The sequence below is a fragment of the Amphiura filiformis genome, chromosome 15 (assembly GCF_039555335.1).
Source record: "Amphiura filiformis chromosome 15, Afil_fr2py, whole genome shotgun sequence".
NCBI classification, from domain to species: Eukaryota; Metazoa; Echinodermata; class Ophiuroidea; order Amphilepidida; family Amphiuridae; genus Amphiura; species Amphiura filiformis.
In genome coordinates this window covers 9,883,108-9,955,196 of record NC_092642.1, presented here as the reverse complement: position 1 = coordinate 9,955,196, position 72,089 = coordinate 9,883,108, and the positions used below count along the sequence as shown (strand labels likewise).

Sequence of the window (72,089 nt, the reverse complement as noted above, 5' to 3'; positions counted from 1 at the left end):
CATCATGAGTTGGGCTTGGAAAAAATATATATAAAATACAACAATTTTTACTTCCTTATGTCTTAAACATGTTGAACATAATTATTTATGTAACATTTATCCTTACTTGGCTTTCAAAAACCACATGATATGCCCGGATGATATGTTGAGAAAATACACTACGGACGTATCTAACTCCAGATAAAGATCTTTTATAAGATTTTTGTGTGTACATACACGTCATATCAAGGTAGAAAAACACTATACATGGAAACAATTTATGATTAATTCATATGATTAATTCATGTTAAGTGTCAGGAAATTATACCATGTTTACATGTACTTTATCATGTTTATGTAAACACCGCTGACCACAGAAAATCGAGTTAAAACGTGACGTTTTAATATTATGTGAAATGAGAACATAGATATCATGCATTGTATTAATAGCATCTGAATTCGGTGCATCGGAAGACAATAGAATGATAATCATGATAATGCACAATACCAAGGTTGGGCTTCCTCGATTTTCTGGGTCAATACTATGATGAGGGTATCTGGTGGAAGTGTTTCCGGAAACAGACAGTCAAATTCTATGTTGGGGCTAAGAAAATGCGTCAATTAATCTCGGGAAATTGGCTGTATATGAAAAGGAAGAAGTGACACCAAAAACGCTACAATCCACGCAGTGTTATATATAGTTATTCTAGCATCCCTACTCCCTATTTTCGTGTCAATCGAACTCTAAACATGGTAAACTTGACCATCTTGTTTAGGCAATATTATTTTGGCTGAAACTGGTGGCATTTTGGATTTATCCACCGGCAATCGGCAAGATCTGACAATGTACTGGAAAACAAGCTGTGAAAAACCGCGAAGAAAAATCGCGTATTTATCTGATCCCTGGTGTAACGGAAATCTATGTCTGCCTTATCAAGACAATGACCACAAACAGAAACAAATTTGGGTTACTTAAGCGATACGTCTTCACTCTTCACTATTATACAACACTGACGACATACCAACTCTGAAATACAATATTTATGACTTTCATCCAACTGCCTTCATCATTGTTTAATACAGTATTTGCAATGAATCTTAACATCTGGAATCTATTGGCAGTATTTGCTAGTGTCGTCGTCGTCCAGGAACGGTATGCCATTGGTGTGGACGTTGATGAAGTGATGCCACCAACAATACAAGGAGTGGAAGGCGGATCTATTACTCTGACATGCGACCTCCGTGGTACTGATTCCAGCTACATCTGGTTTAGGGATTCAACCACTTACTTAACTCTGGGTGAATCCATTGCGGAAAATGTCCCATCGAAGCTTGCTGACCGCCTCGCAGTAATTTGTTCCGTATATTTAGATGCGTGTTACTTAACGATCACACGTCTTGAGCGATCTGACGCGGGACAGTATGGGTGCGGTATCGAGCTTCAAGACGAAGGTCGAACTAGAATAAGTGCTGCAAATGGACAACTTTCTATCTTAGTTCCGCCTTCAGATACATCTCCCGTCTGTGATCTTTATGATTTGAATAATAATCGCATCAACGATGGTACAGTTTATGTTGGTCATTCACTTAAATTTAGCTGCACAATCACCGGTGGTGATCCAAGACCATCTGTGTATGTTGCTAGGGAAGATGCTGAGGTTTCACCGGTAGTGACAGGTTCGTTTTTCTCATCAATATAGATTATCAGAAGATGATGTTGGAATGACTTTTAAGTGTGTTATGAGCCATCCTGCTCTATCCCAGCCTAGGACTTGTTTACTGTTGTACTTTCAACGATTTACGATAAGTACTACTAAGGGAACAACGGTCAGAGCTGAACCATCTCCAAAATTGACAACACGACCATATGAAATAACAAACACCACATCTTCCAAATTACCTAACACTAGTCAACACCTGTTAACAATCACGATTGCTATCATCTTGGCAATTTTTACAATAAGTATAGCTACTTTTGTGCTTATCGCCTGGTGTATAAAACGAAGAAGATGCCAGAAAAATCAAAAGCAAGCGCTGTCACCAAAACATTATGAACTTACCATGGACCATGTTGCCACGACAGATTATGATGTAGTCAATGCCCGTGACTCATGTGAGTCTCAATTTAACGATTTGAAGCCCTTCGCACAATCTTCAGGACTTTCGGAAACATCAAGACTGGAACAAGAGGATGGCATCCCAATCTACGCTAAACCAGAAATATCAGTGGATGTAGGTAATGAAAGTAAACCAAAGACGAATGGTTATGAAAATATTCCTACAGTTTCCAATGGAATGACACAAAGTGGACCAGACGGGCTGATGTACGCCGATTTGGATTTACCGATAAATGCCGATTCAGATGCAGCTAGGAAACCACCTGTTAATAAGAATGCAATTGTTTATGCAGACATTAAAACAACATAACAATTATTGTGAGATATATTTTGCCTAAGCATAATTCTGTAAGTTTGTACTATAAGCACGCGTACTATATAGAAATATTCCATGCCAAAGAAGAGTAATACTACTTGGACCGATTGCCTTGTACTTATAGTTTAAGGTGGTATTGGAGGCATTATGGAAATTGAGTAGAGCAAAGCACACTTACCAATATGCCGTTTGTTTGAAGCAAATCGGACATAGGCCAGGATTATCGAGTACTAATATACTATAGGATAAGCCACTCGTTTGCGCAAATGAAGTCAGTCATTCAGCCTATATGCGCCTTCATGCATGTGATGGCATAGCTGTGTAGGAGTGTATTACCTGTGGAAGAGATGATTCAATGTTTACGTCATCGTTTCCAAAAAAAAAAAATGGCGAAAAACGGCGAACATTTGGTCGAATCTTTCTATTACTATCATATCGTGAAAAACCAAATAGCTGAGGAGTTAGCTCAATATGCTAGGAAAATATTCTATTCGATGACCCTATGACGAGACTGGCTAAATAAGCTGTATTTATGCTGGAAAGGGTCCGAAAAATTGGCAGTCGATGTGCGCCATCTTGGATAAATTTGGTGTACTGAAAATGCCCAGCAACTGTCAATCAAATACGAACATGTCAATTGAATATAGGATAAGTCTGTTCCACCGTGGCAGAAGTACGCACAACGTTGTTGTGCGAACCGTGCGTAAATTTTAAGCTAAGGTGCCTGAGCGTTACCAGGAAGTTACTAGGTGTCCTGAAAAAGCCTAGCAACTGTCACTCAAACTGCCGATGTGTCAATTAAGTTGCCGTAAAGTGACTTCAATTTGTATACAGGGTTTGAATACGAGTGTCACAGCCCTGACATAGGGTTTTCAAAATATATCAATTTATATTTTCTTTGTAGCTTATTGTTTTTATCAATAATTAATAAAGTTAGCTCAATCGATATAGCAGTCAAGTTAGCTCAATCGATAAGGCGTTCGACTATGGTGCGAGTGGTTGCGGGTTCGAACCCTGGCGGTGCCTATAGTACGGTCTCGTGGAAAATTGAGTTAGCTTGAAATTCCCCTGGACAAGGAACTCACTGCTAATTTGTCTCGTTGTAACCCGTACGAAACTCGGGGAGCTGATCCTGGTTGCGAAGGTTATTTGTGGAATGTCTAGGGTGTGCGCTCTTGAAGCAGCAAAGTCCCTGAATTGTTGTTTAATGGTTAATGGAATGATGTGGGGTCGTAGTGGTCAGCGACAACCTGTAAAGTGTGATGAGGCTTGTGGATCAACGTCTAGGCGTTGTGCCTGTGCGCTTTTTTTTTTGCTTTTTTTTAAAAGTTAATGCGCTAAAATGACTGGAGAAGCTATTTTGCTACTTTAATTTTGCATACTTTTGCCTTGAAACTTGGTCAAAGTGTTTCTAATATGTTCTAATATATCAGTTATATAGTGAAGCCGCCCCTTAATTTGCATATTTGCATAATTAACTAGCATTTATGCAAATTAGCTCATTAATTATACAAATATGCAAATTAGAGGGCGGCGTCACTATATAATACATATTTGAAACACTTTGACCAACTTTCAGGGCAAAAGTATGCAAAATAAAAGTACCCTGAACATTTATGTATAGATTTTTAGCAAAATATTGGCAAAAATTACATATTAACATGTTAATGAGCCTTTCCAGTCCTTTTACTCATTAACTATATTGATTATTGACAAAAACAATAGGATACAAAGAAAATATAAATTAATGTATTGTGGAATGTCCGATTTGCTCCAAACAAAAGGCATTTTGATCAGTGTACTTTACCCTACTTAATTAATCTGTTTAAAACATGCTCAAAGCACTTCCTAATTTCTAGAATATGACTCCAATATCACCTGAATCCATTGAAACCAAATAGTGGTTTACGAGAGTGTACATGGTGTATGAGTAACTTTGTAACTATACAGGGTGTCCCAATAAAAACAGAACCCTCATTGCGCCCTCTTTTTCTCCTATTTCTGAAAAAAATTGATCAAATGTATTTTGTTATGTAAAGAAACCTTTATTCGTTAGCTTTAATAAATCGAAACAAAAATCGGCTCACAACTTGTGAAGATATGCTCTTTTAAAGAAATGTATCTGTTTTCACTCTGTCCACGGAGGAGGAATTGGCTACTTCAAAGCCAGTTGAAAAGGAGTACACGTACCATGCATGAATATCAAGCATTCCTCAATATTAACTTTATAAAATAACAAACTTTATTTAGGGAATGGGCTTTACCGGTGGGCCTATAGGTTATGGATTTTGTTAAGTGTCATTAACTTGTCGGCAAAATGGATGTGGGATGAGACTTCTCTTGCTATACTTGCAATTAAACTTATTTTTCTTGTATGCTTTTTGTTTTATTATGTTTCTTACTTTCTTACTTTGTTGTTTCTTGCTTTCCTTTTATTTACAACTTTCTCTTTTGGGATAAAAGGTAGCCTGAAAAGTACTGTTTGGTATGTCCTTGGTTCTTCTGAAGCGAGTTTACTATGCTGCTTGCTTTGCCCTCTACCTGGTTGCCTCCTTGACGAAATCAGGTTTCAGCCCTGGTCCTCATTGCATCAATTGCATTGCGTACCCTCCTTGTACGCAGTATACTTGCGAATGCAGCAGTATACGGTTGCAAAGATGTTGGAGGCTAGCTGGTGATCCTCACTCATAATGAATGCGTTCCAAAGCCTAACAAAACAGCATTTCAGTGGTGTTTCTAGATCTTAAAACAGTGATAGTCTTATGATGATAGTAGCTTTTCTATGTGGAACTGCTATCAAAGTCCCTTCCATGTGCGATTGTCTCATCACCAAAAAAATCATATATTTGAGTCAAGTGAAGTATAGACAACATATTTATGTAGGTTTGAACCCTAATTAAATGTTTTGCAAGAAACAGATTGTTTAAAAAGAACGCAAAGGATTTCACCGAACAAAATATGAAGCCCATTGACAGTTAAAATAGTGCGCATTGTGTGCTTTCAAACTTGGAATGAAGTGAATTGACGCATGCGTTATGTAATCGCTTATTTCTTCGCCATCAGTCAACTAATTTCAGAAAATTTAGCGTATAAGATGCAGAACAAGATGGGCTACACGCTGATTTTTAGATATTTAGATTTCGGTGTCTATTTCTCGACTTACGTCCAAATTCATACGCCGGGTAATTTTTTATGGGACACCCTGTATGTATTGTGTTTGGGTCCCGGTTTAGGCCAATTTGGCTGACTAGCAAATGTGTTAACCAAGGTTTGCATCTCATACCTACAGTGTTGCCGTCATATTATCTGTTTTCTTTGCGCTATTGGCTGTTGCCGCATTAAATGACGGTCGGCCACCATCGTCTGGTTTTTTATATCCTATTAATTCAAACACTGTCAAGATTCCTTGTTTCCATTATGTCAGACTTTGTTTATTTTGATCCCAATGCTGGTCCGAATCCTGCCAGATTACCGTTATATAAGGTTTGGAGTTCAGCCCGTTATTCTGTTCAAGTCATACAATTGACATTATAACTGAATTGGGAACTCCTTGAATTATTCCAGACGGCTATAATCAAATTATTGTTAGAACACTTCAAAAGGGAATAGTAATTAAAAATCATATCTTTGTCGTTTTCTGATAAAAGTTGAATAACGAAATTTTGCCATAATGCACTGGGTTAACAGAAGATATAGGGTCTATCTATAGCAACTCTGGTTGCATATTATGCTGGTACAGCAGCATTCGCCATTGGCCAATTAATTGTTCCCCTGGAATTGTTCCTAAATTACGTAAAAAAGCAACTCGATTTTGACGCTAATTATTGCACTGGGCACGGTCATGACGGTAGGCGTTAACGTAGGTTTGTATAGATAATTAATTAATTATTGAATTAATAAATTAATTTTAATAAAATAAATACGAACAGCACGAATTAATTAATGTTGATTGGAGTGGAATTATGAAGTAAATGTTATTTATAACATTAATAATCATTAGTAGGTTTTTAAATTAAAATTCCTCATTATTTGTGTCCGTGTATCATTTTCTTTCAGATCTTCTCGGTATGATCTTCCGCTACACATTCCATAGTCTCGAATGTCATGGGCGGACTATACATTATTCAGTTACCAACGAAAGTACAGTGACATGATTGCCCTTCAGGTAAAAACACACCCAAGATATTGGACTTGACCTTTTTAGTGCAAGACGCGACGTATATCCCGGGGGTTTCTCCCTGGCCTGTGGTATACGGGTATGTACCACAGCATACTAGCAATGCCCCCTTACATGTCCGTTTATATCAGTGGGTTTCGGCAGAGACAAATGTGCCCATACCACAATTGAGCGTAGTTGGGCTCTTTTGGAGGCCGATTTCCCCGAAAACCGCCCAATTATGACGAAAGTGGGTGTTTTTCTGCATAAAAATAGGTATTCCGAGTAATTATTGGTCACAACATTTATTCTATTTAAAGTTCGAATTCCTGAGTCCTATAGTGGCACATCTCCGTAAGTCCGTATATTTAATGTTGTGAAGAGTGCAGCCGCGGCTCTCGACGCCACAAAACATACGGTCCCAGAATTTGGAAAAGAAATAAAATAAAATAAGATAAATAAAAAAAAACATGCATAAACGATTAAACGAACATATATCTCGTATGCAGGCCTATATTTCAATATACGATATTTCCGATCGTGCAAAAAATGTTAGATACTTTTAAAACTAAAAAGTCGTTAGAATGAAAATAAGGTAAACGATTCACGGGAATCAAGATAATATTTCACTGTGGCCATATCGCAATAAAGAAATATCTGACTTGTGATCACCATGCACAACTTCCGGATAAAGGCGAACCGAGCACACGAAGTATGACGATAACGATACACAGTACGAATTCACGCAAATTAAAGTAAGCACCCGTGTCGGCCGTGTGGGTCTTGGTTCAACTTGTTTTCTTACGAACAAAACTATACAATAGTTGAAAACAAAATATCTACCGAAACAGGGCCAAGTTAATAACAGATCTACAGACATGTTTGTGTGACTTTTTGTTCTGAACTCCGTCGACGAAACCCCGGGATATTAACCATGTTAGCGATTGAACTTAGGTGACCTTAGACATGTTTGCTGATTTGTTTTGAGGTGACTTCATCGTGCATTATGGACAACACACGGTACACCATGATTCTTTTACTGATATTTCTCTCACAAATCGGTATGATTTTACCACAAAGTTTTGATCGAGAAATTGGTACTGTTAATGTCTTTATTGGGGACACGGCAACTCTACATTGCGATCTACGGAATGTGTATGATAATGAACTTATTATATGGTATCACAACAATCGGCAGCGATATATAAGTTACAACGAAGTCGTGTGGTCCGACATTCCATATGAAATCAGCCGTCGTTTTTCTGTAGTTTGTGATCGTATAGAAGACTTGTGTTCTTTAACTATTACCGATGTAACCCTTGAAGACACTGGGACATACAGTTGTGGATATGGGTATTATGATGCTTATAATCAACTTATTGTGAAATTTTTAGTGACTGGTAACTTACAAATATCATCGGGAACCCCGCCATCAGCGGAATCACCAATTTGTGATATATACACTTCTCAAAATGGTGATTATATTGCTCAAACTCCGGGTCAAACGTATTCTGTAGGTGATAATGTATATTTGCAATGTTCCGTAACAGGTGCATCTCCAAAACCATCAATTTATTGGATGAGGAATGGGACGGCCATAAGTGTTTCTGCAAAAGGGTTATCAATAGCACACCAGGTTTTATTAACTCGTGCAGATATTGATGTTATGTTTACTTGTGTGATGAGTCATGCGTTAATCACTGAACCAAGATCGTGTACATTGATTCCTTTATCATCGCAAATATTCCAAACTACGTCATCTGTGAAAACAGAAAAGTCAACTTTGGCCCCAAATAAACCTATTTCACCGTGGGTTTATAGTACGCACAAAGGTGCCACAATCAATTCGCAACCAATGGCATCATCATCAGCAAAACAATCATTTCTCCTGCCTGCAGTGATAATTGGAATTACAGCCATTATAGTTGCAGTCATTCTAGCTGTAGTTGTATTCTTAATTTGGCGAAAAAAGTTCAAAAAACGTGCCATACCAAGGCGACCAGATTATAATGTGACCTTTGACCGTGGGGATTGCTCGATAACTCCGGATTATGCTGTGGTCAATGCACCAGATTCTATAGACAAAATGCTAGAGATGAACAATCTTAAATCCAACCTGGAAGCACCACAACCGCAACACCAACAATATCTGTTAAAAAAGCAACAGAACGTACCAGCACAAAACGCTTCAAATTTTCCAATTTACGCAAAAGCGGATAAAAGTCGCAAGCAAAATAACCATGCTCTTCATTTGAATTTAAATAAAAACGTTGTTCTATATGACAATCTGCCGAATTATGAATCTGGGGATGACATGGAGGGGGGTGAGGCATGTGCCGCGGCGGCTTCCAGTTCTGCAGATTTACCAAATGGCGGGTTAACGTATGCAGAGTTGGATCTACCAGTTGCAGCAACAGATTCTCCAAGAAGACCAAGAAGTAATCAAGATGCAACTATTTATGCACGAATAGACGGGACGCTCTAAACAGCTGCAAAAACTGGATCTTATTTTGACTGAAATAACTGTAATTTAATTTGGCGCGGGGTTGGGAGCAATTTAAATGATGTATTTGCTCAGCAGATACTTTGCTGTACTTTGGGCATGTTGGGAAAAGTAAAAATGAAAGGCAATATCGCATGTTTTTTGCGGCCAGATTTGGGGTACATTTTCAGTCATTTAGTTTTGACACGGGTGCATATTCAACCATTTGGCGTTTTTTTTATTGTCTTGGGAAAAGCGGGTTTTTTTTCATCAACATTTTTTTAAATTGGTATAATTTCGGCCTGTTTTTCGTTAAATTTGATATTAAGTCGGATAGTTTTTCGGAGGCACAAACCCACATTCCCATCTGAACCAAAGATGAGACCTCCCAATCGCGTAGGCTCCTACCGACCGGGGTCAGGGGAAAGCTTTCCCGTCCTGGCTTGAAATGCTGAGAAAAATTGACCAAAGGTTGCTAGTTGTAATGCGCGCCTTTCTTGGCCCGGATTTAGACCATGCACATTTCAAGGGTCGCATTTGTCCCAGTAAATTCATTTTAGCAGCAGGTCAGCGGGACGATTTGGAAATGTTGACCCCCCCTTGGATCGGTGGCCTCTGTTCAGTACGCCCAGGCTATTTTCCTTGGGATGTTGGGAGGGCAGGCCGCCGAACTATACGAGCGTATACCGATGTTTCTGTGAATGTTATACCAAACCGGTCATTGTAAATGCTGTGTGAGGATTGCCGAACTAAAAGAAATAATAATTGTAGATAATTGTAGCTACAATTGTGTTAAAACGTGCAAAAGCTTATGAGATTGATGATATAATTTATTATAGTATAATACATTGTAAACCATAAATGTTGAATATTTACCTTAATTTTCCTTATAGGGGTATTTCGTGAATATATAACATCCTTTTAGGGTATTAAGATATCCACAAAAAATATTTCCAAACCTTTACCTGTAGTTGATTCGAACATTGAATTTGCGAGTTACGCATAATTTACAGCGTGTCGTAAATATTTAAATTGGAGAAATACCATCTTTGTCAAACGATCGAATCTGCAATGCAAGAAATCATGATGTACGCTTCTGATATGAACAACTTTTTAGAGTAAGTGGGGTGAGACTGTGGATCACAAAGTGTTCCTTAACTCGGTCAATTTAACATGTTTAAGAAGAAGTTACTGGGATGCATTTTTTCGCGGTGAGAGGTAAAACGACCACGGTTCGGTTACTGAACGTTATTCAGATTCAAGGCAGCTGCTGGCTGATTTCGAGCCACAAAAACTTCATACCCAGCAAATACAAAACCTTTTAAACATTGTTCGTAAAAGGTTGGCAGAAAACGTTTAAATGTCGGATTATAAAGGGTATTTATAAAGAATATAAAACGTTTATTCAACATTCAAAAAGATTTTTTGAAAACTGACTGCAAAAAATTGTAGCAAAATGTTACGCGTTGACAAAATACTTGGCACAACCTGAGACCATTATACCTTTAGGTATAATGGTCTCAGGCACAACAATGTTTGCAAACAATATCACAATAACATTTCGACAACATTTTAAAAATATTGTTGCAGTGTACTTTTAAAACGTTTTCATGACCTTTTATAATATAGAACCCGACATGTAATGTTAGTAAAACGTTTTACCAAACTCAAAACCTAAAATATAACCTGTTTAAAACGTTTTGTTGCTCAAGGGCATGCAGGGCCGTTCCGACCATTAAGCCTGGTGGATAGTCACAGCGTTTTTCACGCAGAGGCAAATCGCCGCGATTTCTCGCCAACGTGTGCGACTTTTCGGCGAAAGTGTGCGACTTATCACGCTTTCAATTGCGAGAAAAAAATTATAGGCTGGCGTTGCCAGTCTATTATGGTGACATATGTTGCCTAAATAATAGCGTCTTGTCCGTTTTTATGCATTTTATAACAGTGTCATTTTCGTATGAAGTAATAATGCGGGCATGATATACAGGATGGTATACCAGTGATTTTTGAAGGACAAGATTAAGATTTTCTTCTCTCTCTCTCTCTCTCTCTCTCTCTCTCTTGTGCTTTGAATATTCACCGCCAAATAGATAGTCTCGAGTCTTGCACAATTATACTCCGGCGGAGTCAAACGGTCAGGCTAAATAACCTAATAGGCCTATATTAAAATAATAATAATAATTATATAGTGGTTATGTTAGGCCCTAAGCTGCCCTATACCACTGAGGATCATGAAAGTAGCCTAGATCACTGCACATCACAGGCATGAGAATCTTCCTGCTTTTGCAGGTCCAAATTTCCGCACTTTCTTATAATTTCAGCCCGTTTTTGGCCTTTTTAGCCTCATTTCACACACTTTTTCAGGCTTTTTCAAACTGTTCAGGTTTTTTCATGGCTGATCATTCTTATGCCTGCCTGACATCATGATGCACATACTGACTATTGAAAAAGATCAAAAGATCTATCTCTTCCCTGCATCCACTCCTTCGATTATTTAACAAGTAGCAATGGATTGTAAGGAATTCATTTTCGTTTGGACATCACGATAATCAATCCGATGTAAGATATAGAGATGAGGATATTGTTCCACTTTTAATTTGAAGCTGTTCAATTTGTTCGTCGGTCAAGTTCGCCACGATGTCTGTGATTTCTTCATGCTTACTTTGGGGCAAGTCACGTGGGGAAATAACACGACCTGATTGGACAAGTACAGAAAATCGCCAGCTAAAATCGTTTCCAGTAGAAAAAAATTCTACTTGAACTTTTTCTATCGCAACTCCGTCGGCGGCAAAAATGGACTCGCTAGCGTTTTCCGCTGAACAAGTGCGACAAAGTCGCTGTTCGTCGGCGGGAAAAAAATCGCTGCGATTTGCCGCTGCGAGTAAAACGCTGTGACTATCCACCAGGCTTTAGGCCAGGTAAGGCGGTCGCCTAGGGCAGCAATCGCAGAGGGGCGCAAAAAAAAGGGGCGAAAAAAGAAAAAACGGGAATGGAGAAAGAAAAGGGAAGAAAAAAATGAGGGCGGAAAACAAAGGAAAAATAAAAAAGGGCGAAAAGAGAAAGAGAAAACAGAGCGGAAAAGGGAAAGGTATACTTGCCTAGGGCGGCAAAATCCCTAGGAACGGCCCTGAGGGCATGCACATGTGAGAGGAAGAACTCGACAATCCCGTCATTGTCATGCCAACTTGCCAAGCATTTTCATTGAGCATGTTGAGTATCCTTTGACAGTGAGTTCAATAGAAGTTTTATGTACAGTACTATCAATGACTCATTTCGACTGCTCAGTGCCAGAAGTGGGTAAGTACAACAGCTGCCCTGTGAACATTTTTCAATTTACACGCAGTATAAGTATGAGTATTTTACTCGTGTACACATGGCAACTATACACATGGCAGCTATTGTACCAGACCTATTGCACTTACCCACTTCTGGCACTGAGCAATCGATTATTCAATGCCTCGATTACTCCCTGTGTAGGCTGTGTTATGATTTTACTACAAAAGTTTTGTTCATCGTAAATATCATGCCAAATGTATATGGTCAATTCCAGCCAAAGCGGGACAAAATTCTCTCTGGGGGCCATTTTGAAAATGTTTTCCTTTTCAATTCTAGATTTATCAAATGAGACGATCATATCTGGTGAATCATCAGGTGGAAGTGCCATCGGATTGAAAAGTGACTTTTCTTGCTAGACCAAATAAAGTGTTAAATGCGCATATGCATGTTACCCACGAATTCAAGCCTTTTTCACCTGTTGTACGCCATAAAATTTCACTTTCTTTAATATCTTTCAATATTTTATGTGTGACTCATATACACTAGAAATCGGTGAAGACTTTGAACGTAAAATAGAATTTTATTACATATATCTACAAAGAAATATTTTGGTTATTACAAATTTTAAGAAAGAACCAGGTGTACAGTTAAGATTGTGTCAATTCTTCGAACTCTTTCCAAAGTGGCTGTCATTTAACATTACTGTATTATTTCGAAAGATTAGAATAAATGCTTCATATAAATATAAAGTTAGATTTTGTATCTCGTCGCAGGATGAGGATCTCGGATGGATTCGTGGGTAACAGCGTCTGGAAAATAGGAATTCCTATTAATTTTTTTTGATAAAAATAAAAAATACTTTTCCGTATGTCAATAATTCAGGCTGCAATCGCACTAAAATGAATTTTAATCAATATACAAACTACATGGAATATTTAGAATGGATCATTATGGCATTTTGGGTATAAAAAATTTGAGAATAATGAAGTTGCCAAATTCAAATAGACAGAGCAAACAGTTTTATATTATTATTTTAGTAAAATCATTCCATATTTTCATGCAGCAATATTCTATTAAATCGTGTTTGACAGTTCCTATGTACTAAAACACTATCAATACATTGTTAACTATAATTTAAGTAGGGATTCGTGGGTAACCAAAATGTTCGTGGGTAACACATATTTGAAGGTATGTATTGGTAAGCGGCAAAATAGAAAATATTACAGAAGGTTGTAAACCATCATGCGGTTATTCCTCCATTGTGTTTCAATGATTCCCGTTTCTCTAACCAATTGCATTTACCCAAAAAATGGTAATTTAGGATAATCAATCAAAACTTCATGATACAGCTTCAGTATACCTTCAAGAGGACGCTATTAAACAGGACTGTTTTGGAACCTATTTCGCATGTTTTCAAAATGTTAAGATGCATAAGAAACATATAATTTACGAGTAGATCCTTGGATTCGTGGGTAACGCCGAATTCGTGGGTAAAGCTATAAGTACTATAGTACCGTTTGGGGTTTGCGTTTCTTAGGTATATACACTGTAAGTACTGTAAAAATTATAGCATACCCATGGCTTGAATATGTGCTGATTTAAACTTAAAATAAAACAATCTCCTTGTTTTTCAAGGTTAGCATTTATTCGGGATTCGTGGGTAACAGAAGTTTAAACCGTCGTAGATTCTTTTTTAAAGCGGTGAACGTATTTTTACGATTTACAATTTTAAGCGCTTGTCAAACTAAATGCAGTGTCCAAAGTCATTAAATGTTAATTTAAGTTATGGCAATTATATTTGCTGGACTCGTGGGTAACAGTTGATACGTGGGTAACGTCAAATTTGAATTTATGGAATTTTATGGGTAAAACGTATTTGCATAAAATAATCACTTGGACCTCAGAATTATAGAACGAAACTTCGTTTCATGATATAGTCATTTATGGCATATTCACTTAACATTTTTCAGAACGATCATTTTTTTTTTGATACGCGGGTAACAAAATTATTAGCCAAATTGACTTAATGGCCTCTAGAGTCCACAAACTTTGGTGGAATTCAATCGTTTTACATATGATGAGAGATCATGCAAACGTCTTTCTAACGGTAATAATTTCATTTTGATTGAAGGACATTCAATGACATATATGTTGCTTTATCTTTGGATTCGTGGGTAACGCCAATTCATTTAAGCCATCATAACTTGTCCCCTGGTTTGACTTGCTAGTAAAGGCCTATATGCACAAAGAGAGCACATTGGACGTGACATGATATGCTATATCAATAATGTGATTTCCTTTATTAATGACATTTTAAAGTGGAAAGTTAACATAGAGAGAATTTTGTCCCCCTTTCGCTGGAATTGACCATATGTATACATGTAGATATTTATAGTATTCTTATTTATAGTAGCCGAATAAAATAATGGTGCGAAAACGTGTGCATTGTGGATAATGATAAGAAAATAATGATGCCATTAATAATAAAATACAAAATTTTCGGGGTGGTAGCAATTCCTTATTCTTATGTTATACGAGTTCATAACTTCTTATGTTATATACGTCTAGCCCTTTTCTATTCACAGATTATCCATTGTATTTCTTTTGTTTAAGGTTCGCTGCCCACACCATTACCTAGAGTAATGGAGGTGGCTAGCTGCCCAGAGACCATTATCAACACAATAGCTCAAGATAACGGTCTCGGGCTGCGAGCTAAACAAAAGGAATACCATGGACATTCTAGAAACACTATGGAAAGGATCACAACATACATGTAGAATCTGAGTTCGTTACTAGTCTCAGGTAGACTTAGAAAACAAATGCATTTAAATGCAAATGTTACATGGCAAGAGAAAATTATAGAGGGCTACTGCAGTCCGTATAACATTAACAATACTATTTTATAGAACACCACTGGTGCTCAATTAATAAAGATAGTTAAATTTATGCAAATTAAAATTTAATTAGCATAACGAGGTAATACTCATAAATGAAAAGTAACCGTTTCGTTTAATGTATACTCAGTACATGTATATAAACTCGCCATTAGTTTCTAGAAGGGAATCTGTCTTTATCCTTGCCCAACCCAAAAACGCTCAACGGTCCATGCTAATTAGCTACTAGGCAAGAACCCCCGGGATACTACCCGACCAGGGGAGCTTCGCAACTAACCTGCGGTACTCATTACAAGTCAAGAGGCTGGGAGTGCAAAGCCTTACTGTGACCTACCCATAATGGGGAGCACCATTGGACACACGTTACTAGGTGTTTCAAATATCTGGTTACTCACATTTTCTAAAATATAAATTTCATGGTGTTGAAACCCTAGAACAAACGTTGACAACTCTTTGCATTATTCACTAATCATTTGAATAACAACGGTCACGGGGTGAATACACTCCAGCGGATTAATAACCTACCAAACCACTTCAAATACAAATGTAAATTGAGATCAATAACTATTATTGATTTGATAATGCTGGCGTCTGAGGTGTTAGTGTTTTTAATTCAAGAAAGTACAGTTTGGCATTAAACTTATTTTTAAACAATTATATATACATATTTTGATGCAAACAATTTAATTTTGCTCGCCGTATATGTAAGATAAACGGTTCAAAACAGGCCATTACCAGAAATAATGGGTGTGTTGTTCATGACTGGCTCAATGTTAGTTGGTTTGAGGTTTCGACCCCTATCGGGGTCTCAACCTCAAACCAACTAACATCTCACCAGTCATGAACAACACGCCCATTATTTCTGATAATGGTCTGTTTCTCACCCTTTATCTACTACATAATGCACCTGATTTCAACAGCAGTAGAGATGTGCATTTGAAATCAAGTTTCCGCTCTTTTAATTTTAGATTTTAGTATTCATTTCAGAAAAATAACTTATGTACATATTAGACATTAAACTTATTTTGGACTGAAAAATAATTTCGCCAAATATTTCCATGATCATTGTAACGAATTTTGGCGTTGTTGATTATTTCTACGCCTTTTTCATTTGATAATGTAAACAAATAAACATTGATTCTTATTGTAGAAATCGACACCTCACGGCATTATGTAACTGAGTAATTCCATAAATTTGTAAAAAATATTTTTCAAATAGCTTCAAATGTATGAAATGATACGATGTTCAATTTGTTCATGCCATATTCGGGACTCTAGGAAAGGGCGTATGGCAATTTAAATGTCTGCGTTCTGCTTGCAATATTTTCCAATCGATAAAAGAAATAAAAGTTCGCAGTGGATATTATTATTGTAATTTTTACATCCATTGTCCTCGCATGAACGGTTCTGAAGTTTTTCTTTCAATAAAAAATCATTTAAGTAGATTCAAGGATTTTCGGTTCAGCACAGAGAAGCAAGATTTTGTAATCATCTGCATAATTGTATAGTTCATTAGTTCTATACATGTATGCAAGACTGTAATATTTAATACGGAAATATTATAGTATTATTTCATAAGAATTCATCAACTACGTGCGAACTGCATCTCAGGTAACAGAGCATATTATTAACGACATTAGATGTTGAAACGATCAAGGCTTCATTAAGATGACATCTGGATGTGATAATTTGAAGTTACAATGGACACGATTTTGTATTACGTACTTGTCATTCCTATGGATAAGCTTACCTATTGTTACATCACAGCAAGTGAACACAGAAATAGGTACTGTGCAAAGCTATGTTGGAGGTACTGCGACATTACAATGTGATCTGAAAAATGTTTTCAACTCGGACGCTATCATATGGTTTCGACCAGACGTAGAATTGTACTTAAGTTATGATGATAATGTATACAGTGATGTGCCAATGGAGATTCAAGATCGTGTGTCTTTAACATGTGATAGACCTATTCTAGGCCTATGGACACGAGATACGTGTTGGCTTACGATAACCAATGTAACCATTGCTGATAATGGATCGTATTCGTGCGGGTATGAGGATACAGCTTTCAAAAAACTTACTACGGGTTTTCTTGAAGTTTCTTATGGAGATTTGCCGTCGGAAGATTCTCCTATGTGTAATGTTTTGACTAGATCTGGAGATGGACTGCAAGAGATTTCAACAGGAAGATTTGCAATTTATGACGACGTTGCCTTACAATGTAACGTTGATAGTAATGTAACTTTGGCGCCATTTTTGTTTTGGACACGTGATAAAATAATGCTCAACTCGGCAATCCAAAAGGTCTCGTTATCACATCAGGTGAACGTTGATAATGTCAATATAGACGTTGAATTTACTTGTGTAATGATGCATCCAGCTCTCGATAGACCTCAAAACTGCTCAGTCATTTTAACAAAATTGCAGCCATCACCAACAATGAATGTATCTATTTTGTCTACGTCAACTGCTCAAGAACTACAAACCACTTTCGCTATGACCACAAACAAAGATACAACTTCGTCTTCGTCAACTCGTGTTACGGCTTTTATAGTGCCCTTTCTTTTGATTCTGTTAATTGCATCGATTTTGCTTCTTCGGTTCTTGATTTGGCGAAAAGACGGAAGAATCCTATTCCAACAAACCCAGATTACGGTCTTACAATCGACCTCCATGCCTTCACTATTACTGAAGATTTTGCTGCAGTTCATTCTCCAGATTCGATCGACAAAGCTCTTGATCTTCACCCAATCTCTGAACCTTCATCCAAACCTACAGAACGCCCGTCACCCGACAAAAATGGCGCCAAAGTGCCAGTGTATGCAAAACCAGACAAGACAAAGAAAAAAGTTGACGATGTAGACAGCACATTTCCAGTTTACGCAAAGCCAAATAAAAGAGTAAATAATCATGATAATGACGATCCGCTCTATGATAATGTTACAAATAAACCAGCTCAATATGAAAATTTGCCTCACTCGGCAGACACGACTGATGACGGTGAAAATGGAATGGTCGCGAGACAAAGCGTAACGTATGCAGAATTAGATTTACCAGTGTCGTCGAATACCCATTTACCAACACGAAACTCAACTATTTATGCCGACATTATAGGGACCCTATGATCATGATGATAATTTAAACATGTATTTGGCCATGTGTTTTGAACTCGCCACCCAAAAAAGGTGGCGGCGTTGTATTTTTCCAGATGAAGAAAAATGGAGAAAGCGGTGTCAAATTAAAGAATGGCATGAATGGAGAGATTAATGAGTCTAGTTTAGTTTAAGTCTAGTTTTTAGTCTAGTTTAAGTCTACTACAGTATTCTCATTACAAGACTACCCCTATAATTAAAGACAGAGATAAAAAAAAAATATCGCGTCTGACGTCATCTGTCAATCAAATTCGAGCACGGTTTGTTTACAAGTGTCGTGATGATGACTTGCTGAACGCGGCGGTATAACCGGGCGCCTTATTGTTAATTTTGCACCTTCAAACATGCAAATCATCTCAAAAGTTAGGTCTTTATAGTAGGAAACTTTCTTTCGCGAAGGCACTATGTCAACAATGCCTAGAAAAGCTGCTTTTTGCCTTGTAATTTTTCGCCATTTGCTGCTATTCCTTTTCTCCGATCAGCCCCAGATAGATCGGTCTTCCTTTTACGCGCTATTAACCTGTGTAAACCAATCAAGGATTGTAATTGACAGTGACACCATCGAGGGTGACACTACAATGACCGTCGAGTTGACATTTCTCAAAATGCCAAAAAGGTATTAAAAATATAAATAATACTAGTATGCCCCTATGTGAATATCGAACTTGAAACCCCAACTAATACAACCATATCTCATAGCTTTTTTACCAAATGGTTTATTTTGAGAGTTAAAATAAATGCAGCATTGTATGAGAGATGTGAAACGCTTTTTACTCTCAATGAAATTAAGAAGCATTTTAATGCCTCTTTTCTATAACATATTGAAGGGAAAGCACATCAGTACACATCATAACACGCCAAAAAGGTATCCCCGGTTTTGTCGAAAAGGTATTAGAATATAATAAAAATATTTTCCACCAGTGGGTGACACTTTTTCACAAGATCCGATGAATATTAATATTTTAGGTATTTTAAGCGCCCTGTATACATAAACATCTCAAAAAAGTAACTAACCTCCTTAAATAATGGCCATTTTTCAAACAACAGGCAATTATATTGCAAATCTGTAAAATGCGTTGGAAGCAGAATTTATTTCTGCACATTTTGACACCTCATTTGTAGCAATTGACCATTGACGTCACAGCGTACATTTAAATCAATGTAACCCAAGATTTGAAAGTTGCAGTAAATTCTATTGATTTGTATTCAGTATGGAAGGAAATCTGTGTAATGATACCTGAGTGTTTTTGTATTGTTGTAAGTGCAACTTTCAAATCTGAACCTCACTACATTAAATTGACCGGTGTTTTATTGTTTTCTGGGCTATCGTATCAAATGAGATGTCAAAATGCGCAGAAACAGCGCAGAAATAAATTCTGCTTCCAGATTTGTAGTACAATATCCTGTTTTTGAATAATGGTCATTATTTAAAGAGGGTTAGTTACTTCTTTTGAGATGTTTATATTGGGATACTGCCGAAGTGCCATACCATAGTCCATCGCTATGGTGCAGCTATCGTTTTTAATTAATAGTAGCCTACTACTAAAAATGTTCTGTTATTTTGTGGGTCCGAAATCTACGTTTAACCGCATTCCCATGCAAAAAGTAACAGTTGCCATGTAATGTTGACCTATCCACTGATCTGCCATTCATAGACAAGCAGTCATCGCCATCAGAATGAAAATTTCAGATGGACTTTTCAATATGATTACTGAACCATACAATAGTATTAGTGAGTCAATGCTATACATGTATATTCCAAGTTTGAATCGAATTAATATTTTGTTTGCGAGAACAAAAAAAACCTTGTTCGTGTTAATTTCTTTTTCTATATTTCTTTTTATGAAAATTTTGCTCTATATTGTAATGTCATAATTATGTTTGTGAAGGTAAATAAACTCTTATATAAATGAAATAGACACGTTAAAATGGGATCCCGAAACGGGATGGTCGTGTACGTTGCTGATACATCAGCCATGTCCGCTGTATCCGGATTTCCTGAGGCTTTTGATAATTTTGATGCGCTTGTCCTACTGGAGACTATACCCCCTGTCAAACATGTCAAATCATCATGTATACAGACAAAACCCCAAAACGTTTCAACAACTTAAGGGATGAGCGTTTTGAGCGTTTCGACAGTATTTTTTGTGGGACATGAGAGCACATCAGACACATCGAATTGCATTCTGAATACGAAGAATGTCTTTCTGATATCAAATAATTTTCATTTTTGAAATTCACGATATAATGCAAATTTTATGACAAATTATTAAAATTTGATATTTTTCACATTTTTGATATATAACAGTCCTCGAAGTAAATTTTATAAATCTAATGACATATTCTTAAAAGTGTATGTAGATGGGAGGAAAAGCGACGATCAATTGAAAATTTTGACCTTTCATATTGAAGATATGGATTTTTTTCCCAAAAGACCTAATTGTTTTTTTTTTGGTGTTTGGGGAAAAAATCCATATCTTCAATACGAAAGGTCAAAATTTTCAATTGATCGTCGGCTTTTCATGCCACCTACATATACTTTTAGTATAAATCATCAGATTTATAAAGTTTACTTCGAGTACTGTTAAATATCAAAAATATCAATTTTTAATCATTTGCCATAAAATGTGTATTACATTGCGAATTTAAAAAAAAATCAAAATTATTTGATATCAGAAGGACATTCGTCGTATTCAGAATGCAATTCGATATGTCTGATGTGCTCTAATGTCCCACAATAAATACTGTCCAAACGTTTATACCCCACCCCTTAAATGTTGTTTAAAAATCACAGTGGAACAACGTATTTCCAATTTAAACAGCACTGTGTGTTGTGTGTATCAGATGATCATTATTCATTTATAAATTTATAAATTTGTGCCTATTTCTTTATTTATAAATTTATAAATTTGTGCCTCTTTCTTTCTTTGTTTCTTTATTTCTCTCTTTCTTTCTTTCTCATTCTTTCTTTCTTTCTTATCTTCTTTCTTTCTTTTTTCTCATTCTTTCTGTCATTCTTTCTTTATCTTTCTTTCTTTCTTTCTTATCTTCTTTCTCATTCATTCTGTCATTCTTTATCTTTCTCTTTCTTTCTTTCTTTCTTTCTTTCTTTCTTTCTTTCTTTCTTTCTTTCTTTCTTTCTTTCTTTCTTTCTTTCTTTCTTTCTTTCTTTCTTTCTTCTTTCTTTCTTTCTTTCTTCTTTCTTTCTAAGTGTCAAGGTCAATTTTGTTTAAATGAAGAGTAAGTTTGTATTTCTTTTCAGCAATGCTGTATTCAACCTTTTGTTTTAATTTTACCAAGAACAAAAAGGGTTTGAAATTAGGAATTAATTGAGCACTGAAATTTACATTAGTATGTGCACAGAACTTCAAACCCCAACTAAAACAACCATATTATCGCATAACTTTTTTACCAAATGCTTTATTTTGAGAGTTAAAATAAATCCAGCATTGTATGAGAGATACAAAACGCTTTTTACTCTCAATGAAATTAAGAAGCATTTTTAATGCCTCTTTTCTATTTCCACATAATTTAAATTTTATTGATTGAAGGGAAAATACAGGGCGTCAGTATACCTCATAACATATAGGCTATCTTGTATACAGTGGTGTGAAGATGAGGTTGCATAATCGATTTTTAATCACTTTCTTCTAGTGCGTATCTATTGTTTTATCTTTGTCCATTTCCCATCGTGCATGATTTTATCCCCGGGGATTTTATAAACGCGTGAAACGTGACCTCTGGATTATCAAGCGGCAAATAATTTATAACATTATCATAAATCAGCCTGTGTCGTCTGCCAATAAATGCGATAGCGTGTCGTCGCTATGTACACATTGCATTACATTAACCGATCCGAAATACTCAACAACGACGTTTTTCCCTTACACTAACAATTCGATTTTGACAAGCAGATGATTAGAATTTGCGGGTAAAAAAATGGCGGAAAATGCATCTGGCACAGAAAATGGTGGTAAATTAGATGCATTCGGGATACAACTAACAGCAGATAGGTCTGTGTATTCGACTGGAGATGTCATTACGGGAGAAGTAGTGTTGGAATTACGAGATGCTACCAAATTAAAAGGTACACATTGTATTTGTCATTGTATGTAATACCATATGGATGCATATAAGATATACTTGACGAGATGTGCAGAATAGGTGTATATGTATTAAATACGTGAATGATTTAGTAAATTTAATGTCTATTTGTAATAATATTTATTTTTGAAAACTAGAATAAGTATCAGCAGGTTATTATTATTAAGTCTATTATTATTTTGGTACTGCTTGAAATTATGAGTTTACACATGCGCAAATGTTATAAAAATGATGCACTTATCTATTTACATCGCATTACGCAGGGATGCGGGTATTTATATACACAAAATATCCTCTCAAAAATTAACTGGATAAAATAGCTAAACTGAATAATTAGCAACACTGCATCGTGGAAATTAAATTGCTTTAATAACATAGTATTCATTGCATATCATCAGCTGATCACTGTTTTATAGTACAAGGTCATAATGAAAAAATATATAAATAAACCGATTAAATATTGATAATGAAACATAACTTGAAAAATAACCGAATTGCCTTTAATATTATACACATGCGTTTAATCATGCATAAGATAATAACCCGTATAATTATCTGCATCATACGATCCATTAGTTGCAAAATACTTACGGGAAAATATTATGCAAATCTTAGTTAATTTATTCTATCTCCAAGATCGGGAGTTTGAAACGCTGTACGCACTATTAAAAGGAGGGGTGGAGAGCTAAAGGCAGAGGCTAGGGAGAGAGATTGGAATCGGCATTTTTAATTGCATGTTTTTTATTTATCATGTAAGAGCTGTGTTTGAAAATCCAATTTCATATCTTACAGCATACAGAAGTTAACACTAATTTTAAACTATAGAAATAATTCCTTTCGTTATCTTTATAAATTATTCTATATTTATTTTTCTATTTTTATTGTTAGGCTTTTGTCGTCATGGTCGTATGGCAAACAGGCAATGTCAAAAAATATAAAAGCATTATTATCTGTAATATAATTGATGATATTTCGATATGTCGCGTATGCATGCATCATTTCAAAGGATTCCTAATTGTATTTGTGTACATGATCATGGTGATGTATGGGTTCATAGTCCATGGTAAATGAATGGGTATTCCCAGCTGTCTTTAAATAGCAAAAGTTAGGTCAAATCTATATTATATATTTGTATCCTGGCATTAAAATATATGACCATTATTATTTTCATATTTATTATAAATAAATCACAGTATTTTATCATTATAATAAAATTCACAAGTGTTTTTAATTATTTATATTAATGTAATCGAGGCCAATGCATTTCGAAAATGATGTTTTTGAGTCAAATCAAATTCATTTGGAAATGAATTTGGAGAAAACCTTCTGTTAATAAAATACTATGCTGAGCCACCAGCCTGGGTGACTCACGCTCCAGTAATTTCAGATGATTGAGCTCAGTAATACATCAAAGAATGTCTTCCAATTCATGAAAACAAATAGAGAATCAGCTTATCGGATTAAAAGCTTAGAGGGAAGGTCTTGCTGCTCAGCGAGTGTTTGTAATTATCAGAAGGTTTTCTCCAAATTCATTCTCTAATGTATAAGCATTATAAAATAATGTTAAATAAAATAGTATGTTATATTGTAACGGTATAGAATGCACCGAAAATGTATTAACACCAGGATTACACATTTCGACCAGCGGCTACATTTACATAAAAGTTTTCAATTGTTTACGTAAATATTTGTTTTTCTTGCCAGAAATCAGCGTTCGTATACAAGGAATCGGGAGCGTGGAATGGCAGGGAGGGTGCAGCATCGATTGTAGGGAAATCCTTAGCATAAGAACCAATCATAAAGGCTCTGAAACCTATCTTGATCAAAGATTATCCCTTTTTGGAAATGGTACGTAATACCTCATTTTCATGACATGTCTGATTGATTTAATTATCAAACCGTTATTTTATAGTAAGAATATATCTTTTTATTGTAAAGCGCCATGTCCGTCTGATGTAATGGTGATATATATAAGCCCTTTAAGATTAATATTTTCTTCCAATGATTCAGGGTTAAGGGTAGACGTCGAGAAAGCAACCACACAAAAAAATCGATTTTCATTATTGTCAATATATTATTGAAAAATAACACTTCATTTTCTTTCCAAACCCTTTCATTTTAAAACAGAAAACAGTAAGAGTGATTCAATAGACGACGCACAAGAACTGAGCGGAGGCGCTCACGCATTTTTCTTTGAATTCCAAATCCCTGATAAGGACTTGCCTTGTTCTTATGAGAGTCGATATGGATACGTCAGATATTTCATTACAGCTACTATTCACAAACCATGGAAACACAATCACGTAACCAAGCGAGCTTTCACGGTTCTTGGGGAACCTTTAGATCTAAATAATGACGATGGAGCAAAGGTAACTAAATACCGTAAAATTCCGTCTACAAGCATATATGCCTCTAAACGAGGTTTTTTTGACACAAGAGACAAGAGGCAGACATTCTCAACAAAAACGTTATTTGGAGTTTGAACAACTATATTACTAATAAAGGCGGCTGTACAAACATGTATATTTGTAAGACCAATCTATTGCAATGTTTTTGAGAAGGGTATTGGCCTTTCATATCTTTCGTTAAAAAAACCCCTCGTTTAGAGGCATATATGCTTCTGGACGGAATTCTACGGTATATTAATAACGTATGCAACCTAGCTTTCTTAATATTACAGCTGGGGAACCGGTTGTGTTGTCAGGGCCGGATTTACCATTGGACCAGATGGGCCCGGGCCCAGGGCCCAAAATATTTGGGGAGCCCAATTCCTTTTTAGCCCATGTTTTGGGCCAAAATAGGGTAAGATTGTACAATGTTCCTTTCTTCGGGCGCACTAGCCCTTCTAATAGGACAATTCCCTTTCTTTTGGGGCTAAAATAGCACGCAAGTGTCTTATCACAAATCGGAACAAAATATGCCCGTCCACCTCTAAATTTTATGCTTCCGCTGACACTGTCAATAAGGAAACCAAAACTTTGCCACTTGAGTGCACATGCCTTACTCGTGGTGAGTTTGGGCCTGCACATTTGGCTCTTCCTGTCAACCCTCAAAATTACCTCTTTTCCCATAAATATTCGTAGGGAAATGTAAATTACATGGCACGATGATTCCAGTTGTACACTTACACATGCGCTGACAATTGCCGTTAACCAGTGCAGTGTCTATGGGGTGTTCATTTTCATATTGGTCAAAGGTCGCATAACCCACAATGTTCGGGATCTGTGATCACAGTATTTGTTGGTTTGTTGCTAGTTTAGTCTTAATGGCACTATAACGTATACGTAACAGACTTATTTGATTTAATTTGATCATACAAATCATTCAAAACAAAATCTGATTAACATTCTTGCAGTCAGTCTGCAGAGCAACGAAAACCAATATTACATGCATCCTTTGCCTATATTTCCTTTTGCTAGTCAAACTATATCTAGTTTTCCACCGTCATGTCCGCAAATTGTGTTTGAAAATGATACAAGGAGTATCATTGGACCGGACATCATTCATGGTAAAATAAATATTCGATTTATGTTTTGATATAATCCCCAAAGTACATCGTCATCTTATAGCAGGATATCTAAACTACATGTGATCTTCATTTCAGACACCGGTATCTATCCAAACATCAAAAACACCAAATTTGTGTGCTCATTGCCTGGCAGGTCACGTGACATTTGACGTTAAAATACCCAGAACTGTGTATTGCTGCGGAGAACGCATTATTCTGAACGCAAATATTGAAAACCAAACCAGACGGCGTATAGAAATGACCAAAGCAACACTTGTACAGGTTTGATATTTTCTTATAAGTTTTGAGTTATAATATGCCAGATTCTCAATTTGCTTCAGTTGAAACGTGGCTTATTTCTTTTTTCGTAGATGAGCTTGCTTCGATCAAGCCTGTGTTTCAGGTCCATTTTAGATCTAGAGTTCTAAAGTTGAGAAGCCTGTCCCACCGATGTCACATATCTTTGGACCCCAGGTGAAATATATATGTCCGGACTTCAGTTGAAGTAACTATGCTGAGAGTGACCAAAGTTACAGCAGTAGACACCCATGTGAAATGGGCTATTCCAGAAAATAGGTGCACACCCCCTATAGAGGAGTAAATTTGCAATCAAAGAAATGTCCGGATTTCCAAGTCTGCTTTCTGAAAACGACTGGATTTCCAGTTGCCAATGTTACTGGAAAAAGCTTGGAAATCCAATAAAATGAAGGAAAAATCACGGAAATGTTGGAAATGAGCTCTCAAATTGAGGATTTCTGATTTTAAACTATTTTGCTGCCGGATTTTTTTGCCTTTGGGCACTTTAAAAGTCTGGATTTCCAACAGTCACGACTGGACAAAAAGTCCGGATATCCGAACTCCTCTATAGGGGGTGTGCATCTATTTTCTGGAATAGCCCAATATACCTCAGTTCTTCAAGCATATTACAAAATATTCCAGTTGAATATACCCATATGCAGAAGATTAAGGTCATATCTTCCACAGGAAGTAAATTTCATTTACAAGCAAATAGTCCCGGTAAACAGTTGTCATTGTTTTCTATTGTTCGACAGTATTGCTGATCGCATATGTATAAATTGATAAAATTGTTTATATCCAACATTTCAGTACACCACATATCATTCAACAAGAAGTAGAAAAACAGTTGCCGAAAATGTCCAAATTGTTGACGGTGATGGGATCGAACCTGAAGCTTCATTAAGTTGGACTGATGCACAGATAGACATACCTCCGTTACCGCCTACAGAGCTCAAATATTGCACAGTCATCGATATACAGTATGAACTGAAGGTATAACTAAACGACATTTCTAGTCATGCGCGATTCGTTTATTTTCCATTTAACTTTTTTTTTTTATATCTTGAACGCTTCCCCGTTTCTTCTGTTCTGGGAAATCAGATCACTTGCCACCTTTTTTTTGGATCCTTTGTTCCTTTTACCACTTTATTCTTGAAAGTCGTGCGACCCCGAGTTTAGAGCTGCATGCAGAATTGCTCTATATCAGAGCGTATGTTATTAGCCGCTCTTCTGTTCCAACGTTAAGTCATAGGGGCTATCACCATTTGCAAATTGAATATTTAGCATAACACAAATCTATGCATATTTTTTCATTCATAGTTCTCCGCAGTATTTGGTAAAGGACTATTAAACACGACTAGTATAAGAATACCACTCAAACTTGGTAATGTGCCCATCAAATCATCCTCTACAGGAAAGCAATCGGGTGAACATGCTTGCCAAACATCAACCAATCTTACTGGTAAGTGTAAATCCAAGCATTTCTTGATCCACATCATCATCCCTCCCCCCCCCCCCCACTTTTCTCAAAAAAAGTTGAGATTTTTATATCACTGGAAACCTCTGGCTATACATAATGTTTATGTACAAACAATTTCTTGCAGATTAATTCGTTTAGCAAAGATATCGTGAAATTTGAATTTCGTTCTGGTATACCAGAACGAAATTACAACGCATTGTCTATGGAACAGTGAAATACACATAATCATGCATAACTCACAAACGCAAAATCGGAATTAATTGAAATTTTGGGATTAAGCTTTTTCGTGGATAATCTAAAAAAAAATGTCATAAAAAATACTGACGCCGTGACAATTGAAAAGATTTCATGAGTTCTTGAGATCCTGAGTTTCTTAACTATTTCTTTATTTTTATCTCTTTATTTCAAACTGGCTAAGTCAGGAACACAAGAAATCGGGATTTGTGATCACAAGATCCTGACTTCTTGCGTTACAAATTAAAGCGAACCACATGGCCCTTAGTTACGTATTTTTGCACTCAAAATCCTGCCCTATGTTTGGTTTAGAATAGCACATGATACGCATATACAACCTTTTAGCACTGTTGTACAGCAATGTATAGTACATCATGCATTATGTAATCTGAGCTTACGAAACCAGCCATAGCCAAAGTATTGGCCGAGTGTTTCCTGAATTCCCTTTCCATCCTCTTTATGTGGACCTTTCACCCTGGGTTTGAAACTACTATTAAAGGAAACATGCAGCTAACAATCAAGGTACTTGCATCAACCCGGATCCCTGAATCAAATATCAGCTAGACAGTGACATGCTTTTTGTTATCTTTGCAGGCAAAACAATCATTATGCAGTCATGTCTACAGCAGAATTCACCACGACCTTTGCAGGACTTAAAGCCTCATTGAAAACAGCTCAACTATGTTAAATCAGGGATGTGTCTCATATATCCCTGGTTAAATCCATAAACATATGTTTCTGATTTACCTGTGCGATATCGCAATGTGTTGTGATGAAATTATAATTTCAGTTGGAAGCACCATTACAAAGCAAACGCACAGTAACAATACTGAGCGTGGCCTTTGTTTCCGAAATGAGAACAAAAGTCTGCATATTGTTATCCAGCCATGTTGATGGTACAACTCATGTCAAACTTGTCACAGTTATTGTGATCTGATCTTGTGTGATACGACGTATCACACAAGTAAATGAGAAACATGTGGTTTTAGACTTAACACGGTTTGGAACAAGTTTTTCCATTTTTTAGCTCCCTGTCGGGCAGTCAGAACTCCATATTTGGGAGGGCTCGACAACAATCTTCCCAAAATCGCATTTTAATCATTTTTAGATGACCATAGAGGGAAAGAATTGAAGTTTATTTACAGCTTCTATGGCGAAAATTGATCAAACCGATCACACGATGGTGCTCGTTCGAAGTTGGAGCTATCTTGAGTCAGCTGTTGAGCACAATTTGTCATTAAAATTACACGTCCGACTGTTATGAAATTTTAGAAGACTCTCTCCGGAAAAACAGCTCGACAACAGCTTTCCCGTGACATTTTTTACTTCAAATTGTATGTTAAGGATGAACATTATAATTCACATGTGAGCCTCTATGGTTATTATTGGGTGAAGGGTTTTCCCTCCAGCCCACTAACTAGTCTATTGCTTATACCTACAGTACAGTGAGTGAGCTAAAGGTCAATCATCAATTGGAGCGCTGTGTGTGCACTGAATAGGAAAAACGGACAGTAACTGCATAATGTAACACGCAATTTTTGAGATACCATCACCAAAGTGTGCCCCAGGAGCACGGTTTCTTTCATAGTCTCATACTAGTAAAGAGTTGTGGCGCTAAAAAATCGATCATAGAGGGGACAAATTTCAAAATTGATCAGATTTTGCTCAAAGCCACACAAAGGTATTCCTCTGTTCAAAACGATTCAGAAAAAAGTATGCCTTAGTTATCCTGCGTCATATGGTTCTTGAGTTATAAGCACAGAGGTCAAACCCAAACAAATGCTCATATTATTTTAATCAAAATGGTCTCAAATTGCTCGTCTTGCAAGAACATTTATTCAAAGTAAAGAATAGTTTGCACCATCTAAGATGTATACGTTGGTAACATCGCCAAATAGGCCAAGGTCAATACGGTTCAACTAGGTCTTTTGGTAAAAAGACCTATTGAAGCGTTTTGCGTTATACGTATATAACACAAATTCCTCTGGTAATAACGATGTAGAAAAAGTATATTAAATGTAGTCTGCGACTCGAGATAAGCAAAAAGGTCAAATGTTCTACTCTTTCACCATGCTCATCGGTTAACTGTGTAGCGAGATACCCTAAATGGTACAAACTGTTTTTAATTTGAATTTGTATCGAAAAGCATACAACCATTTTTATGAAAATCTGAGATTTTGAGGATTTGACCCCTGTGGAGCCCAAAATGCGGCCTTTGACCATTTTGCTTATAATTTGAGAACCAAGCACCTGAGACAGGTCAAACTATACTTTCTCTGAATCGTTATAATCTGGGCAATTTCAAAATTTGACCCCTGTATGACTTGAACTTTTTTCTGAGCAACGTGCATTTTTTTTTCATATTCATTGAGGGCACAGCTGATTGCTCCTTGACTATAACTATAGGAGTGGTTCTTGAATTCCCATGGCATACAACGGATTTAAAATGTCATTCTGCGGGAAGAAGCTTTACAGAAGTTCATATTCACACCATTTTACCAATGCTTTACCTCAAAGGAGGAGAGGTGGGAAATAACTCATTCAACCAAAATCTGGTAAAAATTACACCTGTTTAACTGTCAACATTTGACAACTTTTGCCTCAGCCGAAGTTCACTTTCTGGAAAGCTGGACTGTATAAAGGTCGTCTGATTACGTGTACTCCTGGTGATATGCCTAACTGATAAACTGTTTATTGCATATTTAAGGGACAAGGAACTTACATTGTAAAAAAAAGTCTGGTTAGAACTCCAAGTTTGCTGCGACTAACGACTTTTTCTTGTCTTTTTTACATTTCAGCACCGTCATACGGCACGTGCGTAAAAGGATCACGTGACATACGAGATAAGAATGATACTAACTTTGTGATGGGACATTTGTCTTTTACACCCACATATATAATCCATCCGTCACAAACTACATACATATGACGAAATGGAGACAGAGTCAGCAAAAACTGCAGTGTGACGTCACATAAAATCATGACGATGACCATCAATTAATTAAAGCAGATCAGTGCAGGAACCCAGGATATTTCCCCATAGTTTATGCAGAAGTTGCGGATTTCGCCCACAGAGTCAGACACCGAGTTTGCCCGACCCATATTGCTCCCCCAATCGCGTGGCAAAAGTCTGCGGTTTGAGGGGAAAGAGCATTCAAAAAGGACTGATTTAAGTCATAAATTTATAGTTTTTCTGTCCCGATCTTACAAAGGGACAGTCCGGGGGGGGGGCAGTTTCCCGGGATGCATCCCCTATATCCACCCCCCCCCCGGCCCGGTTACGCCACCGATGCTCCCTCAATAATCTGCTTGCTTACATCACGCTGAAGCAGAGGATTGATATATTAATCGGGATTCGTTACATTTCAATTTAAAAAAACGGTGATCAAGATGATTAAATAGCAAGAAGACAGCGACTACGATTAAGGCTGTATGCAATAGCTATCTGCTACCACCGCGGTGGTAACAGATCCGGGTCAACATTTCTTCTTACTCACGAGTCTAGTTCACCCTGCACCTCTACCATGGAGTACAGACGGGTATGCTTGGGAGGGCACTCAATTCATCGGTTTTCTTTTAACAACGCAAACCTATGACGAATTCCGGTGGTTTGCGAGTGAAGAAATGTCCGCGCTATCGATTGATTACGTTTCTATTAAGAATTAGAATCCATGTTTATCCATTTTGTAATACTGATATAGCAAAGTATTGCAATAGGAGCCCGGTACGGTGTAGCGCCGAATAGATGAAATGGCTAAATCCCGGGATTTGGGCAGAGCTTAGGGATAGGGTTGGGGTTAGGGTTAGGGTGGCAATCCTGTGATGTCGGCTTGTCGAAATCCCGGGGTTTCGGCAAAAACTTTCTGCCAAAATCCCGTGATTTATTTCGGCTCAACGTCGGGAACTCAATGAACTACTAATGGTGGGAGCTGAGTAAATTGAATTAAATAGCGCCACCAAGAATGTCGCCATACACATACATGTATGATAGGAAAAGTTCTACACCTGTGACCTAACTGACCTACTTTAACACAGCTTAGTAACGGGTGATTAAAATGGTAACTTTTACTTTAGCATGTATGGGAAAATAAATTTAGATGAATTAAATATTTTAGCATGTTCAACTTTACTGTGTACCAATGTTTTAGCGCAATTTATAGTGCTGTATATTCGTCCCGTTGCCATACAAGCTCTACCACAATGGCGACTATAGAGCGAAATAGTAGAGATGATCGAGCAACACAGACGAAACCTACTGGATTTAGAGGATGTGCTTGCATTCCCTTATTGTTAGAAATAAATAATTACACTGCAAAAACAGTGTTTAGAAATTAAACACTTTTCTAAACACAATTTTGCTTTCACTTTGTAAACACATTTAGAAGCTAAACAATATGTGTCAAATTTCTGAACACTGGTCAGTGATAGTGTTCAATTTCTCTGACATCCATATTCTAAACATAACGTTTCTATATTTCTTGTCTTCACTTTCTAAATACTGTTTTTGCAGTGTACATAAAATGCGGATACACTTGGAAATTTAATACGTTTAAATATATGTGTTCAACTTCGTCTATCTATACACAAAAGATTACATCTTTTGGCTAATTTGATATTATATCCATCGTTAATATATTCTCGTTCATTAATTGGTTAAACGAGTATTATGTGACCAAAAATATTTTGCAAAGCAGTCAAAAAGCCGATTGATGAGGGAACGGGGTACTATTAAAGTACTATTTCCCTAGTGAAATAGCAGTACTATGCCCTATGACCTCGATCCTGCGTCGCAGTTCCTAGTGGTCGGTGCAACTCGCCACGTAAGCGGGATTTCAGTACTGGTTTTAGGGTATTAATGTGTAGAAAGCAGCCGCACAGAACTGCAGCTAAAATACGGCGGTTTCATGGCATAATCTGAGTTCAGTATCACGTTCAGTATCTTAATATTGACGGTGAAATAACATAGAACATGGTTACTCGCCCGGGTTACTCGTTTCACGGCGGTATTGCATAAATAGTACATTTTCACGGCAAGCTTTAGCCATGTTAGCCATTCAACTGTGTGTGTGCTGTGTGCATGTGCATCAAAACAAAGCAAGGCTCGAGCTTAGCCTTGTCTAGGCCTAGCCTATATACATGTATGCGTTTCTAATATTTTACCAATCAATGAACAAAGTATATATTAATGAAAGATATAAAACAAATATTTACTGCTCTAAATTCGGGATCTGGTGGAATCTATTGGTCCCCTCGGTGAACTGGAGACCGCGAACCTACTATTTTCCCTCGACCTGGCGGTCTCGGGAATATAGTAGGCCCACGGTCTCCAGTTCACCTCGGGGACCAATAGATTCCACCAGAGGCCTCATGAGCAGTAAATATTTGTATAATATTTGGTGCTGCCTTTGAAACCATGTTTTATATCATAGCGGGCAATTCAGGGTTTGATAACGAACCGGCAACACGCAAACATGAGCATACGACTCATCACTGCTCATCAATCTGTCCGGCGAGCATGCCGGTCTATCCCCATTTACCTCGTTGGTCGGTACTTGATAGGGTGTACTGTGATATATAATAGACGCGCAATCGTAGACATGGTAGATGTAGTCTTCTGCTGGTTTTTGTTTACGATTGACCCAAACTTTTAAATTTATCAGCTGTCGGCATCGCCGGAATAATTTTGTGACTATGGCCAGACGCGAATTCGCGTTTCGCGAATACCCGTTTTCACTCTGTCCATGGATGAGGTTTGGAATGGGTCATGCTGTGGAGTGGCCTGCAAGATCACCAGACCTCACATCACTTGATTTCTTCCTTTGGGGCAAAATCCAACACGACGTCTATGATCGATGATCACCAGCTAGCCTCCAAGATCTTCGCAACCGTATTACTAATTCGCAAGTATCCGGCGCACATTAGGTTGGTACACAACGCACTTTTGATGCAATGAGTACCAGGGCTGAAACCTGTATTCGTCAAGGCGGCAACCGGGTAGAGGTAAAAGCAGCACAGTAAATTCATTTCAGAGGAACCAAAGACAAACCAAGCAGCCCTTTTCAGGGCTATCTTTTATCCCAAAAAATTGTCAAGATATCAAAACTTTCTTATCGTTTTTATATTTAATTACCACCAACTACATTTATTTTTATGTCGACTAATAAACCACCATGAGAAAACATACTAGTATTTTATTCCTGATTCTTCAAGTATGTTCCCATGTCCACAACGCATCCAATCATCTCTCTAGATCAGACGCATTCCTTTTAAAAGGGATTTTTATTTACTGTGTACAGGGTGTAACAATAAAATTTATACAATTGCATTTTGGTTTCTCAGGAAAAAACTAAAAGAGGTATGGTACAAATGTTATATGCAATACAATCAGTAATATCTTGGCTAAAAGAAGACGTTTAGTTGGTTTCTTTACTAGATCGGGTTCAAAAGTTATGTCCGATTAAGTAAACATCCAGAAAACGTGTTGGGCCACTTTGCCATGTTTGCGCATATCAAGTTTGAACCACGTAGATATGCTTATCGCGCATTAAACATCAAAGAACTGACACAAAAGAATTATAAGTGGTGTTTCTTCATATAATTAACATGAACTTAATAATAATATGATATTTCTTTAAAATCTATGAAAGTCATGAAATTTCATTCAAATTATCTTATAAATAAAGTAATTTCTCATATCCCTGAGATATCATTGGTAAAACTGAGAACAGTTTTTGCATCCATAAGTACAAAACAATTTTGAAATTAAGTTCAGCTGGGCTTCTAGCTGTTCTGGGGCGACCACTATTGCCAGCATTTCTGTTAACAAATTCTACATACTTCTCAAAGTTATATGTAATTGTATGCCTTGATGGAATACGTGAGTTTGGAAAATGAGCTATAAACAAACTTATGGTTTCTGCTTGACTCCATGTGCTACACCGAATGTCACAACCATAAAAATACGCTCTTCCAACGTGAATTGGGGTTGAAGCTGCAGCCATGATTTCTAGTAAATAAGGTTGTTATGTCAGTGCTTAGTTGTGACTTTCATAAACTCAAGGAGATATTCTATTATGTAATCATTTCTACCACTTCGAATACCCAATTGTTTATAACTACCTATCGTAAGATCATCGTCCATGGTTCAACTCTACTCAGTCACTTTTGTAACATTTTAGACAAAAGTGGCCCAAGCGGTTTTAAGACTAGGATACATAATTGACCATATCTTCACTTTTATACCGTCGATTTTACTGAAACAAAGCTTAGCTGGTGGCTAAAGAAATTATCATGATAGACATATAAATATCAAAAAAACCACAAAATAATCGGCATACTTGTGTCATTCTATTTTCAAAATTGTACAAATTTTATTGTTACACCCTGTATATAGTGTGATATTTGTTATGAAAATAATAAGTTCCATTCAGGCGTGAGTGTTTATGATTGTCCCGAACTGTTGGACCATAGAATTAATGGAAAGTGTGTTGTGCATATCGTGTTCTGCAATATGAAGAACTGAGACGCAAAAAGGGCTTATACATTCGATTTTATTATGGCTACTTCGTCATTCTCTATGGTAAGAATTCTTCTTCTTCTTGTTTGCTTCATTTCAATCGTTGAAACGGCCAAGTACCTTTTTTACTCCACGGATAATGGTAGTTCTGGATTCAATGCAAAATTTGTTGCCAACGCATTAGCCACAAGAGGACATGATGTTACCTTCGTTGTTCCTGAGGAAATTAGTAACCTTTTTGATGATGACGCTGAGAATACTTACAAACTGATAAAAGTCAAAGGTGGGTATCCTGAAGAATTCTATTTAGCTTTCAAAGACGCTATTGCTACTGCAGCTTTGCAAGGAAAGTTAAACGACGCATTCATCGATTTGAGTAAATTGATCATACCACCGATACGAAGATACAAGACCGCGTTATTCAATAATTCAGAACTCATGAAACAACTTCGCAATCAAACCTTCGACTTGGCATTTTTTGAGGATTTGAATATCGAATTTGGTCACATAGCGAACGCCATTAAGGTACCATACGTTTTAATGGGTCAAATGCTGACGAACCCATATATGGCATGGCTTATAAGAGCACAACGGAATCCATCTTATCACCCGGGAGATTTGTTAGACTTTGATCAACACATGGATTTTATTCAGCGACTACAGAGCACAATTGAAAACATCAAAGGCTTCCTCTCCTACTACATACTTGTGTTAATGACAGAAGTTTCGTCAGAATATCTCCAGATGAATAAACCAACATCTCAGCTATGCATGGAAGCAGAACTTATATTCGTCAGAACACACTTTGCTTTGGATTTCCCAAGACTATTACCACCTCATGTTATACCAATGGGAGGACTAATGGCAAGGCCAATACAACCTTTAAATGAGGTAATTTATTTCCACTCGGCATGCTCAATGAACTTGCTAAAATGCTATTCATGAAGTACAATGAATTTGACCTTAATTATAACCGAGGCTTTGCATACATGCAGATATTTCCCGTGTTATTTTGTTGTGGGGTGTCTCTGGTTGTAATGGCTTTTTCAAAATCCCAGTCTGGGCAGCCGCACTGTTGAAGGGCACTGGGGATGGGATCTTTGTCCTTCTGAAGTAATGGTGTCCGCGCGGTGATATAAGGTACGGATCACCCCTAATTTGTGACCAAGGGGGTGATGTGACCCAAACTGAAGGTATTGGTCAGTATGGGTAGGTTTCCTGAAAACAGTAGTACTGAGGGTGTTATCAGGGTTAACTTGAACAAGACAGTCTAGCATTGTCTAGGAAAGCAAGCCGATTGTCTTTGCAACTTTCCTGAGTAAACTTGATGCTGGCGCCAACTTGATTGATATACTTAAAAAAGTTGTCTTGTTCGTTCCGATCAATAACAACGAATGTATCATCCACGTATCTGAAGCCAGAGTCTTTGAGGTTTGCCTGGAAAATTCTTCAGGACATATTGCTCAAATTCTTCCACATGTGTAAGTCAATACCAATTGGTGAAAGGGGGATCCCATAACACAGCCATGGATATGCTTATAGTATGGTCCTTTGTACGAGGAATAGTGTTCAGACAGATATCGGCCAACCCAGACAATAATTGTTCAACATTCAGATTTGTGCGCTCGCTGAGGTTGAGGTCATTTTTAAGGGACTTGGTAACTGCTTTTAGAATATCATCCGGTGGAATGGATGTTAACAATGCGTTAACATCGTAAGATGTTATCGTTTGGTTGTAACTTAATGTCTTTGACAATATCCAAGAAAGTTTGACTGTTCTTAATGTGATGGGGGGTTTTGCTAACCAACAGAGCAAGAACCTTGTCGGCGTATTTGGCCTAATTGTAGGTGACTGCTGCTGACTAGGTCGTACAGGGATCGGATCGTGCTTATGAATCTTTGGTAAGCCATACAACGCGGGGACATTGGGTTCCGTGGGGGATTCAAACTATGCTTTTCAACATTAGTGACCGCTCCTTTAGTCCATAACTTGTTGGTAAATTCGGTGACTACTTCCTCGCCGATTACCATCACGTGACCAAACCAGTCAAATCTCTGCGCAATCTGATGACGACCCGGTGAACAGGTCACGACGAAACTAAAAAATCGTTGGTGAGTCCAGAATTTGATTCATATTATTGTCTATTTTCTACTAGCTGGATGACTCAAAACATTCATAGCCTTATACCTGCTTTTTCTAGGATCTTGATGCTTTCATCCGCCAATCAGGACATCACGGTACAATCATCTTCAATTTTAGTACCTACATGAGTGTAATGACGAACGAACAAGCTAACATCTTCATCAATGCATTTTCAAGACTCAAACAACATGTCATCATGAAGTATAAAGATGAAACGAAGCTTACTCTCCCGGACAATGTACGGAGCATGAAATGGATAGCACAGAATGATCTGTTAGGTAATTCTTGCAAGTTGTGCTAGTGTGCGGTGCGTGGTTCTTCTTTGATTATTAAGAATAACGATTAAGCATCATTAATTTGATCTCATGCGCTAGTTTGTAATGTTTGAATGTTTCTATGTTCCAGTGTACGATGCGTAAGCCTCTTCCTTTGAATTTCCGATTGCTTTTTATATACTTTTGCATTTTAATAACGTTTGGGTTATAATGTTTATATAATAATAATAGTGTTAGGTTTTCCACCCATTTGATTTTATAAATCTACTGTCTAGCCTAATATATATATATATATATATATATATATATATATATAATAAATTGAGAAGTTAAGAATACAATGTTGATTCTGTGGGGTTTTGTTTGTTTGTTTGTTTGTTTGTTTGTTTTTGTTTTGTTTTTTTAATTATTTTATTTATCATCATTTCAATTATGATTTCCTTTAGGTCACACCAGCACCAGGTTGTTTATATCTCATTGTGGATGTAATGGCGCCTTTGAAGCGCTCTACCACGCTGTTCCTATTATATGTATTCCTCTTTTCCATGATCAATTTGCCATTGCTCAGCGTATAGTATCAAAGGGGATAGGAACCAAGCTAGATATCGTAGGATTAACCAGTGACAGGTTAGAGGGCGCTATTTCACATATGCTGAAGAATCAAAGGTTGGTGGACTTTTTGTTGATAATTTTAAATCATTGCCTTTGTAACTACCCGTATTAGTAAATCGAAATTTCATAAAGGAATCCGTGTTTCCATCGATTAGTTTCGATCAAACGGAATCGAAAAGTCACCTGTATCATCCAAATCTCCTGACACAGTTTAATATTTAAGAGCAATGAGCGCCATTTGAAGGTACATACATAACGTTCATTATCAATAATTAATCAACAATAACTATAGCATAAAGAAAAACGGGCCTAAAATAGAACCCTGCGGCACACCTGACGCCTAATAAAGTTCATATGATATTATGTCTTACCTTACCATACAGCTACCAGGATAGCATTAACCATCTGTCAGCGATTTATCGAGATGACCTCCAAACACCCATCGAACGAGTCGTCTACTGGATGGAGTTCCTAGTACGCCATGGGGGCGCTAAACATCTACGAAGCTCAGCCTATGATCTAAACATGTTCCAATATCATCTCCTTGATGTGTATCTTGTGCTGATAATAATTACCATTGCTGCCATTTTTGTTGTTCTTAAGTTTGCAAAATTCGTGTACCAAACACTTATTAAATGCAAGAAGGTATGGTCAGAGCGTGAATATTACTCGACCAAAAAGAAACCAGAATAGTGCGTACCTTTGACCAATATCTCCTAAAGAAAATAAGAAGTTTGGACCTGTTGTACATGACTTGTAATATTTTCCTTAGTTTCCATGTACATTGTAATCGCGAGTCGAGTCTTTGAAGTCTCGGGACAAGAGGTCAGTTCAGGTTGTACAGGGGTCCAAAATTAAATTGCACTGATTTTCTAAAACATTGACGCAAATTATTTAACAGTAAGAAAGAGAATATTTTGCACTATCTGCGATGCATGATAGCATGTGTTATGTTGTCAAGAGATTTTTTAAACCACGTGATGAGATGTTATTTATCTATTTATTTTTATATTTTTCTATGTTTTCTACTTTTATTTTCTATTAATTTTACTTTCTATTTATTTTACCATTTATATTGATATTTCTTTTTCTTTTTATATATTTATCTATTTATTTTCTATTATTTTTAATTTCTATTTTTTTTATTATGTTTCTATTCCTTTCTTCAAAAGAACACACTTTTGTCTCCTTTAAAACTAAAACCGCCATTTGGAATCGGTTCAGGGCATGGAATTACATTAAGCCTTTAAAAAAAATCGGTATTTTAAGGCGTCACTTTGCAAGAGACCTTGCGGATTAATGTGCCACTTACAATAATTTTATAAATATACAATTTCACATTCCGGAGATATCCTACTTTTACATGGTAGATGTACAAATTTACTAAGGTCCCTACAAAAAGTAGCTATGGACTAAAGTAGAAACAGCGCCACAGAAAATTTACGAGAAAAACAACAACCGAGAAAAACAACAACAGCAAGATGTAAAATGGAGGCGTCTGACCATAATTAATATATAGCTTTTTCCTCTCTAAAAATAATAGAAGAGAGTGGAAAACCCACTCTTTCAAAGTCTAAGTGATCTAAATGAAAATCTTAAAAAGGATGAGCTTTTAGTGATAATGATAATATTCTACTTTTTTCAGAGCGAACAATATAGCTGTCACGATCCTTTTAGAGTGAAATATTGGCACTCCAAAATGACTTGTCCCTTAAGGGGTCGGTTTGCACAGTATTTTGGCCTAAGCACATCAGACACACCATATTGCATTCTGAATACGAGGAATGTCCTTATGATATCAAATAAGTTTGATTTTTTTTAATCGCGATATAGGCCTAATACAAATTTTATGGCAAATTACATGTATTAAAAATTTCATTTATTTTTGATATTATATAGTCCTAGAAGTAAACTTTATAAATCTAATGATAGGCCTATGTACGTAGCTGTGAGGAAAAGTCGTCTTTCATATTAAAATTATGATCTTTTGGTCTTGAAGATATTTTTCCCAAAAAGACCTAATTTTAGGGAAAAATGTATATCTTCAAAACAAAAGATCAAAATTTTCATATGCGGGCTTTTCATCCCAGCTACATGTACACTTTAAGTAGGGCCTAATACCTACATATCATTAGATTGGTAAAGTATACTTCGAGGACTGTTGAATGTGAAAAAATATCAATTTTTAATAATTTGTCATACATTTTGCATTACATGTATATCGCAAATTTAATCAAAAATCACAATTATTTGATATCAGAAGGATTTTCCTCGCAATCAGAATATTATTGACTAATATGCAGCATGTATCAAATAGCGCCATCATTTTTAAATACGCTTAAATGTAGTGTTGCACTGATTTAGTCAACAAAGGGGCATCATCTCCCACAGGGCTTTATAACTGCTCCAACTACTGAAAACTTTCTTCAAGTCACGTCTTCCATATTTTAGCTTCATCATACATGTGACCACCTGACCTCTGATACTGTTTGTAGTCCAATATTGAAACAAAACAGACAAATTAGTACAAACTTTTTGTTTCACTAATGGTATGTACTAATTAACTTATTTAATTTTGTTAATGCATTGTTATTACAATATTGTGTATGTGTAATAGTATGTTTAAGTTAGGCTATATATTGTTTTTAATTTTTTTGTTCCCTAGGTTTTATGTTTTGTAAAGCGCCCAGAGGCTTTTTGCGTTGGGCGCTATATTAAATCTCTCATTATTATTATTATTATTATTATTATTACTAATGACAGAAGCATTAGCAAGTCAACAAAGATTAGACTCATCACCACTTTGATTTTCCCGATGCAAGTATGCATGTGAAACATGGGTGATCAATGCTGCAGATCAGAGAAGGGTTGAAGCGTTTGAGATGTGGTGCTGGAGAAAGCTTCTGCGCATCATGGACTGCCAAAAGGACAATAAGAGTGTTCGGGAGAAAGACTCACTCTTCACTCTTCAACTCAGTGATGAAACAGAAGTTACAGTATGTTGGACATGTTGCCAGGCGAGAAGAAACTTCAATCTAGAGAAAGTGGTTATGTTCAGGAAATATGAGGGGGACAGAAGCAGAGGAAGACAGAGACTCAGGTTAACAGATGGGATTATTACTTTAACTTGGCAATTTACAGCTGTTACACCAAAGCACAAGATCGACAAGAGTGGAGAAACTTCACCAGAAACTCATTATAAGTAGATCGACGACGACGACGACAATATGAAAATTTTGATCTTTTGGTATTGAAGATATACATTTTTTCCAAAAAGACCTAAACATTTCAGGTGTGTATAGAGGAAAATGTATATCTTTAATACGAAAGGTCAAAATATTCATATGATGAACGGCTTTTCATCCCAGCTACATACACTTAACTTTAAATACTATATCATTAGATTTATAAAGTTTACTTAAATGTCAAAAATATTATATTTTAATAATTTGTCATAAAATTTGTATTATATTGCAAATTTTAAAAAGTCACAATTATTTGATATCAGAAAGATTTTCCTCGTTATCAGAATGCAATTTGGTCTGATGTAAATTAAAGTATTATGTGCATGCAGCATACTAGTATATTAGATAGCGCCATCATTTTTAAATACCCTTAAATGTTGTGTTGCACTGATTTTGTCAAAAAAGGGCATCATCTCCCACAGCGCTTTACAACTGCTCCAACTACTGAAAACTTTCTTCAAGTCACGTCTTCCATATTTCATCATACATGTGATCACCTGACCTCTGATACTGTTTGTAGTCCAATATTGAAACAAAACAGACAAATTAGTACAAACCTTTGTGTCATTAGACTTGATCGTATGGTGTAGGTCAATGTACCTGCAATCCGTATGTTCTGATTTGAAACAGATTTCAAATCAAATGTTTCATAATAATTTGTTTTAACTTAATAATAGGGCCACACTAGAAACTCAACATGGCATTATGACATTGTTAGAGGCTTTGCTCATGTTTTTCTATATTAGGATTACTGTATGGTCTGTACGTAAATATGAACATATAAAAAAAAATCTTTGAGAATGGTGTCCTATTCCTAATTCCAGAAAAATAAAGCTTTTTAGGGGAGGGGTGGGGAAAGGGATCGTGATATACACAGTAAGCCCTCATCCTTTAGTTTCATCTGTAAGTCAGGGAATAAAAGTCAAATTTTATTTAGACCCACTGTTTGGTTTTTTTGGTGGGATAGGGGCCCAAAATGTATTTGCGTAAGTTATCATGATTATACCCAAAAAATATCACGAAAGACGCATGTTACAATCTCAGTTTTTTATTTGATTAGAAAAGAGAAACAAAAACACTCTTACCTGAATGTTTTAACATTTAAAAAAAGATGCACAGACCCTATCACCCGAAATTAGTCCAATTCATTCGGCTTCATTATATCCTAGCATATACAGTAAGCCAAAAAATTAAGGTACCAGCTGTGTTCACCCCTGTACAAATCAATAGGGCTTGCAATGGAGCAAACTGCAACCTTAAAATTGGCATCTTCCTTGGGTATTTATTTAAGTGTAAATATTGCAATGTGACCTTTATCCATATTATTCGGTGAAGCTAAAATGATTTAGATAATTTTTTTTTTATCCCCCAAAATATAGTGCTTTATTAATTTCTGAAAGTTTCCTGTCCTTTCCAACTTTTTTCGAATGTATTTTGACAAAGATTGTAAATGGTATGTCCCTCGTTACCACTGTATACGCAACTATAAGCTGAACGAGTACCGTAATCATGGTAATATGACAGGAGAGAAACGATTTAGATTGTTTACAAGCAAATGAACCTAAAATAACCGGTTTTAGGGCAATTATGATCCTAATTGTCTGTTTCATCAGATAACCATTGAAATGAAAACAACCCCACAATAAATCCACAAACACAGATACGATTAGTCACATTTAGTTGAATAACTCGGGTTGACTGACATTTGTCCAATTCAAGTCCTATTGTCGCTAATATTTGCAGAAAAATTGGCGATTGTTAAATGACGCCACTAACTTCCGACTTTTGCCACATCTTGATCGAAGAACACGACAATAGGACAAAAGATGAAATGGAGTGAAAGTATATAGCTTGCTTTTTAAACGGTTGTGTTTTCATTTCAACAGACCTTGTTTCTCTGTTAACTCGTCAAATTTGAGTTGGTAAAGTAACATAATAATGATATAATATGCTATCATCTTTTTATAAAAGGACGAAATTGAGTATACCCGGAATAAAGTCTATTGTTTGGATTGTTTTTGATGACATTTTAAAACCCCGTTTGTGTTTTGTCAATAAAGTTTATTCAAACATTTGGCATCGTAACAATAATTTTTGAAAACCTATAAATAAATGATTCGGTGATTTTCAATAAAGTTGATTGAAAAATCCTTGAGTTTTTGGTATCAGCTGATTTTGAATCATTGCATGTTGTTATATCTTAAAGGTGATGAGAATTTGTTTATAAGACATGCGATTACGATTTTATTTTATTCATTTTCACTTTAATGTAAGGTATACCTTACATTATATGTGAATTCTCTTTTGCATCAGCCTCCCCCCGCTGGCCACTATACAGGCAGTGGCGTAGCCAGGACTTTTTCAGGGGAGGGTGGGGGCAAGGCATTATACAGGGACAAACTTTGACGAAAATGGTCAAAATTGGCTAAAATTACAAAAAGGCCTCTCACATGGGGGGGGCAAGAGGGGCCTTCTCACATGGGGGGGGGCTGTCAAGGATTTTAAAGCCTCAGTATACTTTACTTTTTCGTCAGCATTTTTCAATGGCATCGATGGGTGGAAGTAGAAATGGCGATTTTCGTAAGTGACGAGCGAGGTCATCGTTATAGTAATAATCTATTTTCATTTTGAATATTCCAGCAATTTTGAAATAGCCGGCCTCTCCCCGGATGGTGTTATCTCTGGTTGAAGGTATAAGGGGATGTGACGGTACCTTTTCAGCAATTTTGGTATATCGATGGGTGGGTTTTCAGTGTAGACCAATGCACCATGGCCCTAAAAGTGCCCAATTAGGGTAAATTTGGGTGCTTTTTTGGGTGTTTTTGTGGAAAATTGGCATCATTCTGATGGGTAGCAAAAACAGAGAAACGTAGGTAAAGAGAAAGTCTGCGTGGCACATCCCCGTACAAAATTTTTCGAATCCCCCCCCCCGGGCCTCTCCCTATACACTGAATCTCACCCGCCCTACATCCCCAAAATATATCGTTCATTTCCATCGCTGCATGCAATAGGCCTATAGTACGAACCTAGCGTATATTGGGAAATGACTTTAAGGTGACATTACTCTTCGCGTGAATCACAGGAAACAATGTGACAGCATGTCAAGCAAAATTCTTTTAATTATACTGATTATAACACGCTAGTTTAGAAAACACCTTTGTCTTATGAAATTTTGAAATTTGATATTCAGCTTTTACGTATCACAATATTTTTCTGTTCCAATTTGTTTCATTTGTGCCGCTTTCTTTCTTTCTTTTTCTTTTTTCTTTCTTTCTTTCTTTCTTTCTTTCTTTCTTTCTTTCTTTCTTTCTTTCTTTCTTTCTTTCTTTCTTTCTTTCTTTCTTTCTTTCTTTCTTTCTTTCTTTCTTTCTTTCTTTCTTTCTTTCTTTCTTTCTTTCTTTCTTTCTTTCTTTCTTTCTTTCTTTCTTCCTTCCTTCCTTCATTCCTTTCTGGCATTTCTTTTTTTTTTTTTTCTTTTCTACTTTTATGCGTTCTTGCTTTCTTTCTTTCTCTCTCTTTCTTCCTTTTCTTTCAGGTTCTCCCCTACTTCTTCCTCTGATCTGAATGAACAATTGACCATTAACATCACGTTCATTACCACAAAAGACCGGTACCTGCAAATTACACACGTTTGATTCGTGAACTACCGTGGATTTGTTTGCTTTCTTCCAAAGGCATCGGCTTGACCATCGTCATCAAAGTGAACACGTAGACCCTCCATTGAGACCACCTTACTGTAATTAATTGTTTCTTTATGTAACACCTTGTAGTTCATATAACATTACTTAATTAAAATCATAATTCCCTGGTGTGTCAATTGTCTCACCAGGTTCGTGTATGTAATGAGTCGGCTACCTCGATTTTTGTTTTGAGGTAGTTTTATTTAATTGTATTGCAGTCACTTAATTTAATGTATTCGGGGGTGTTCCAAACATCTGTTATTGCATTATAAAATACTAATAAATATTATGTATAATATTTTACCACAGATTATAGAATTATAATCTGTGATTTTACGATGGATTTGTTGGGAGCCAATTTAACAGTATTGAGTGAGTTTCAGGCGACCCTTCTGAGTTTCCGTAGCACGTACGTATGGTCGAACTTAAGGGATGGGACATGAGCGTTTGGACAGTATTTTTGTGGGACATGAGGGCAAATCAGACATATCGAATTGCATTCTGAATACGAAGAATATCCTTCTGATATCAAATAATTTAGATTTTTTGAAATTCGCAATGTAATACAGGGTGTCCCAAAAAAAGAGGCCCCTCATTGATCCCTCTTTTTCTCCTATTTTAGATCAAGTATATGTTGGTATGTAAAGGAGCCTTTGCCCGTTAGCTTTAATAAACCGAAACAATTATTTCAATCGGCTCATAACTTTTGAAGATATGCCCTTTTAAAGAAATGTATCCGTTTTTCACTCTGTCCACGGAGAGGTTTGGCTACTTCAAAGATTGAAAAGTACATATACCATGCATGAATATAAAACATTCCTCGATGATAACTTTGTGAAATAACAACTTTATTTTAGGGAATGGGCTTTACCGGTGGGCTTATGGTTTATGGATTTTGTTAATTGTCATTAATTTGGGCGAAATTGATGTGGGATGGGACTTCTTTTGCTATACTTGCAATTACTTATGTTTTTCTCGGTTATTTTATGCCTTTTTGTTTTATTATGTTTCTTACTTTCTTACATTATTGTTTCTTGCTTTCTTTTTATTGACAACATAAGTCATTTCTCTTTTTTGGAATAAAAGGTAGCCCTGAAAAGGGCTGTTTAGTTTGGTTTTGGTTCTTTTGAAGTGAGTTTACTGTGCTGCTCTGCCCTGGTTGCCTCCTTGACGAATACAGGTTTCAGCCCTAGTCCTCATTGCATCAATTGCGTTGCTTGCGCCGGATACTTGCGAATATAGCAGTAATACATTTGCAAAGATCTTGAATTTTGCCACACATGAAGAAATCAAGTGGTGTGAGGACTGGTGATCTTGCAGGCCACTCAACAGCATGACCCATCCCAACCACTCTGTTTGCTATCGATATCCGTGAACAGAGTGAAAAACGGGTACTTGTCTTTAAAAGGAATATCTTCAAAAGTTGTGAGCCGATTGAAATAATTGTTTTGGTTTATTAAAGCTAACAATTACAGGTTTCTTTACATACCAACATATATTTGATCAACTTTTCAAAAATAGGCGAAAAAGAGGGCGCAATGAGGGGCCTCCTTTTTTTGGGACACCCTGTACATACACATTTTATGGCAAATGATTAAAAATATATATTTTTGATATTTAACAGTCCCTGAAGTAAACTTGAATAAATCTGATGATATGTACTTAAAGTGTATGTAGCTGGGATGAAAAGGCGATGATCAATTTAAAGTTTTGACCTTTCGTATTGAAGATATGGATTTTTTTCCCACAAAACACCAAAAAAAATTAGGTCTTTTTGGGAAAAAATCCATATCTTCAATATGAAAGGTCAAAATTTTCAATTGACTGTCGGCTTTTCCTCCCTGCTACATACACTTTAAGAATATATCATGTTTGGAAAATTTGGTCTTTTGGGGGAAAATGTATATCTTCAATATGAAAGGTCAAAATTTTCAATTGATCGTCCACTTTTCCTCTGTAGCTACATACACTTTAAGTACACATTAGATTTATAAAGTTTACTTCGAGTACTGTTATAATGTATCAAAATTTAAAAGATATCAAATTTTAATAACTAACTAGGCCTTGTCATAAAATTTGTATTACGTAAGTTAAAACCCAAACTAACCTTCACAAAAAAGTCATCCCGAAATAATTGACACTATAAACACTAATAAAGAAGTCGGATTTATTGTATCACATCAAAGATTAACCGTGTTATCCTTATTTTGCTTGATTACTATTACCAAATTATAAGGCTCATTAGTCGCTTGCTATTTTTTGCTACTCTCAGCTGACTCTTGGTACTGCCCACAGATTTCACGCTTACGAACATGACCAATTTTCGGCGTCCACAAGCTTATTAATATTATCATTTCTGAGGGCGACACTGACCAATCTTTCAACGTTTTTGGCTTTTTGCTTTTCATGCTTTTGGAAAGGATAAAATATGTCAAATTGTAACTGATTTGGTATATAAATTAATACAATATCACAGTGACTGTTTTATTTGTTACAAAATGCTTTGAAAACGCGCGCTTGATTTTGACCGATGATGCCTCAAGAACACCACCCCCAAACATATAGGGTTAAGTTCTAAGGTATATATAATGGGTGGGGCTATAACAGAAGTAGAAGTCAACATTAACATATTTTCGTGTTAAGATTGGGGCAAGGGTTTGGATTAAGAGAGTTATACAACTTAGGCCTTTAATTTCTACTATGTTATTATTGATCATGTTGACCCTGCAAACATTTCAAAATGTCGAGAAGCGGTCAAATTTCGATATTTTCACCAACATTTCGACATTTTTAAGAGACGATCAAATTTTGATATTTGCAAGAAAAGGTCAACAAACACCAACGCTTGGGTCAGTACAACCTGAATTCCTTACGCAGATCACTTTTTGTTTTCAAAGAAACTATTGTTGTCTTACTTGTCTAAACAAAATGGATATCAAAGACGGTGCGAAGTCGCCTCGTCCGATGGATATCCGGTCGTTCGCGTGCCGTCTGATCCCACGCACGCTCTCCTCATTAAGTTCCGAAAATTGATGATGCGGGATTAGTCAATCACTATAATCGGTAATATATTTTACAGGTTTACCGCTTCAATAAATAGAATAACATATTGAAGATTTTTTATATAACCTTATGAGTAAATTGACAAGTTCACTGTGTCATTGTACACTCGTTCATCATTATCTCCAGAACCATAAGCTTCAATTTATTTGGTTGACCATGTATGTTGACCGGGTGGCATTGGTCGAGATTGCTGTCCTGACGTGACATGATTATTAAGATCATTGATTTGATCATGTTTTCATATAAAGTTTATCATTGCTATATAGGAAGACAAAACCATTTTGTTACCATAAATTTGTAGATGAAGTTTAAAATGTTCTTCCGGATGTTTTCTTTCTATCAAATACGGTAGGTCTACTAGAATTATAGGCCTAAATATCAAAATGTAATCTAGAAATTTCAATAATTGATTTTGAAAACCGGCCAGCATCTCTCAAAATGTCCAAATTGGTCATTGTCTGCGTACGTAACCTTACGGAGGGTGTAAACAAGGCACACCACTTTGACCATTCCTATTGTTTGTGTGTGTTGATTCTCTTGCTATACGGTATAAATCGGATGTACGATGGAAATAATATACAAGGTGTCCCATAAAAAGGTTACATGTAGGAAATGAACCGCATATTCTGATGGTAGGGGGCCTACAACAAAACGATGTATATGTCCTTTTTTTAGACATTATTTAATATATTTATTCCCCTTCTCCTTCTTGTAATAATAGCTAATAATTGTCCGCAAAGTTTAAACTCCGTAGCTGAAAAGCAATTTAGCTTATGACTATGACTATGAGAGCAAGATGGCAGGGATTTAAGACTATTTATTAACATCAACAAATATTTTCACAATGTACATGTACTTTGGAACACTCGGTATTAGGTTTATGATAAGAAAAAAAAACCTGCATAGAATAGAATAACATGACAGGAAACAACAAGGCGCCTCACATTGCCTGTTTCTATTGTCTTTCTGTGTCGATTGTTTGTAAACATGACATTAAGCAGTTAAGGATGGCCTTACAAGGAACATGAGGAAGAACATTACTGCGCATCGGATGCAGCTATGGAGGCGTAGGCATAGTGTTCACCATCACGCTAAAAACACATTAGGCCTACAGATATTAATAGCCCTCGCGGTCTTCTAATTTTGGATAGAGTTCAGATATTGTCCTGGTTTTAAGGGATCTGGAATGAGCGTTTTGAGCGTTTCGACAGTATTTTTTGTGGGACATGAGAGCACATCAGACATATCGAATTGCATTCGGAATACGAAGAATGTCTTTCTGATATCATACCCCATCCCTTAATAACCAAACGAAGTTAACGTTGATATGTATGATACACCGCGCCCGGGTGTCCCAAAAAGCTTTATACATGTTGATTTTTGAAAATAATCTAAGCTAATATCCTATGTAATTTTCATGACAAATATTTATGATTTTTCAGTACCATTTTAAAACATTTGGAATCTCACAAAAATGAGTCATTATTTGCTACGACAGTTCCCATGGCTTGTAATTATAAACGTGTTGAAATAATTATATTTTGCAATTTGAACCTAGATATGTCAACCTGGTGCATGTTGCGAGTGACCATTGGTCAGACCAATATGGAGGTAAGACGTTTTCATCAAAATCAGCTATGTGTATTTCACAATCAAATATGTCAAACGAGAGTACGAGAAAGTACAAGTTGTTCAAGTAAAGTACGAGAAAGTATGGTCACCCACCTTTGCATTATAGTTTGCGGGGCCTGAGAGCACATCAGACATATCGAATTGCATTCTGAAAACGAAGATTGTCTTCTGATTAATAATTTGATTTTTTGAAATTCGCGATAATACACATTTATGGCAAATTATTAAAAAATTGACATTTTTTTTATATTTCCAAGTCCTCGAGGTAAAATTTATAAAATAATCTAAACCCGGGAAATATAATGATATAAACACAGCACAAGAAATAAGTCCCCCTCTCAATATTTCGTCATAACATTGTAAGATTTCGTTTTTTACCAATAAAACTAACATTGAAATAATTATATGACTGTTTACTAAGTGTTGTGTGAAAATGAAAGATGTCCATGACTTCAGGGCTGAATGAGCCCAAATTGAAGACAAAAACTGCTCTTTTCAAAAGTCACAAAGTAGGCATGTCCGATTTCTTTCAAATAAATGGCAAATTGAAGCTGAAATTTTAAAGAATTTAAATATGAGAAAACCCTAAAATAACTTAAATACACCTCTTTGCACCATTTTGGGTGTTCAGTGTCCCCTGCAGTATCTTATAATGCAAGCGTAAATGTTTTGTCCAATCAATTAAATGCACAATTTAACCAGGAAAGTGTCAATTTTGTCCTTCAAGTTCAAGTAGCCGATACTTACCATCAATACAGACATCCGTGTATATATTTAAACAAGACGTTGTGGCTTGTCTGGATGCGACCCTTGTTTTTGAAGCAATAATGTGCCATTTGCATTCAAAATAGAGATTTCCCCAAATGTTGCTGGTTTTCACTATATGTGACCATCCAGCACAACTGAGCCCTGAAGTCGCCAATCATCATTTTTGAGATATTCAACCAAAATATTCTGCTTGAAATTAGCTTTAAAATGATGTATATCATGTCTATAGTAGGCCTACTTGTCATTTAAGTAGTGAAAAATCAATAAAACAGTCAATAAATCCTTTGCTTCCTATTGTTTATTGTTAAGTTCAATGGAGCATATATCTCAATAGTGGCACTGGAGACATCCGGGCTCAGTTGTGGTGGATGGTCACATATGAGGTATAAAACGGAGAAAATCGCAGTTTTATTCCAGCGCCTGTATCGTCCGCCTATACATCGTGTGTATCAATGCTTGGCGAAAGTAATTAAAACTCTTAATTTTACTGTAATTATACAGCAGTTCATGCTTAGTTTTTCACAGGGTAAGTACACCATTGGGTATTACAATAATCGTGAAAGTACTATTTCAACGAAAATTGGGGGCGTCGCTGTGAGCAATCGCACATCATCTGGGTGCACATTTTGGCTTTAGACCAGAAGGAGCTACAGGTGTAAAATAAATGACCAGACGAGTTTTCACTCATTGAATGCTTTGTTAAAATAGCATGAGAATTTTTAGCATTTAGCATTTTGAACTTGAAATTTTGCACGAATTTATTTTCAAAATTGTTTTGCTTGTAGTCTACTTGACGGCAACACAAGTGCCTTCTGGGTTAAACTAGTTAGCCTACGGCTGAGGCGAGCCTACACTCTTACTCATATAGGTCACATTGACCGGGCCAATACGTAGACATTAATTAAATCTCTTGTTTTTAGTCACGCCTAATAATATGAAAGTATTTTATTTGACAGAGTTTGAAGTCTATTTGGTCAACTAAATCAAAACGGCGTCTATTTCTTATTAGTTACATATACCCTGGACTGATTTGACCATAGGGTCATTGTCCGTTTAAATACGGTATACCGTTCGACCTAGGGAGATTTAAGGATCAAAATGTGACAAAATTAGGACTTCTTAATAGATAATTTAGGCCAATAGATATAAGTAGGCCTATATGGTCATTTCCACCAAATTTGAGCTTTTTACCCTACTTCACAGTGCCCTACTTTATGGAATTTAGCAATATGCAGGCCTTTTCCCATTTCAAATACAAGCTGTATCAAAATGATTGGTACCTATCAGTTTTCATTGATAATGGATGAGTCTGACACATCAAAATTCAACATAAGATCCAAATAATATGTAGATTAATTGTGTAAAAAGTCATAAACTATACATTCTGGATCCAATGTTGCATTTGCAAGAGGCAGACTTTTCAATAAACATCAAAATTGATGGGTACTAATCATTTCGATACCTGTAGAGACATTCCTTCGCATATATGTAACAATGAAAGTTTGCTCGCTTAACGATTTGCATTAACAATGTTGTTAGTTCGTTCAAAGTTTCTCCCTTTATCATGTTGGTGTGGACATACGAATTAGACAGGTTCAACCGTTTTGGGATACATTTTCCTACGACTTTATGTAAATTGCACTGACACTCATATAATAACAGTTTGATGTTTTGCAAAAGTTAATTCTACAAATCATATACTTTGAAATCTTGCTTGATTTATCACGTTTAGGCCTATTGTTGTTAATGAGTTATGTACATATACGTTTTACAAAGGTGTTGTTGTTTGTTTCAGTTTCAGTTACAACATGTTACAACATAACTCAAGAACTACAGAACCTACAAAAGTATATATATGATCTTCTACACACTTGCTATGAAATGATCAATGCAATTTTTGCCAAAGGTCACTACCATTCGTAAGATGCTGTGAACTACCAAATCGCAACAGTGTAAAATAGTTGCTAACCTTAAAGATGTATTTTATGATCACTTAGGAACTTCCAGCCAAGCCTGTCTCTATATAAATGAAGAAGGTGTGCGAACAGCAGTAGCGTAGCCAGCGGGGGGGCAGGTGGGGCAGAGTGCCTCCCCTGACAAAAAAATGAAAGAAAAAGTGCCCCTCTGACAAAAAATGAAAAGAGAAAATCAGGAGGGCAAAGGAAAAGAAAAAGGGCAAGGAGCAAAATTCAGGGCCAAAATAGTGTAAAATACAAAATTTTTCCGCGCTACGCGCGCACATTGTAACAATAAAGCCCTTTTTTAGCCGGATAATGGCCGAAAATAGTGTAAAATACGATTTTTTTCGCGCTACTCGCGCACATCATCCCAATAAGGCCCTTTTCGGGAACCTCGAAGACATACAGTCTCTATGTATTGTATGATGCAATTGCAATTTTTTTTCGTCTGTGCCCCCCGAAATTTTATTTTGCCCCCCCCTGACCAAGAAAGCTGGCTACGCCCCTGGCGAACAGATACCCTGAAGATAACTCTCCCATCAGCCCGATTTGGAAGACGTTCTATTCGGTTCTGGAGTGTATAGTAATGCAGTTATCACATGTCACAAATCACAATAACTGGGTCTGGGAAGCACAAGAGCTTCATACTTTGTGTTTGAATTGTTAGCTGAAAGCCACTCTCTGATTCTATTCTTTGATAACCTGCAATAATATGTTGTCGTATTGTGCTGTTGTTTAATTTGAAATGGTGAAACTAACTTTCTTTTGATAATTGTTCATATCTCGCCCTATTCCATGGCTTAATAAAATAGCAATTGCTCCAATTTCTTCTTCCGAATTTGCTGCGATTTTCAAAGGAGAAAAAATGATTATTATAGCTCTCTCTAATAAGTTTTAAATATATCTATACACAATGTAATTTATTTGATTTGATGACCTGCTAGGCCCTATGAGATAATATAATAATCTGATAATATTGCCATACTTGCAATGATTCCGTCTTTCTAATAAAATTCTGTTTAACATAATAATACGGGATATTAGTTAAAGCATAATACACAATTACTGTAAAGTTTAGCATTTCCGAATACAAAATTGTGCACATTTTGCAATAAAATGAGTCACTTGTAAATACATTGTCCTTTTCAAAATCATTAGAGCTTAATCCGTACAAGTGCATGCAGACCAAATCACAGGAAATTTGTAGTCATTGGATGTGTTGAGAATTTCAATTGCAAGTGCATTAAATTGGGTAGGAAAGCTTTGGGAAAGACAATTCTTTCATCAACTTTATGAATAATAATGGTGTCCCTACACAAGGTCCGACGGATGGCTGTGAATAAGGTTATAGTGAGCCAAATTACAAGATCTAACCTGACTACGTTGACTCATATCGTCATGATCGTGGTGAAGGTTCTAAAATTATTTCAATTTGAAAGGTGTCGATATTCATGATGATAAAATGTATCAACAATTAAAAAAGAGCGATTGCTGCACCGCCTCGCTTTTCAAAGAGTAGAACCCCCGGTCATTTTTGTTTTATATTTGTAATCTGTAACTTTTTTCTCTTTCATTTTGCATCACCCGGGGTCACACCTTTTTACTTTTTGAGATGTTTAATTAAAATACCTCAAAAGTGGCGCAACTTTAACGTTAAACTAGTAGGAGTAATATATACATTCTTTACATTTTTCTCTTTCATTACCACTCAGGAGTCACACATTTTTTTCGAAATTTAATTTTAAAAAAAACTCCGAATTTGAATACTGATCTGGGTCTTTTAAGGAGTGTCACCCAGGGCATGGAAACCCCCGGGAGTCATACCTTGCTTAGTTTTCGAGATATTTAATTTAAAAAAGACCCAAATTATGAGGAGTGTCACCCCGTTAGGGAAAATATTTTCTAGGGAAAATATTTTTGACACCACTCAGTCATACCTTTTTGGCCTTTTGAGATATGCCCATACCAATAACTTAGTTAGGCCTCTAAGCATGCAAGTATATTGGCTGGACTTCATGGGCTAACAAAATCAAGACTTTGAAATGTGCTCATCAAAACATAAAAGGGAAAAGGTCACAAATGGGCCCTGTACAAGTAAGTGGGGTGGATGCAACAATATTGTGACAAGATAAATTCAGAAAGATCAGGAAAAATCAAAGCAATCAGGCAAATGCCTGGTTGGTACGTTAGCTAAAATTTGTTTTAATCTTTAAAATGTCTCATTATATAAAATCTGAAGTTTAGTTTATGTCATCAATCCGTCATTTCACTAAATCATCCTGGCGGATTTTACACCCGCTATATTCTTCTTCAGGAATACGGAGACTTTTATTTTCTAGTATGATTCATACAATCAGGCTTACAGGGTCTTCCATGCTGCACAGATTTGGCTAGAAATCAAGATATTACCATGCTTATTTAGACATCAACTGTATAAGAATAGACGTGTAACATAATTAATCATATCTCAATCACGGCGTTTCAAGTTAAAACAAACAAATCTTACTTTGCTTACAAACACATCTTCAGCTCCGGTTCCGCAATTCTTTGCAGTTTGTATATTTTATGTGAAAATTGCATATATTAAACAGGTTAATTGTTCTATTTATTTAAATAGATTGGCGACACATTTATTGTCTGTTCTAACCGACACTCCTCAGAACCCAAGAAATAATAATAGTATATAAGCGCAATATGCTAACTTGTAAGCGCCCCTATTACCATGATTATTAAAAAGACGAGGGTCATTCAAAATGTTCTGCCTCAACACTCATACCTCTGCTTTTGCAAATAGTATAGGTGTTTCATATTTTCCATGATTATAACCGTGGGACTTGTATAGCTTATGTGAATATTTATTTCAATATTTCCCATTCATTGTAGACAAAGTAAAATTGAATTCAGGATTTATGCATCGGAAACAGAGAAAATCTGTATACTTTAATATGTCTTCTTTGCAGATTAAATATCTGTATGTAGATTAAATACTTGTATACATATATTTAATCTACAAAGAAGACATAAGTAGACCAAATTAAAGTGACTTAATACCATTTTGGTCACTTCAGATGGCTTAAATTGAAGCAGACATTATAAAAAAAATTGTTTAAAATTATGTAAAATGACAACAAAATGAAAAAATAAATAAATAAATAAATAAAACAAGTGATCCACATTAACAAACACCAGATAAGGATTGTAGGGCTTAAAAATAACAAAATAAATTGCCCTTGGACCTTCACAGTCAGGGTCGGTCGGTAGCATTTTGCTAAAATGGCACTTGATATTTAAACACTGTGTAAGATAATGTGAATATTTATTTTTAACTTTCAGCTCTGAGACTGAACAATAAAAGTCATTTTATACATATGGTATCCAGAAGATTCCCATGCTTTGAAAGACAGACATTACATTATAGCTTGGATGCTGGTACGTACAAAAATTTTAAATGCATTTATATTGCTGGTATTTTTTTCTGTTTGGTTTACACATTTGATATTGTTTCAATTACAATCCGTTATAATCATAACACCTGCAAGGATACATACACAATTTTATGTAGGCTTAAATATTTTCCCGTTTCCGGCGTATCAAATCGTATTTTGGTTGCGAGGAGTACCTGCAAAAATCTGGAATAGGCATCAATATAAATGTAAAGTTGCCTATTTTGTATAGGTGATAGAGAACAAATTTACAAGAGCTGCGGCAGAACTTATTGAGTGACCCTCGTATAAGCACCCTTTTCTCATAAATGCTGTTGTCATGGTTGTACTTCTTGGTGTGACCTTTTTGTCGGATACTGTCAACCGAAAATAAACTTCCGCACCTTCTATGTTTACATTCTCTAGCTCCATCTCCACCTTATTTCCAACAGAACACGCATTTTTCCCCGGGAATTTGTTCATATGTCATCGCATCAAGAGTATTCAAGGGTCACCGTCTTATTGTGTTTCTTCAGGCACAAAATACGTAAGATACTTTCAAAACAAAGTTTTAAGATGCGGAGTATCCTGTATAACCAATGCACGCGGATCTTGTCTAATTTTGTAGGAAACAAATTTAAATGGTTGAAATTTACGAGTTTAGGCCTACTGTCTGTTCAATTAGCTTAGATTCTTGAATTTTTAAGATATTTGAAAAAATAAAAAATTGTGGTCAAAGTCATCAAAGAAAAGTGTTAGCACAGCCTTAGACCTAACGTGATTTATACTTTTCAAATTCTAAAGTTCAATTTAAAACCCCATTTCTTTTCAATTTGGTCTTTTCCCGCGATATTTTTTATAAAAAGCCGTAGAACGTCGGGTACCATAAACTTTTTGGAATCAATCCATTTAGAGCAATGGGGACGAATGTCACAATGCGCAGAGATGGTATTTATTCGACCATCCGCATCAGGAAGTATTGACCAGCAAAATATTTGCCAGTATGCCTAATTTGTGTTGAAACCCTACTGTCGAAACATTACGTTATTATTTATGGGAACTAAGGTTTTCTAAAATAGACCCAGCTTATAAATACATTCCTTGTGTATTAATTAATTAATTATTTATTTATTTATTTATTTATTTATTTATTTATTTATTTATTTATTTATTTATTTATTTATTTATTTATTTATTTATTTATTTATTTATTTATTTATTTATTGTGTGAATGGGTCTGAGAAGGTGTAGGCCTATTATAAAACTACACATTTATTTTCAATTTGTTATTTCGTTTTGTTTGTTGAATACAAACTGAAAAAACTGTGAAACAAAAGAACTGTTATACAAGAAAATTATTATTTAACACAATCAGGTTACAGAAAACATTTCTTGTCAAGTTACTGTATCTGAAAATGTCAAGCGAATGCTGATATTCTTGGGAAGGAATGGTGGTATTAAACAAAACTCAATTTACATTGTAAACCAGTTGAAATGAGAACGAAATCCATAATTTTAATGTCCTTATTTGTTTGGGAAAAAATAATGCTCAGAATAATGTTATGTATAAAACGTACTCGCGCCATATAATTTCGTGTCACAAAAACCGGTATAACAATTGAAATGGCACGACAGATTGGCGTACAGGTTGTTTTGTTAAATTGGATAGGGTCTATGCCCTAAGTTGAGAATGGACCGTCCCACTCGATTTGTAAAAAGGTCGCGAACCCTTTCGGTGGACCCAAGTAACTGCCCAAAATGAGGCAAAATTGAAAAGAAATGGGGTTTTAAATTGAACTTGGGAATTTGAAAAGTATAAATCACGTTAGGTCTAAGGCTGTGCTAACACTTTTCTTTGATGACTTTGGCCACAAGTTTTTATTTTTTCAAATATCTTAAAAATTCAAGAATCTAAGCTAATTGAACAGACAGTAGGCCTCTTTACCTTTTTGTCCATTAAAAAATATTATTGACCTAAGAAAAAGAAAAGGGTTATTTTTTGTTTTTCAAGTCTGAGCGTGTGTTTATGTTTTGGGTTTTTTCTGAGCAACAAAAATGAATTGTTTTTTTAGCTGCTACTTGTACATAATGGGATTATTTCCGATACTTTTTCGGAAGAACCTTTTGTTATTATTTAACTAATATCGTCTCAATTTAATGGCCAATTATTGGAAAAATTTTAACGGCATATTTTAACGAAGATAATTTGTTATAACAAGTTTACAATATGATTCATTCAGGTAACTGATACCACTCAGGAGCCTGGGGTAGACGTCATATTTGTATTTGTTGATTATACATTCATCTTTATAAACATGGATTTTCCAAGAATCAAGCCTTGATCATTCGACCGTGCACAGTAAACCTCGATCATTTGTCGGCAGTAACCTTTCCTTTGATTCCAAACAAACTCTTCATACTGACCATCTTCTTTCCGAAGTTGCCATGACTTTCACTGATGATTGCAAAAAACCGCGGGGCTCACAGTGATAAAGCACCCAAAATATCACCAGCGCCCAAAATTTCACTTTACTATTTTCTGTTAAACGAAATTCCCTATACTCAAATGTCTGGTAGTGACAATTTGCCGAAGTCCATTTTATTGTTCCAGAAGCAAAGTAGTTCCTTACATATGTTACAATTGTATGTGAAAAATTGCCTAATGTATCCCAAAAGGGCGGCTTTCATGAGCGATGGCAACATGTGATTTACTGATTTTGACGTACCGTCACTCAAGTCGTAATTATTTGATTAAAGGTAAGGGAGATAATAACACAATAATAAATACTCTTTCAATTGGTCGCATCGCATCGTCATTGCTTTTTGAAGAATTAAGGGCACGTGTTTGCATGTAGCATTCTTATATCACATGATAGTTTAAGGAATGATCTTTTTTAATTATGTAGGTTGATTTAAGCATTAATATCAAAGTCATAATATTATCAATTAGTCAGGTAGCCAGGGTACAAAATCAAGGAGAACATTAGAATAGGCCCCAAACTGAGGTATTATGGTCTCAGGCCCCAAAAGTATTATTTGCAAATTTATTGTAAAATATCGTGGGGATATCACGAGGGAAACCTTACCCAGTATACTTGACTTTCTCCTATATTTGCAACAATCATGTTTTGTCCGCACTCTTAGTGAAAAATGATAGAAGAACAAATATGTTTCATTGCCTAGAAGCATTTCTTAGGTCTGCTGTATATTGTAACACACCTGTTTTTTTGTGGACACATTTGCTCAGTAAATAATTGGTATACAAAGGTATCTACTTTCAAACGGCTCTTTTCACATCCACCAAACGCTCCATATATTAATTTGCTTCTCCGACTATCATGACTATCCGACATATGTATGCAAAGCATCAAAACATCCCATAGAATTTCATAATATTTCCCACGTGTCCTTAATTTATAACCAGTCAAAATAAAGGTAAACATAGGCTCGTGCCAAAAGCGGTGTTGATTTATGCTAACACATTGGCTAAAGAGGGTGTTTTTAACTATACCATTTTCTCTCCTTTCACCAAAAATGTTGTTATTTTACCGCAAAGTATGCCTACAGTGCCCATCGAACCGAGTGATCTGTTCATCCATTAACACAAACACTTACCAAACAAGTGTCGGCAACCTCTTTACATCAGATACATCTTCAAGATAGTAAATATTTTACAGTTATTTTGAAGGGTTTCCATCCAAAGATTTGAGGTCAAATATGTATGAGATTAAATTGTAACTATGTTCTGTTTTTAAAGAGTGAACTTTAGCCACAACAAAGTTTCGAATGATAATTGATGTCAAATAAGTTTCGGCAACCTTTTTGCATCAATTGCATCAAGTAGTTATTTGAAAGTGTAAGGAGAATTGTATTGAAACTATTGATATGTATGAGATTTACTATGTTAATGCTGTTCCATAAGGGTAACCCTTCATAACATGTTCTGGCACAGAGTGGTAAAGATCGCCGACAAATACTAACATATAAGCATGAAGTGGAATCATTTTGTAACAACGTATAAAATCACTGTTATTGACTTCAAAACAATGTTTAACTTCTATCGCTTATTGATTGGATAAGCAGGATTTGTAGTACAGTGATGAAACATATAAACTTTGATTTTAATTTGCCTCAAAGATACCGCGTCAAATTCGCATAGTTCTGCAGCGATTATTAAAGGTTCCTTTCATGACTTTCCATTTTACTGCATTCTTTGTTAATGCTGACCACTATGGCCCATAATATTCCACAAACCATTAAACAACAAAACAGGGACTTGCAGCTAAGAAGCCGACACCCTAGACATTCCACAATTGACTTTCGCAGCCAGAATCAACTCCCCGAGTTTCGTACGGGTTACAACGAGACAATTGGCAGTAAGTTCCTTGTCCAGGGGAAATTCATGCCAACTCAGCATTTACACGTGAGCATGCTATACCACCGTCAGGATTCGAACCCTCAACCTCTCGCACCATAGTCGAACGCCTTGTCGATTGAGCTAACTTGACTGCTCAATTTTGCTTATTATTTATTTATTTCACCATATTTCACCAGGGTTGTCTGCTCAGATGGGTACAAACATCAACACAATAACATCAATAGTAAAGCAATTAAAGAATAAAATACACATAATTAAAACTAGTTGATAAAACATATTTGCGCAAATTACATTTTAAGATTTTTAGATTCAATGAGCACAATGTGAACCAGCTGTAGAATGAGCTAAGATGACACTGTCATAATAATAAAGCTTAGGATCTTTTTTTCATAAACATTTGAAAAGCAGTAAAAGAAGATGAAGATTAAGTAACATGTAGAACCTGAGATCATCTGACAGATGACCGATCGAACAACAACACCATTTCAACTCTCTTCTTCGAATAAATCTTGAGAATCGATCATTTTACACCTATGCATATACCGCAATTGCATTTTATTCAGTAGACATATGTCTTAATATGTTGCTTCCCTTTTTCAAAGTGTTACATAGTTTCGTTAGTCTGAATCGATCAATGTAAAACTAATTTGCGGTACATGGGTATATTCCTGTTGTGGGTTGCGTATGATTGAAGTGTTGATTTGGTGTAACAACTCACTGAATGAGTGTCTTTTGAAGTTGACGATTGATTCCAAATCCAGAGATTTGGGAAACATATTACCAAAGCTGCTGTGCAACACGGAAAACAAAACAAAATATATTTGACCATTGTTGACTATAGGAACAAATCAAGTTCGATGACGTCCTATTAACGAAAGTCCTTTCGTTAGGGGAGGAGGGGTTCAAAATCTCACACTTACGTTTCAGGGAGGGAGCATCCTAATGAACCACTTTGGTGGTCATTTTAAGGTTGGTCTGAACCCTGGAATTATGGAAACTTTCGGACCTCATTATGGCTAAAGTGTTGGTGTAAAGTATATAAAAGTATACATATTTAGAATGGCAAAGACTTGATAAGTTCATCTGTGATGTCAAATTTGGGCCAAAATGCTCATTTTTGGCCCCAAATCCCAAAAAACGGTTTTTTTTGGCCCACTTTTTTTTTTTCGTGCAACGTAAAAAAAAAAAATTCTTGGGCCAAATTTTTTTTTATTAATTTTTTAAAAACACGACAAAAATATCTAGGGACAGGTTTTTTATTTTTTTTGAATTTTGACCAACTTCACCAAAAATATTTGAAATTTGGGCGAAAATCGGGCTTTTTTATGATTTTTTTGAAAATTCAGCATTTTTTGACGGTACAAATTTCTTGAAGTTGGTCGAAATTCAAAAAAATGAAAAAACTGTCCCTAGATATAATTATTTTTCTAGTTTTAAAAAACAACATTTTTGGGGGGGATTTTGGGCCAAAAATGAGCATTTTGGCCCAAATTTGACCTCACAGATGAACTTATCAAGTCTTTGCCATTCTAAATATGTATACTTTTATATACTTTAGACGAACAATTTAGCAGTTTAGCCCGAAAGTTTCCATAATTCCAGGGTTCAGACCAACCTTAAGGGCTGGGGTATGAGCGACCTTGAAGTACCGGTATCTGGAGAGGGGAAGCAATGAGTTACCCCAAATCACAGCGGCAGGTAGTGACTGGGCCGCCGAGTGCTAATATATATTTATTTTGGAAGGTTCGTGTTTGTTTTAAATTTTGGGGCGTTTTTCCAAAATTTGATATTTTTGGTGATATTTCAAAAAAGCGACATGCCAAAGACAACTCTTTGGGCACATAGTTTGTTATTGTTATTGCAGTTCTTTTCCACATACCTACGTTAACATTCGATTGGGTGATTTACTAATATTATATATTTTATGACTGCAATTTGGCGTTTTCAATGCGTTTTACACGTATCATGAAATTAACGCAAATATCTAGTCACGCTGCTTTTAGAATTTTTACCTGATCGTCGGCTTTTGCAGGCAACAGAATGCAGATTGGCTCACGATAGATGTCGTGTTCCTCTATGTGGTTCACTTATTGATAAAATGAGTTTGCATCCCTTGTAACAACACACACATTGCCGTCTGGAAACCGGGTCTGGTACTGATTTTGGGACAGCCATTAGACTTCAGCGCCGTATCAAATCTCATAAAACCACACGACTGACGACTATGTGTTTATGTTTCCGCACGAAAGCTTGTGTCTACATCTATTACTATACTTCTTTGGAAACGTTGACCTTTGACCATTCTTTGTATAACGCCCTGATATGACCTTGATATGTTCGCTTGATTGGGTACGTTATAGCATCCATTTCATTGAGTTGTTACTGTTAGGACTTGGTCAGTAGATAATACTCCAGGGATACAATAGTTTAACATGGTGTGTGAGCATGGTGAAAGACTCATTATTGATTAGGCGCGGACATATTAAAGACACAGGTCCTTTGCGTGTATAGCAGAAAATTATAATAGAATGTGTGAATAGAATGTTTGGAATTTTGCAACTAAAATACTAACTGCATTCTGTATTATGTATTTTTTTTTTTTTTTTTTAGGCCTATGCCTATTTATTTATTTACTGACTTATTTATTTATTTGGTATATTAGTTAGTAGGCCTAGTTAGTAATATTCCATGATAGGCCTACGTCGGTTTATTATTGATTGTTGATAACTTGACAACTTGATTGATTGATCGATTGATAGTCATTTCACATTATATTCCTAGTTTATAGGCCAATTTGAATAGCATCGTACATTAGATAAATAGACCTATCAGTATTGATTTATTCTATTCAGCAATATCAAGGATTACTATCAAACTTCTCATAGCTAATTGTCAGTTGGCTCAGTGGTAACGCAGTAGGTTTTACAACACGGAGGTCCCGGGTTCGATTCCCACCTCTGCCTATTTTTTGCAAGGCTGAGAAAAAAATGAAATTTCTGGACTGCAAACTTATTTGGCGCGCGATCTGAGCTGGTCCTTTTCTGGTGGCTGTGTCTGTTACAGGCACACTCCCTCTGCATCCAAACCAGGTTCACGCTCATTGCACCTCCCTATTTATACAACTGCTTGTGAACGATCTTCTCGAGAAATTTGGAACAAGCCGTTAAATTAGATATCTGTATCTGTGTGGATACTGCACAACGCTCCGTGCGGAACAATTAGTCAACTCCTCTTGATTTCCACTTTCAAACATTGGGATAACTCATGGCAATGAAATCATGGAGTGTGTTTTCAAATGGGGTTACCTGAATGGGTGAAATCTACACCCTGTGTAGGAGATTAAGGTCACGTCATGCATGTCTTCCATAGGGGTGTATGGATTTCAACTGGAATATCTCAATCCGTCCCATATATAACATGGATTAGTTAGACTGTGAGTCTATTGTGAAACCATTTACACAACTGATACCTCAATGTCAAGGCAAATGTTATCATGGTTATCGCAAATACATTTTAAAAGCTAGAAGCGTTTAATAAAATAGAGTGTTGCATTAACCTCTTTCATGGGTCAGCATATCTCAAATGGCTATAGGATTGTTTTTGCTTTCGCCATGATCACTAAGATCGGGGCTGAATTCTGAAAGAGATCATATCAGCTAGGGAAACCTTTAATGTCGGACATCGCGCAAGAGCTCAAATGAGTCACTCAAGTTTCGTTCTCCGCCATGTTTCATGTTCACCATGTTCACAATCGCACTTAGTGTTTCGCAGGTTTCTTAAAATGACGGAATTCTCGAATGACACTGATGGTGATTCTAGTTTCTACAATCATGATAAGATGAGACTAGTTTAGACAACGTATACAACCTTTTTGAAATCACCGCTTAAGTTAATTTCCCAATTCCCATCTAACCCAACCATCGCTCCTGCACTCTGATACCCTTTTATCGCATTAAAATGAGATTGGGCGCAAAGAATGACATTCTCAATATTACTTTTACATTGGTTCTTTCTTTAAAAAAAAATAGAAACAACATCATTTGACACAGACTGATCAAAATTCTGGAGAGAAAGAACACTACCATACATGCGTAATAATCATGATCACGCAACCGCTGTCAGAACCCTGTAAAAATGAAGGGTTGCATAATTGTTGAAACCATTGCTTTGTGCAATATCTTCGAGTCGGTGACTCCGAGTGACACTCTGAGTGACTCTGAGTTTTGCCGAAAAGGTACAATCTTGTGATTTGGTGAAATTATCAATTAAAAAAAATTAGAAATGTGTGAATTTGGATAATGGCAAGCATGGCAAGTATCACTTAAATATAGCAGAGATAATATGCCTACACTTAACACTTAAGTCTCCCTTGACCTTTCTGTAAAGTGCCAAAGTTTTTATATCCTTGGTAAAATGTTAGTATGAACAGGAAGAACCTTGTAGGTCATACGTCTTAAGACATTAGAGAGACTGTAGATGAACATAGGCAATGTTGCACAGATTACCATGATAATGAGAATGATAATTAGCAAGTGACATCCCAATAGACTATCTGTATTATACCAAGACCTGGACATGATGTCTGGCGCTAGCAGATAACCAAATAAAGGACAAGTGAAGATTTGACATGATGGGACAGCCAATGACGTTATCGGTATTATTAAAATGTGATGTATTTATTCAGTCAAATTTGATAGATCATGATAGTATTATTTGGAAAGGGGCTCCTCATTAATCATTGTTAATAATAAATGTCATTTTGAAATGAAAATGTTTACAAAACCTTTAAATGGTATATAATAGAAACATCCTCATTTCTACGAAAATAGTTCAATGATTCGAAAATGGCGAAAGTTTCATGTGTAATGTCATTATGGCAAAGTTTATGCAAGGACATTTTAAAATTCTGATGAACATGGTTTACATGTTTAAGCGGTTTCATGTATATGTTATACTTTGTCACAGTTTATAACTTCAATACCTTTCAAGCTGAACTTGATTGAGGTATCTCCCTTTAACATTATCTGATCCAATCAGAAAGAAGAATGTCAAGTGCATTGGCAAATTAATATAAGCCAACTAGAACTTATATAAGGCCGAAAAAATTAATGTTTTGGTTCTCGCCCCCTTCCTCCTCTATTTCTGGGATTTGTCAGATAAGTTGTTTCCAAAATATTTTAGACTTTGGAATGCTACGAAAGGGCTTTCATTAGGAGACTGGCCACTCCCTCCCTGAAACGTAAGTGTGAAATATTGAAAATTCCAACCGGAATTAGATCAACTTAGGCTGATATTGTTAAACTAGTTTTTTTACAAACGTAATCGGACTTTTTGAACCCCTAACTCTTCCCCTAAAGAAAGGACTTTTGTTAATAGGACGTCATCGAACTTACTTTGTTCCTAAGTCAAAAATATCTTGTATTATTTTCCGTGTTGCACAGCAAAGCTATGGTAATATCGGAGGTAATAATATTATTTCCCAAATCTCTTTTTTGGAATCAATCGTCAACTTACAAAATACACTCATTCAGTGAGTTGTTACACCAAATCAACACTTCAACCATACGCAACCCACAACAGGAATTATTATATACCCGTGTACCGCAAATTAGTTTTACATTGATCGATTCAGACTAACGAAACTATGTAACACTTTGAAAAGGGGAAGCAACATATTAAGACATATGTCTACTGAATAAAATGCAATTGCGGTATGCATAGGTGTAAAATGATCGATTCTCAAGATTTATTCGAAGAAGAGAGTTGAAATGGTGTTGTTGTTCGATCGGTCATCTGTCAGATGATCTCAGGTTCTTCCTCTTCTACTTTTACCACCATCTCTTCTTTTTCTACCACTTCTTTTCTACTTCTCCTTTTTATTCTTCTCCCTTTGTCCTTTGCTACCTCGTTTTCTTGTTCTTTTGTTTGTCTTTTATTTCTGCTTCTGCTTCTGCTTCTACTCACTTCTGCTTCGACTTATACTTCGGCTCCTGCTTCTACTTCTGCTTCTGCTTCTACTTCTACTTCTGCTTCTGCTTCTGCTCTATTTCTGCTTCTACTTCTGCTTCTGCTTCTACTTCTACTTCTGCTTCTGCTTCTGCTCTATTTCTGCTTCTACTTCTGCTTCTGCTACTACTTCTATACTCCTCTACTTCCACTTCTGCGTCGTCTTCTTCGTCGACGTCTGCTTTTGTGTCATCATTTCTAGTTTTTCTTCTTTTCTTCTTCTTGTTTTTGTTATTGTTACTCTTCTTCCCCTTCCTCCTTCTCTGTCTAGATGATGATCTAATATGGTTTTTACGTATCACACTGTGGTATCACGCAAATCAATCCTCAACATCTCAATCCCCTCTTTTCGTGATTTGTATCACCAAGACTAGACTTAAGTTAATTGCCACAAGAATACTTCATGCAAACATTTTAAACTAAAGCACTATTTTGGGACTAAATTTAGGGAAGAAACATGTTATTATAATGTTAAACAAACAGACGTAGATTAAAACTTAATCTTCTCTCTTAATATTTCGTAGAAAGGTTCATCGAAGACACTGACCCAGAGACTTTTCAGCAGTTATAACTGACCTACATCTGGAAACGGACTTATCGGAAGTCCCTATCATCAGTAATTGATCAGAGAAACGAGATATTGAAGCCTGTGTACTATGCCTTAACTGTGACATGATCATGATCATACAATAGTTATACCGGATTCTCTTGACGTATTCACAAAGTTTCAAATTTTTAAACTTAAGAAGCTGAATTTATGCTGTTTGAGCAGAGCCACCAAATCTTGCAGAGGCAAAAAGGGCGTCTGCAATAAACGACTCTCTTCAGCAGTTCAGCCATACCGTATAGCGTAGTACTTATTGGGCAAAGGGACATTCCAACGTGATACAGCACTCATTATAGTTTGTCCTGAAGAAGTCAAACCTTATCCTGACAATACTTGTCCGACGATGAAACTGTCGAAATCCTCAGTCTGTAGCGGTATAGCCTATATGTCATCCCACTTAAGGAAACCAGATGAACAGTAACTTGCTATCAATTATAGCTCTCAAGAAGTTGTGCCATGTTATGTTAATCAGTTTCACGCTCTGTAGCTTTTACACAGGATTTCGGAGCTTGACCTTTTAGGTCTTTGAGGGGAAAATGTATGATATCTTCAATACATTAAAGGTATTTTCATATGATGGACGGATTTTCATTCCAGCTACATACAGCTGATTACCAAAGTTAATCTATTGAGACTCAATACGTTGTTTTTGTTTGTTTGTCCGTTTGTTTTTGTTGTTTGTGGGACCCGAGAGTACACCACGAGTAATATCGAGATATATCCTTCTGATATCAAATAATTTGGATCATTGAAATTCGCGATAATTTTATATGACCAATTATTTAAAAAAAATGATATTTTTGTCATTTAACAATCCTTGAAGTAAACTTTATAAATCTAATGATATGCTTAAGCAAACGTGGGCGCTAAAGATAACATTCTCGCAGATGATTCGGCAAAAGTTCAAGATCTTACCAGCTTATGTGATTAGATTGACAGCATTCAATAATCTTCACCTCAATGCACCTTGATTTAAACTTGAGCCCGGCGTCTAGATGACAATTTGAATTAATGTTTGTAGGTTATATTTCAATATCAACTGTTCGACATGAAAACATTAATATCAACTACGACATGAGAAAAAACACAGCATGAATGTATTCAGGTCGTATGCTCACATTAATGTAAGACCACGATGTATCTTGTCAACTAATATAAGTATTCAAACATCAAAGTTTGATATTTGCTTGTATATAGAATGAACTTTCATCATTCTATAACCCGACATTTATTTGAATTACTGTAACTAGGCGGTTACCCGTATTTGGTGGTTCTCGGCTGTCGCGATTACCTGGCTGATGGTGCCTGTACTCACCAAGTTTTATTTATGCCCATAGGACAGTTTTTACTAATTTGACCTCAGATGACCCCCTGTGACCTCAAAATGACCTTCCAAAATTTGGCTCTAAATGTTGACTGTACCCACCACGTTTCATGCCCATATTACAGTTTTTAGTAATTTGACCATGGATGACCCCAAAATGACCTTCCAAAAATTTGACTCTAAAAGTTGACTGTACCCACCAAGTTTCATGCGCATACGATATTTTTTACTAATTTGACCTCAAGATGACCACTGGGTGACCCCGGATGACCCCAAAATGACCTTCCAAAAATTTGACTATAAAAGTTGACTACCCTCCATGTTTCATGCCCATACGATAGTTTTTACTAATTTGACCTCAGATGACCCCTGGATGACCCACTAACTGAAACAAACTTGTTCTGTCTGAGGTCCAGATGCACCCACCCACCAAGTTTGAGGAACGTGCAACCCCTAGTCTCCGAGAAAATAGGCGGAAAACAGTTTTTACTAATTTGACCTCAGATGACCCCTGGGTGACCTTGACCCACTAATCAATACAAACTTGTTCTGTCTTAGGTCAAGAAAATATAAAGGCGATTATTATGCTGACTTTACTAATTTCCAATATAAAGAGCTATGTATTATTATAATATTATAAAGAAGTACATTGCGGTTTATTAGTTAATGGTAAAAATGTGGCTTCTGCCGTTTCACGATGTGGCAAATCTAGGTCAGTAATGAAATACGTTTGAACTTCACGTACTTGTGTTGCAGTAAATTTACAAATCAAAAGATGTCGGCACTTCAACCTAAAATTCAACTTTGTGTGAGTGTTGTCATTTCAATTGATTTATAATAATTCATGTAGCCTGTAAATTAAATTATTTACCATTATATTGCAAAATATTTTGTAACGTTGAAAGCGAGAATTTGCAACGACAGCTCTGAAAATCATTGGGCTTTAAATATTTCAGTTGCCGAGGTTAAGCAGAGGTTAAAATAATAAAATGTTGAATGTGATTGTTAACAAATCCCGGGGAACAAATCGATTACTGCATAGACTAGTGGTAAATTACAGAGGTAGGTCTATCATTTAACTTCCGAGACTCACTCCCCTCATCATTCACCCCTCAGTCCTCACACTCACCCCCTCCTCACGGGACTCCTCACTCACCTATTTTGCTCCTCACCCCTCACCCCTCACCACTCGCTCCTCACTCACTCACACAACCCCTAAAACTCTCACTCTCCATCCCAACATCGCTAAGTACTTCACGTTTCCTTTATTGCTGCTTATTTTGTTGATTTGTTTTAAAAATAAAAGGGTCGGGAATTAAATCTGAAGGTACAGGAAACAGTACTAAACACCATCGAAATATTATTGTAAAGGCAATTATATAAGGAGGCTGATACCCCTGAATTGCCATACTTTCTAAAACCGGTAAAACCCGCTTACCCCATCCGACCTTTAGCCGTCTCGATCGTGCAGACGGTATAAATTTGGTTCCTTCTATTTATTTATAAATCTACATTTATCAATCACAAAGTTTGTCATTATTGAGCCAAAGAAAATACCGATTCCCATCGCGAATACATAGAAGCCGCAGAGAAGTTGTCTCCACAGCTCAACTCATGTAAATTATCCGAAACCACAAAATCAGCTGAGATGCTCAAAGTCGTCGACGATGTGAAATGAATCATAATTTGTATGCAGGATGGTACGCTATTTCATAACAAATTGCCTCATGTATTTACTATGAACCATTTCGATAGCTCCCGAGAATCTATGCGAGAGAAACCTAAACTACGTCATCGTCAATGTGAACTTCGTTACCAGCACGGTTACTGTGCTGTTCAATGTGTACGATCTGCGCATTTATTTGCAAAGGATTCTGGGTATTTACTGAAAAGGTGAATTGAGAAACAAAAATGCCTTGTCTATGCTTGTCACGCAATCAAAATATTAATTTCTCTTTTTATACTATATACATATCCGTATCCAGAACCCCAGGTCCTGGACGTAATAGAGACACTTGAAAACATGATAAAGTACTTTCGCCTTTTGGAAACCCTATAAGCTCTCAAACAATTTGTCACATCGATTATGGTGGATAAAGTTGATATATTATGTTTCAATATTTCAATTCATAAAGCTGCCTTCCCTTGGAGTCAAAACCGAAGGTTAAACCGTAACAATAGATTGTGTTACAATTTTTATACTCAACTACATCTTTGGAAAGATATAACTTGTCAACACCGCAAAGATTATCAATTTGACCAACTTTATATGTCCACTTCGTTTGGTAAAAAGAGCGTATAAGTTTTTCATTCCCAGGCATTTGGGCACGATAGATAACAAAAAGTGTTATTTTTGTTTCTTACGAGCAAAATATATTGATCATCTATAATTATCATAAATTGAAATCAACGCAAAACATTCGTCATTAGTGGCGCCACAGTCGATTTAATCGTAAAGAAGAGCCTCTTATTTTAAGCCTAAATTTATTTACGTCTACTGTAGATTCAACCAATGGCACGAATTAAAACTTGTGGCGGTTCTAAGTCAAGTTCAACCGTCCCTGTTTTATTTTCGCACCACTCTCCTCAACTTGAACTCTTTGGTTACCCCCTGGTAGGCCACTCGACAACTTACCCTAAAGGTACCTATCCGATGAAAAAGCCCCGAGACCCTATTTTGCATTTAGTCAGAACCTTTCAACTCCAGTCTTTTAGGGTTTTTTATAGATAAAATAATGTCAATGGTTTATAACACCTCTTTATATAAAATAAGTCAATGATTACCTCGAACAAAATATACTAAGCATATTCGTACTCGTTTGGAAGCATTTCCAGCTTCATCAAGCTTGAAATTGACATAATTCTATGAAATGGTACATTTTTCATGAATTTTCAGGATTCTTTGGATTGATCTTACGTCTGCGCTCAACACACCGGGATACTGGTTAAAATAATGTTTATACCATACAATCTCTGGTATGTAATTATGAAAGAGGACAGTTTTATACGTCAATTATATTCATGTTTTGATTAGTTATTATTAGAGACATTAAAGAAGGTATCTGGGCGCCATCTTGGCATACAAAAACGTTGTTTAACACGTAGAGCTATTAAGGCACAAATAAGATATGACAACAACTGCATGCTTGACTACTAAATATCCACGGGCTGTCCTCTTATAAGTTCTTGCATACTTGAAATAAAACGCTAATGAATTTAATTTGCCGATAATTATCCACTTTAGCAAAGCGACAAGAACATAAGGAATATTGTCACTATCGTTGTAAGTGAGTTGACATTGTGATCACTTGATGGGGTATTATTTTGTAGACAAGTTATTAATGGGAACAAAATTCTTGAGCAATATTTATACTGTTTATTAAATATATAATATAATATCAATATTTCACGTAGTATCTCAGGGTCAAACAAATTAAGTGAAAGACAAAGTCAGGTACGGTC

The 72,089-nt window shown here is 36.2% G+C and overlaps 2 protein-coding genes across 2 annotated transcripts; both read left to right on the top strand.

The window, feature by feature from the left end:
* Positions 1-21,986: 21,986 nt before the first annotated feature.
* Positions 21,987-33,024, top strand: LOC140171227 (arrestin domain-containing protein 3-like). Its single transcript, XM_072194445.1, has 7 exons — positions 21,987-22,462; positions 24,184-24,327; positions 24,607-24,848; positions 26,084-26,269; positions 27,095-27,277; positions 27,605-27,746; positions 30,797-33,024. The coding sequence occupies exons 1-7, from the start codon at positions 22,315-22,317 to the stop codon at positions 30,925-30,927; spliced, it is 1,176 nt and encodes a 391-aa protein (XP_072050546.1). The 5' UTR covers positions 21,987-22,314; the 3' UTR covers positions 30,928-33,024.
* Positions 33,025-35,519: 2,495 nt separating this feature from the next.
* Positions 35,520-39,512, top strand: LOC140171226 (UDP-glucuronosyltransferase 2C1-like). Its single transcript, XM_072194444.1, has 4 exons — positions 35,520-36,405; positions 37,716-37,935; positions 38,379-38,598; positions 38,928-39,512. The coding sequence occupies exons 1-4, from the start codon at positions 35,554-35,556 to the stop codon at positions 39,235-39,237; spliced, it is 1,602 nt and encodes a 533-aa protein (XP_072050545.1). The 5' UTR covers positions 35,520-35,553; the 3' UTR covers positions 39,238-39,512.
* The last annotated feature ends 32,577 nt before the right edge of the window (positions 39,513-72,089 follow it).

Bases quoted from the DNA above. Each gene is read 5' to 3' on its own strand.
- LOC140171226 (XM_072194444.1), top strand. From the start codon at position 35,554: ATGGCTACTTCGTCATTCTCTATGGTAAGAATTCTTCTTCTTCTTGTT. The intron at 36,406-37,715 runs GTAATTTATTTC...TGCTTTTTCTAG, and splicing joins CAATACAACCTTTAAATGAG to GATCTTGATGCTTTCATCCG. The intron at 38,599-38,927 runs GTTGGTGGACTT...CTTACCATACAG, and splicing joins CATATGCTGAAGAATCAAAG to CTACCAGGATAGCATTAACC.
- LOC140171227 (XM_072194445.1), top strand. From the start codon at position 22,315: ATGGCGGAAAATGCATCTGGCACAGAAAATGGTGGTAAATTAGATGCA. The intron at 24,328-24,606 runs GTACGTAATACC...ATTTTAAAACAG, and splicing joins ATTATCCCTTTTTGGAAATG to AAAACAGTAAGAGTGATTCA. The intron at 26,270-27,094 runs GTTTGATATTTT...CCAACATTTCAG, and splicing joins CCAAAGCAACACTTGTACAG to TACACCACATATCATTCAAC.